Source organism: Miscanthus floridulus, unplaced genomic scaffold (genome assembly GCF_019320115.1).
Source record: "Miscanthus floridulus cultivar M001 unplaced genomic scaffold, ASM1932011v1 fs_404_1_2, whole genome shotgun sequence".
NCBI lineage: Eukaryota > Viridiplantae > Streptophyta > Magnoliopsida > Poales > Poaceae > Miscanthus > Miscanthus floridulus.
In genome coordinates, this window is record NW_027096706.1 from 1 (window position 1) to 60,000 (window position 60,000).

General features: G+C 41.6%; 2 protein-coding genes, 1 long non-coding RNA gene and 1 pseudogene across 4 annotated transcripts; 2 read left to right on the top strand and 2 right to left on the bottom strand.

Annotated features, from left to right (window-relative positions):
- Positions 1 to 5,702: 5,702 nt before the first annotated feature.
- Positions 5,703 to 13,918, top strand: LOC136531649 (protein WVD2-like 2; annotated as a pseudogene).
- A 9,761-nt stretch (positions 13,919 to 23,679) lies between these two features.
- On the bottom strand, positions 23,680 to 24,550 carry LOC136531648 (uncharacterized). 2 transcript variants are annotated; one of them, XR_010778085.1, is made up of 3 exons: positions 24,528 to 24,550; positions 24,222 to 24,313; positions 23,680 to 24,141 (listed from the first exon to the last, which is right to left on the bottom strand). It is a non-coding gene; the product is annotated as an uncharacterized lncRNA (long non-coding RNA). The 2 variants fall into 2 exon arrangements; XR_010778084.1 differs by having other exon boundaries at positions 24,222 to 24,353; positions 24,528 to 24,548.
- A 45-nt stretch (positions 24,551 to 24,595) lies between these two features.
- LOC136531647 (pentatricopeptide repeat-containing protein At3g26782, mitochondrial-like) lies at positions 24,596 to 28,679 on the bottom strand. The gene is given in 4 exon segments (XM_066524291.1): positions 24,596 to 24,803; positions 25,172 to 26,748; positions 27,675 to 28,328; positions 28,330 to 28,679. Coding segments are annotated over 3 exon segments (2,007 nt in total). The 5' UTR covers positions 28,639 to 28,679; the 3' UTR covers positions 24,596 to 24,803; positions 25,172 to 25,704.
- A 25,375-nt stretch (positions 28,680 to 54,054) lies between these two features.
- On the top strand, positions 54,055 to 59,806 carry LOC136531646 (aspartokinase 2, chloroplastic-like). The gene is made up of 13 exons (XM_066524290.1): positions 54,055 to 54,526; positions 54,653 to 54,735; positions 54,833 to 54,873; positions 55,339 to 55,493; positions 55,799 to 55,948; positions 56,068 to 56,163; positions 57,109 to 57,225; positions 57,387 to 57,506; positions 57,591 to 57,683; positions 57,760 to 57,882; positions 58,754 to 58,870; positions 59,057 to 59,119; positions 59,211 to 59,806. Exons 1-13 carry the CDS (start codon positions 54,146 to 54,148, stop codon positions 59,370 to 59,372), a joined length of 1,701 nt encoding a protein of 566 aa, XP_066380387.1. The 5' UTR covers positions 54,055 to 54,145; the 3' UTR covers positions 59,373 to 59,806.
- The last annotated feature ends 194 nt before the right edge of the window (positions 59,807 to 60,000 follow it).

Sequence of the window (60,000 nt, forward strand, 5' to 3'; positions counted from 1 at the left end):
TCTTCAACATACAGATCTACGCATACTGTAAATGCGGAAGGTTAGATGAGGCATTGCTTACTTTTAACAAAATACGGCAGCAAGGATTGATGCCAAACATAGTCAGCTATGGTACGATAATAGATGGGCTTTGCCAGATAGGCCGGCTGGATGATGCAATGTCCCATTTCTGTCAGATGGTTGATGATGGATTGTCTCCCAATATCATAATATTTAGTACTCTAATTCATGGTTTTTCTATGTATGGCAAATGGGAGAAGGCAGAGGAACTATTTTATGAGATGATGGATAGACGCATTCGTCTCACTGTCGTTGTCTTCACTGCAATGATAGACAAGCTATTCAAAGAAGGAAAGGTTACGGAGGCCCAAAAACTCTTTGATTTGATGCTAAGTGCTGGTGTAAAACCTAATGTGGTTTCCTACAATACAATGATTCATGGATATTTCTTGGCCGGTAAACTGGATGAAGTGCTGAAGCTCCTTGATGATATGCTCTTGATTGGCTTGAAAACCCGATGCTGTTTATCCTTAGTACTTTACTTGATGGCATGCTCTCTATTGGCTTGAAACCAAATGTTGCCACCTGTAAGACTTTGATTGATAGCTACTGTGAAGACGGTAGGATAGAGGATGTATTAACTCTGTTCAGAGAAATGTTGAGCAAGGCAGCTAAGACTGACACTGTCACGGAAAAGATAATTTCGTGAGTGTTATTTCAGATTGGAAGGACTGCCATTAAGATGGAACTCAACTGAAGATGACCAAAAGAGGAAGACAGATTCTTAATCTTAACTAGGACGCATCATGTTGTGCTAATTTTACATGAAGATGATTTGGATGTGCAGCCTGGAGAAGTTACAATATGGTTTCTTATCTACCCAGTAGTATGTATCAAGTTACAATATGGTTTCTTATCTACCCAGTAGTATGTATCTGGTAGGTCTTTTTGTCTTTGTAAATTTTAGTGTTTGGTTGTTGCAAGCTTGATCTTTTGTGAAGTATATGTATGAGGGGATTCATTGCAATAAGGGTCATCATCTGTATCCTTAGCCTTTATTTTTTTATAACAGCAGCCTTGATTTGTTTGCTGAAGAAACTGTTTTTCGTCTTTCTATTCTTGAGGAGTTGAAGACCTGTTCCTTAGTCTTATGACAAAGTCAGCTGATTTTAAAACATGTGTATACCAAGTGTACGCCTCTTGTCACTGTTTCAATGTGGTATTTTCGCTCAAAGCTTTAGAAGTTGTTACACCAGCAGGAGTCAGTTCATACATTTGAGATAGCATGTCTACAAGATGTTTACAGCACAAGTTATTAATTCAATACCAAAGTGATCTTCCTGAGGTTCCAAAAGCTAGTTAAAGGTTTAAAGCAAGCCAATGAAAGCATACTAACTGCTACAACATGATGACATAACTCTGATGAGCAAAGTTGCGTGTGCAAATTTGAAGGAAAAACATCCTTCTGCTATTGAATTGCCCCATTGTTTAGTTTGTAATAGCTCTCAGGCTAATACCGGTTGCAACTATGGCATGAACCTGAGGTATGAGCAGCTTGAATTGGAAGGGAAGTTATTGGAGATATGAAATTTTTTGTTCCATTTTCGAGTTATTCATAAGAAACTTGCATTGTGAATTATATGTAATGAGTAGCAGGCTTTGTTAAACCACTGTAGACACTGACGCCTGTGTACTGCTTTTGTTTAGCTGAAATTGTTATCATTGTCAAGTGAGAGGCATGTGCTCCTAATTTGAGTACCATTTTCAGGAGGTGACTTGGATTTGCTTTTGAAAGTATTCAGCCTTCTCAGACAATGGGGAGAATCAAGGGTATGTTTTCCTGCTGGAAAGTGTCGAAAACATCAGGTAGGCTGTCTCATTCCTTACAGCAACTGATGAGCTAGTATTCTGTTTTATTAGAGCTGTACTTCCCTTACAACCCTTGCAAAAGTAGCAGATAAAATCCCCCTTTTTAATAATATAGGAATTTGTTCAGTTATTTATTCTACTTTTTTTTCTTGAAAACGCAGGAGAGCTACGCTTCATTATATTAAGAAGAGAAAAGGGCAAGAGCCCAAACAACCCCACAAACACCACACACACCACACACACGCACTCACGCCCAACAGATAGAAATGTGTTCGTTCTACTCTGGTTTGGTCACTTTCTTTTTTATGGAGTTTTGCCTGCATGCGTATGCCATTTCTATGTACCTCCTCATTTCATTTTGCAAATTGTCACACCCAATTTTAAGGATAAAATTGAATGCACTAAACTCATGTGTACCCAGGGATCAGTCACACACACAAGTTGACAAATTATAAGAAGTATCATCACAGTGTATCTTACATCACAATTAATAACACCACATAGTCTTACACCACACAGCAGAAAATAAAATGGTAACTCTCTCGTGGAACTCCATCACAGGGAAGGTCAACTGGTTGACCACAAGCCTAATAATCCTTAGGAAACCCGTTGTCATCTGTTACTCATCCGGGATTTTTATCCAAATATAGAAAGTAAACAAGCGTAAGTATTTCCCGTACTTAACAAAATAACATGGGGTTATGTAGCTCAAAAAGGATGACACTGGTTTATTGCAGTTAGCATTTTTAGTAAGTCAAGATTTTATTATCAAGTTATGCTTAAGCTCCCATTTAATCCCACATAAGCAGATATCAGAATCATTTGCATCATATTATCATCGTATACCATCATAAATGAACCACAATGAGTAACCAATTATTCTGTGAGTTTTTCGGACCGCTCGTGACCGTGAGCACGGCTGTTATAACAGTTTGTAACCCTCTGCAGAGGTGGTGCACATTTACCGCGAGTCGTGATTCCCATATGCCCGGGTTAATTACTCCCATGTCACTGCCAAGGTGAGCGGGCAGGGTACACTATGAAGCCATTTCATAGGTTTCTCTAACAGGTTAGGGCCGCTAGGTTTCCTCGGCAGGCAGATGTAGGAACCCCCTTTCCTATGGCACATATCCATCGTGACTATACACATAGGAACAGAGGCAGCCCTATACCCAACGTGGCAAGCCTCTTTTGCGCCATAAAGGTAACCTCTAACAAGCTAGAAAATGTCCTATTATTGAGCTAAAGTCAGAGCCATATGACTCTCACGGTTGCACTGTCAGTCTCAGCTTTGCCGACAGATAAGTCCTTATGAAGGGCCGAGAGCAACATGATCGAAAGTCATTTGCTCCTTCGCCCTATGGATCAGTTGTTATAAAATATGTTTTACCTTTAGTCCCATAGAACCATTAACCATTGTATAGACCATGTTTAGTTAGAGCACTAGCAATCTACCCATATGTAATTAACCCAAAGGAGTCAAGGGAACATGTCATCAAATAACTAAGATGTCCTTAAGGTTATCAAATTTAGACACATGCACATGAGTGAATGATTAAAGTGAATAGGACATCAAGGTAGGCCCATGCTATACTTACCTTGGTTAGCAAACTCCTGCTGGTCGTCGAAGAACTCTTGGTCTCTAACGTTCTCCTCACCGTCTGAACACGACCAACACGGCAACATACAACATTTCAGGAACATTCATGCAAAGCAAACAATCCTACAGTTAGAACAATACACCAACAGTATAGAAAACAAGATAAAATGTTTATAAAAAGAATCTACGTCTCGCTACGATCACGTCAACGCGAAGTTCACGAAAATCGGAGCTAAAACGCGAAAGTTATGAATTAAACGAGGTTTCCTATAGCACTTTATTTAATTAAACCTAACCATGAAATTTAAAAGTTGCAAACTTGATTAACAGTGGTACTAACACGTAGATTATGAAATTACGAAGCTAACGCAATTTGAACGGGTCAATTCGGAGCTAAAACGAAGTTTTTATGAGCAAAACAAATCTAGTGGCATTTCTGTAAATACTGAAAACGTATTTTGAACTAAAAACAGTATACTTTAACGTCTTCAAATCAAGAAAGCGTACTCTGGAAACGTGCTTTGGACTGCGGGTAGGACTTAGAAAAACTCAGGGTCTCTTAAGCAAAACTGCCAGGGCGAAAGGGTATCGGCCATTGGTGGCTGTTGGATCAAGAACGGACGGCGCGGATTAGAGAGGGGAAGAGAGAGAAAGGGAGGCCGGCGGGGAACAGTGCAGCCGTGGTGGCTTAGCCATGGCTGACGGCGAGGTGGTCACCGGCACGCGCGAACTCGGCCCACGGGCCACGGTTCGAAGAACCGAGGGCACCGAGAGAAAGAGGGGGAGCAGGAGAACTCAGCCAGGCCGACACGGCGGCCGGAGGACGCGGCCGAGGCGGCGGTCGCCATGAAACGGGCACTAGAAGCCATGAAACAAGAAATAAACTGCACGGGGAGAGAGAGGGGAGAACAGCGAAGCTCACAGCGGGGAAAAACGGGGTCGACGGTGGCTCGGAGACGGCGGACCACGCGGAGGCGGACGGCGGATCCCGGCGCGCGCTGCGGCGGTTGTTTGTGGCTTCCTCGGCGCCTGGCGAACACGAAGAAGAGAGCAGGGAGGCAGCAGGGGTGCGCGCGGGGGGTTGGCACCTTTAAATGAGGCCGGGGAGCGGGGCGACGCGCCCACGACGCCAGGAGCGGGCGGCGGTTGCGGCTTGGACTGGCGCGGCGGTTGCGGGAGGAGGGAGACGGCGCTGACGCGCGGGCCCAGTTCGTCAGCGGCTGCGGAGAGGGAAGGGCGCGGCGGCAGTTGCTGGCGATGCTGGGGCTGCGGCTGAGGAAGCAGCTCGGCTCGGCTGGGGCCGGCCCAAGAAGGGAAGAGGGGGAGGGCGAGCGGGGCCGCGGGAATGAAAAAGGCCAATTGGGCCGGAAGTGAGGAAGGGATGGAGAGAAAGGAAGAAATCATTTTTCTTTTTATTTTTAGAGTTTTTCAAAAGTATTTTTCGAATGGATTTGAATTCTTGTTTTCAAATTTGGTCAAACCAATCATCCCAAAAATGAATATGCAGCAGCATGTATGCATCAAGAGGTTACTAACCTTATAATTGATTTTAATTCCATAAAAACTATTATTTTCCTAGGTTCAATGCTCACAAAAATTGCTTAAATAAATCAATTTGGCTATTTTAGAAAATGAAAATTTTCAGGGTGTAACACAAATGATCTACACTGACTTGTTGCCTATGTTTCTAAGATGCTAACTAAGGCATCATTTGTGTATTTGACTCTAACATTGCGATTCTGTCTCCTAAAAAGATTTCTCCTCAAACATTACGAGTCTAAACTTACCTGGAAATTGGACAGTTTAGTGGGTCATACACTAATGCGACAAGGTTCATTCAATGTTGAGCAGTTTCTTAGCCTGTTAACAGTTTGTTTTGGTCTCTCCATTTTTGGATGATTTTCTTTATTTTTTAGTGGCTCAAAGCTTGCTCTTTAGAGCTGAAATTTCTGATTTGGAAAAGGCAGCTTGCTTCTCTGGAGTGGAAGCACAAGCTGCCACCATTACCCAGGGAAAAAAGTCCTGCTCATGTGCTAATACAAGAGTTAATTAGTTGTTCTTTTCTTGGTGACCCTAGAAACAATTGATGGGAGCGCCATGTTATTGTCCTTTTTGACTCTATTATTGTTCTATTATTCTTTATGATTTGATATGTAAGGCTCTTCAAGGCTCCATCTGATTCTGCAGTACACAAATATTTATATATGTTTTTTTTATAAAAAAATGCAGTGCAATGGGGAAAGAAGTTGTTGATATGTTTACTGAAGAATCAGATTGTGTAGTTATATGTCCACCTAACGAAATGCTGATCATGAGGAAGTTGTGAGTGGCAGCCATGATGAAGATTCTTCAGAGGAAGGCACGAGAACCCTTATGCTATGAACTCACATATGGACAGCAACGGCCAGGAAGATGTGTCTGTAAACCCAGACCTGCTCAAGCTGATTCATGAGCAGGAGTCTTCTGTCAGCAATTCACCAGCAAAGCCTGCAGTAGCTAGACAGCAAGGTGTATGTCTAACACAAGGGTCTAGCCATACTGTCCCTGAACCATGCACTGTTGCACCTGAAAGAAGAACATCTGGAGCAGGAAGTTGTGTTCCAATTCCTCATCCCACCAGCAGCGGTGAAAAACATTTGGATAAAAGTAGCTCCTGACCAAGAAGCATGACAAAGAAGGTTTGGTAGTCATCTGTACCCTCCTTTGAACTGTACCCTATGGGCTTCATCTACTTCTCTTTGTTTCTCAGACAGTCTTCTATTTGCCTTATGCTTCCAAATTAACTTTTGAACATGAAAGTAGGCAACTTTAGTGACAAACTTTGTACTGTTTGTGGATTTGCAGAGTCCATCAGTCACACCCAGGAAGCCTCTCCAATCTGACAATACTTCTCACAGTCAAGATGAGGACTCATATTCTGTCACTTCTTCGTATCCTTTTTTCTTTTCGAATATGGATCACGTTGAATTCTCCTGTGGATCTTATTGTTCTGTCTGTTTAGTGTCTCTTTTTTCTTTAATATTTTTATGCATATGAACTTTGGACGAACGTTTTTCTATGCCTTTATAACTGATTGTTAGTAAAAAAGATTGCTTCATTTGTATTCCCCAATTCCTGAGCTGTGTATAGAACTGTAACTTCAGAAGAGCTGGAAAAACAAAGACAACTGTTGCTGTTGCACCTACATTCGTCTGTGCTAATCGTGCTGAGAAGACAGGAGAGGTACATCTAATTTTGTGGTGCAATATCATGATTGCCGTTTGGCTTTAAAGAGTCAGTTGAGTAATCAAAACTTTGTTGATTCTTCAGTTTTACATAAAATTAGAAGAAAAGCACAAGGCTTTGGAAGAGGAGAAACTCCAAGCAGAGGCTAGAAAGAGGGTAAGTCTGCTACTGTTTATTTTATGGTATTGCCTGAATATTGGTGTCTGTTTTGTTTTGTGGCGTCGTGAAGAGCACCCATTTTTGCAAAATTATTATTCCTAATACATTGGAAACTATATGCATTCTTATAAGCACTGGAATTAGAATTTTGGAGTAACTTTGTTTAACCTACCCTTTTTCCTCCACATTTTGTGGTATAAATATTTTGAACTTCATTGAGCTTAGTTTTTTATATGAGTTGTGTCTTGTCTCTGACTTTACTGAAATACTATCTGTTCGAGGTTTTGAAAACGACCAGTACAGCAATTTTTATTATTTCCATCTTGCTTGGTTAGTGCGGTAAAATGCAAGAAACAAGACAAGTTAGGATATGCTTGAAGCCTAGAAATGAACTTTTCTGAAGGTTTATCCATCTTCTTGTCCATTTGCATTCTTGTGTGCTATAATAGCAACTATACGAGGTTTTGCACGTTGCTTCTTTGTCCAATCAATATAGTTAAATTGGTTAAGCCTTTTCTTGTATAAACACATGTACTAAACTTTAAGCTTGTGAAATTGTAGTTGTTTCTTGTGTACATGAATTGATTTTTCTTTATAATGAATATTTTGTCCCATAAAATCTGATATTTTTATTGGGAAAAGCTATATGCCTGATAACTTTAGGTACTGGCATTAGAAATGTTGAGGATGCTTGTATCTGAAGCCTGCTTACTCTTAGTATATTGTTACTGCACATAGACCTCACTTGATTGCGCTAATTATGCTTCTGCCATGTCATTTGTACGTGCATATTTGATGCCTCTTGTAAACATCATTACACTTTCACGTTTTTATCAATAGTCTAACTTATGAAAATGCTTTGTTATCTGCCCACCAAGACGACGAAACTCCTCCTTACCAAGCCGGCTTTATGATCCTCTTTTTTATTAATCTTTTTGGGTTAACTAAAATTGCCGTTATTTCTCTTTCTTGTCCTTTTCTTTTTTTTTTCTAGGAAGAGGAAGAAGAAGCTCTAAGACAACTGAGGAAGAACATGGTCGTCCGAGCAAAACCCATGCCAAGCTTCTACCAAGAGGGACCCCCACCAAAGGTTGAACTTAAGAAGGTAATGTATTTCGTGTTGTCTGCTATGTTATTTTAATCAATTCACTTTTTTCATTGTTCAATTGGTCTTAAATTAGATTCATAAGTTATTCTGCTGCATCAATTCCTTAGATTTTCTTCATAATTTCATATTCATTTCTCTGGTGCTGCATTAATAGCTCCAGTTTTGTGTTTTTACTTTGTATATGTTGCTTTTCTTTGGGTGCCATGACACTAAAGTCAAGGTTAGGGGGATCCTTATCCAATTTTGTTCCTTTGTGTTCCTGATTCTTTTATATACCTCACATTAACATATAGTATCTTGATATTTTGTGCAAGGAAAATATGCTTGAAACAACATGATTCCTGGGTTTCCAAATGCATATGACATTATTGTCCTTGTGTCTGGCCATAATTGAAAATTTCAATTTTCTGGACACATAATTGTCTCTTTGCATTTGATTCTTGCAAAACAAATGATTGCCGTTTTCATCATCGACATGGTTAGAAGAAAAGTAAAAAATTTCTCACTGAACAAACTTGTAATGTTCCTACTCCAATAATGACATAAATCACCAAAAGTGATGAGGACATCACTACTTCGTCGCATACAAGCCAAGTGGAGGAGGAGGTCTAGCATGGGCGTCCAATTCATCTTTTTCAAGGTGGAAGCCCAGTCCAACTTAAGTTAGAGTCCGGCTCGGGTTCTAGGACCAGTCTGACTTAAACTGGCCACCCAGGACGCATCCGGACTCTATTTTCGATGATCCACATATGGTTGGAAAGCTAATTTGATAAGGAAGCTAATCCAATTGGTTTCACGTCAAAAGATCTTCGGAATCAACAGAAATTATCGAAACAAGTCAGCGTCCAAAATCTGCCAGGGTGCTGCGACACCGTCTTTTGGTCCGTTGGACCGTGTATCGTGTTTGGGCCCATTAGGGGGCGCGTCTAAGGGGGGTGACGTTCAAGACTCTATAAATAGCAGTCGTCGCTCTCCGTAGGGTTTAGGTTTTGTTTAGTTCTTGATTTCCTCGTGAAACAGACGTCGTTTTGCTGCAACTGTCGCCGCCAAGGCCGCTTGCTGTGAATCAGGGCCCCAGTTCTTGATCTTGTTTGCTTGTGGTGATTAGTCCTTTCGAATAAAGACTTGAACTCATTCTCGTTATTATAAGCCTCATATTTATTTGCAATTTCAGATTGCGTTCATCCCGTTCTTGCTTGTGTCCTCGATTCGCTTGCAGGAAAGTCTTCTCGGCGAGGTCAATTGTGTTCGCGTGGTTGATAACCAACGGAGCAGTGGTGTAATGGTTGCGGGGCTCCGAATCAGTCTTGTTCGAAGCCTAGATTGTGAATGTCGAGTCTCCACCAATCGATGCTATCATACCTTTCGAAAGATCGGGCCTAGTCTACATCAAGTGATATCAGAGACCTTGTTGCCTGTTAGGTATAACTTGGTTTTCCTCTCTAGATTGTTACTGTTTTTGCATTACCTATAATCCACAAGAAGCAAAAAAAAAATACACCGCCACATATTTCCTGTCCTATAGCCTCATTGTGCCGTGCAATTTCATCTCTGTTTCGCGTTGTTGGGTTTGTGCCCTAGGTCAAGTTCTGGTTGCTGATTTTAGATCGTTTTTTAGTCCAATTTATATTTTTTCCCTTTGTTTTTCATCATAATCCGTGAACACCTTCAAGTCTTGCTATGATTCCTTTGTACTCATCAAACCCTAGTCCACGCCATCTTATTTGTTACACTTGTCTTCACTGTTTCCATCAAATCCTTGCTGTCGTGACTAATTTTGGGCGCATTGTTCCTGTTTTGTCCTCTAATTCGGAGTGCGTTCGTAAAACTGGTCTAGTTTTCGCATACGAACTCGGATTTTGACGTTCCATATATCAAAATCGATCAGAAAAAAAATTCGGATCAATCCATCTGCGGCTTTGCCGGGGTCGGAGATTTTTATTTTGGTCAAAAAGTAGTCACAAGATCCTCTTTTCGTGGTCACAAGGTTTTTGTCGATTTCGAGCACGTCTTCTGGAAATTCCACAGGCCACGTCTTTCACTTGTTTAAGCTCATATTTTCTGTGGTAACTTCTTTTGTGCTCCTAAGTGAAGAAAAAATATCAAAAAAAAGAAAAAGAAAAAGTTGAAATTTCTCAAAAAAACAACGACAGCCCAAAAATAGAAAAAAGAGAGGGGCAAAAGTGGAACAATATCTAGAGGAGCACATAGAGAGCGTCATTTGAGCTGTGTTTGCGTGTGCTGATTTCTGCCTTGTTCCTAATCATATTCTTGCTGTTCACATCACTTGATACATCTGGTACTTGGAACGTGAGTAGGCCAACAACTAAGACAAGTACTTGGGATACTTATTCAGCTTTGCTATTTAGTTGTGAATTTTGCTATTCTTTGCTACTATATTGTGCCTGTCTAAGCTCCATTTTCTTCTAACCAAGTACAGGTTCGCCTTGCAACTATTACACTCAAGCTACAACGGTATCACAGTCACCGATCGATTGCACCGCCTGTTTCTTTGGTAAGAACACTTATAAGACCATGGTAAGACGTTTCAGAGTTGAGTGCCTTATTTTTTCTTGTCCACAACCTAAGTAGTTGGTAGGGATAATACTATTTGTGTTGTCTTTTCCTTTCTACTAACCATGTCAGGAAAAGCCGGAGGCAGCGGCCAAGGAAACGAGGACGCACCTACAGATTTTAATGACTGTGTTTCTAAGAATGAGCTTTGTGTCGTTCTTGATGATAAGTTCAATGAGATCCTTCAACAAATCACCAATTTGGCCAAGAGGATTGAAGATGTTGAACAACGACATCCTGAACCACGTCCTAAAGATGATGATGATGATCTCTCTGAGGAGGACGATGGCGACGCAGAGGCTGAAGCCGAAGCTCAACGACGTGCTGAGGATGCACGTAACCGTAATCGGTTGAACTTTAACCGATGCGGTATGGGAGGTAACAACCAAGGTAATAATGATCCTTTCTCTAAAACCAAGTTTAAGATACCTCCTTTTTCTGGTTCTGCTGATCCTGAAGCATATTTAGATTGGGAGATGGCTGTATATTAAAAATTTAGCTCTCATCAAGTACCTGAAGAATATAGAGTTAGACTTGTTACTAGTGAGTTTACTAGTTTTGTTCTTTTCTGATGGAATGATATTTACAGTAATGATAATGCTAATGCTCAAATACCTCAAACCTAGACTGTACTTAAACAACGAATGAAATCGAGATTTGTTCCTCCATACTATCAGCGTGATCTGCGATTAAAACTGCAACGTTTAAATCAAGGTAGTAAAACTGTTGAGGAATAATATCAGGAGCTTTTAATTGGTCTAGCACGTAGTAACATACAAGAGGATGATATGGATAAGTGTTCTAGATTTTTTGGAGGTTTGCGTCATGAAATACAGGATGTTCTTGACTATAAAGAATGGACTAAATTTTCCCAATTATACCATTATACTATTAAAGCTGAAAGGGAAGTATAGGGACGACAACCTAGGCGATCCACGACTCCATCCGCGACTCCAACCATTCCTTCACGTCCAACTGAGGTGAGTAAATTTTCTAATGTGCAGACACCACCAGCGTTTGTAAAGAAGAGTTCTCCTATCACACCTTCCAGTGGATCTGCTACACATTCCTCTAGCAGCTCTTATAAAGTTGTGTGCCACCGCTGCAAGGGCATGGGACATATTGCTAAAGAATGCCCTAGCAAACGCTCATATATTGCTACTGATGATGGTGGGTATGCTAGTGCTAGTGATGAAGAGAATGAATTTGCACTTGCAACTGATCTTTATGCAGATAAATTTGCGGATAGTGCTGAAGATCCTAATAAGGTAATTGATAGTGTGGCATGCACTGCAGACTACAAATCAATCCTTGTTCAGCGTGTTTTGAGTACACAAGTTGAGCCAGTAGACAAGCTACAACGCCATAATTTGTTTCAAATGTTCCTCATTGTTAATAATTTCCGTGTTCATGCTATAATTGATGGAGGAAGCAGCAATAACTTGGTAAGTTCTGAGCTTGTCAAGACTCTTGATTTATCTACACATGATCTTCCACATTCATACCATGTTCAGTGGTTCAATAATAGTGGTAAGGCAAAAGTAACACAATTTGCTCGTGTGTATTTTTCTATCAGGTCATACCATGATTATGCTGATTTTGATGTCGTGCCTATGCAAGCTTGTTCATTTTTGTTAGGCCGTCTTTGGTAATATGATAATAATATTATACATCATGGTAGGCAAAATAGATATACGTTTATGTTTAAAGGAAAGACCATTGCCTTACTTCCTTTAACACCTGCTGAAATTGTGTAATATGAAAAGAAACTTGCTGAAAAGAAAAAGAAAGGCCTTGATAACGACTCTATCAAACCATTAAATGAACCTTCAAGTAACATGAAAGAAGTTTTATTTGCTCTAAAATATGTTCTTGTTGTTTATGATGAACCATGTTATGCTCTAACTTATACATCGCCTATATGTTCACTTGGTCCTACTCCTAGTGCTATGCCTCTTGTTGGTACTAACCTTTTGCAGGAGAAGGATGATGAATTCCCAACAAGGAAGCCACCATGGCAGCCGCCTTTGCGATGGATGGGGCGCCAAGATGAACGTCTTCTTCCGGAACCATCGTTGCTGTCATCCAATGGAGGAGACGATCTACTTCAGTCGAGGACGACTTCAATTCAAGAAAGGGAGAATGATGAGGACATCACTACTTCGTCGCATACAAGCCAAGTAGAGGAGGAGGTCCAGCATGGGCGTCCAATTTATCTTTTTCATGGTACAAGCTCAGTCCAACTCAAGTTCGAGCCCGGCTCGGGCTCCAGGATCAGTCTGCCTTAAACTGGTCACCCAGGATGCATCCGGACTCCGTTTTCGACGATCCATATATGGTTGGAAAGCTAATTTGATAAGGAAGCCAATACAAGTGGTTTCATGTCAAAATACATTCGGAATCAACGGGAATCGTCGAAACAAGTCAGCATCCAGAATCTGTCAGGGTGCTGCGACACCGTCTTTTGGTCCGTTGGACCGTGTATCCTGTTTGGGCTCATTAGGGGGCACGTCCAGGGGGGTGACACCCAAGACTCTATAAATAGTAGTTGTCGCTCTCCTTATGGTTTGGGTTTTGTTTAGTTCTTAATTTCCTCGTGAAACAGACGTCGTTTTGCTGCAACTGTCGCCGCCAAGGCCGCTTGCTGTGAACCAGGGCCCCAGTTCTTAATCTTGTTCGCCTGTAGCGATTAGTCCTTTCGAATAAAGACTTGAACTCTTTCTCGTTATCATAAGCCTCATATTTATTTGTAATTTCAGATTGCGTTCATCCCGTTCTTGCTTGTGTCCTCGATTCGCTTGCAGGAAAGCCTTCTCGACGAGGTCAATCGCGTTCGCGTGGTTAATAACCAACGGAGCAGTGGTGTAACGGTTGCGGGGGTCCGAATCAGTCTTGGTTCGAAGCCTAGATTGTGAACGTCGAGTCTCCACCAATCGATGCTATCATATCTTTCGGAAGATCGGACCTAGTCTATATCAAAAAGGGGCATAAATTGTATATACAATCAGTTTAAAAATAGGTTTCTTACATTAATTTATACTTGTAACCTGTTGATTAAATTAATGGAAAGCTGTATAAGCCTGCCTGCTTTTAGCATGTACTAGTGCGAGCCTTCATTTTATTTTTTATTTATTTTTTGCCTTTTCTTTTGCAGGTGCCTCCAACTCATGCCAAGTCACCAAAGTTGACATGGAGAAAGAGCTGCAGTGACACCCCTCACACACCAGAGGGAGGAAATGGCAGTGCAGTATGCTGCCGGTTGTATTGTCACAGCATTGGGAACTCCAAAGATGTTAGCAGCAAGGCACAATGTTCTCCAAAGAGCGCTTCAAAGACTGGATCAGCTACTAAATCCAGGGTCACCAAATCCAGGGAAGACCTGAAGGCTTCCATGAAGAAAGTGGGACAGCCAAGCGCCGCGAACTTGGCCTTAAAACCTAACTCATGAGGCTTTCACTCACATGCCATTTTTCATTTTAGTTTATACCTTACATCACCAAAAAGATGGCCTCATGCCCTGACAACAGTGTGTTTGTTGCTGGATTATTTTTGCATTGTCCTTGTAAGAACCTGGCTACCAGAGACCATGCGCTGTTCCGTCTTGTAAATGTGTTAGAATGTTTTGTATGGGGTAACCGGGTCAGTCCTGTGAGAACCAAGCGGGCAGCTAGATGAGCTGTTTGAGTGACATATTTTCATTGTGTGGCGGCATTCGCAGATCCTATGTATTGTATCTGAGCTGTAACTTACTGTGGCATTGGCAAAGCGATTCTGATTGTTGTCACAAAATTTGGTCAGGTCATGTTTCAATCAAGTATCCTTATGAATTAGAAACTGGGCTTTGTTTTATTTTTCTGTCCGAAACTTGAAACAGGAGTATGATAACTTTCCGAAAAGTACACAGGGGCGTCACCAGTTCTGCAAACATGACTAATTTGTTGAAGTAGCGATACTTTCTAGCAACATTATTCAGTTCCATGACTACCAGTAAATCCATCAGAAATCCACCACCATGATATCTACAGGCGTCAAAGGCAGCTGCAGTTCACTCGAACCGGTGTAAGCTGTAGAAGAACAACGATGAGTTAGGTGTGGTGCACACTTGTTGAAACTAGCACTAGGTAGCTCCTACGAATGCCTAAGATCCTATAGAGCAAACTTCATTTACATATGTTCGAAAGTTGAAAGTGAATGGAGGGTTAAATGCTAACCGGACGCTGGCTCCGGTGCGACCGGACGCTGGCCGCAGGGTCTGGTCAGTTCATTTGATCAAGGAGACAGCGTTCGGTGCGACCGGACGCTGGAACGGTCAAGTGACCGGACGCTGAGAGGCAGCGTCCGGTCGACTCCAGTAAGGTTCCAGAGAAGGAAATCTGCGACCGGACGTGTCCGGTCAGTACTGACCGGACCCTGAGGGTTCAGCGTCCGGTCGAGTACAGTAAGCATCCAGTGAGGGTTTAATGCGACCGGACACGTCCGGTCAGTGAGGATCGGACGCTGCCAGCGTCCGGTCAACACATTATCACTGGTTTGCGGGTTGAACTGACCGGAGCGTCCGGTCACCCCGCAGAGGCACATAACGATTCGTTTTTCAAGCTGCCTTATAAATAGAAGCTCCACTCGTGTGTGGAGTTACTTTTGCTCATTCCAACAGCTGAGAAACACGTTTATGAGTGCCAAGAAGAGCAAGGTCCTAGTGAGGTGTTTGAGATTTGAGAATCCAAGAGAGTAGCCTCACTAGTGAATCAAGAGTAGCAAAGCGTGCATCCATCTTCTCATTAGGCTTCACGTGGTCAAGTGAGAGTTCGTGCTTGTTACTCTTGGTGATCACCATCACCTAGACAGCTTGGTAGTGATTGGGAGTTTGGTGATCACCCGGCAGAGCTTGTGGGTGACCCAACTCAAGTTGTGAGCGGCTTTGGGTGATTCGTCGCGACGAAGTGTCGAAGAATCAACCCGTAGAGAGCACTTGATCCTTGCGTGGATCAAGGGGGAGCTACACCCTTGCGCGGGTGCTCCAACTAGGACTAGTGGAGAGTGGCGACTCTCCGATACCTCGGCAAAACATCGCCGTGTTCCTCTCTCTTTATTTACTTTGAGCAATTCAATACTTGTTTTTACATTCATAGAATTGCCATGCTAGAGTAAGTTTGGAACATAGGTTGCAAGTCCGTTGTGCGTTAGATCAATAGAAACACTTTTCTAGGCACAAGGGGTTAATTGGGCTAACCATAGGATTTGGTTATTGCAAGAAAATTTAGAATTAGCCCAATTCACCCCCCCCCCCCCTCTTGGGCATCTTGATCCTTTCAATTGGTATCAGAGCCTCGTGCTCACATTTTTAAGCTTAATCGCTTAGAGCAAGATGTCTCACGGGGATGGACCTCCTCCTATCTTTGAGGGAGATGACTTTCCTTATTGAAAATCTGAATGGAGGCGTACTTAGAAGCTCTAGATGTTGGTATACTTAGAGCCGCCTCACAAGGCTTCCCAAAACCTCGGGATGCTACTAACCTACAAGGCGATGAGGTTAATTATGAAAAATGGAATGCAAAGGCTCGAAACACCGTCTTTAGAGGCCTTTGCAAAGATGTGTTCAACCGTGTAAGGAACCACAAAGACGCCCATGCTCTATGATCGGACGTTTGTGCGCTCCATGAGGGAACTAAGAGTGAGTGTGAGGAACGCTATCATCTTGTAATTAAAAAGTTAAATTCTTTTGAGATGCTTCCCAAAGAATGTGCTAATGAAATATATTCACGTTTAATGTTCTTGTAGAGGAAGTCAATGGGTTTGGACTTACTCAAATGTCACCATCCGATGTTGTGAGAAAGATCTTGAGTGTCCTCCCCATTGAAAAATATGGGCATATTGTGACCGTGCTACATCAAGGTGATCTTTCTGCCGCTACACCGACACAAATCTTGGAAAAGATCAATGCTCATAAGATGTACATGCACATCACGCCACAAGATGGCTCATCCTCTACCAAGAAGAAAGAGAAGGACATAGCATTCAAAGCTAGCCAAGATAAGGGCAAAGCAAGACTTGAGTATGAGAGCTCAAGTGATGAAGAAGGTGAAGATGAAAATCTTGCTCTCATGGTGAGGAAAGCCACCAAGATGCTAAAGAAGCTTAACAAGAGTGGCATCAAGTTTGACGGCAAGAAGAAGAAGTTCTTCACTAGCTCAAGAAGAAAGCCAATCTCCGAGATGGATTGCTACAATTGTGGCGAGCTTGGCTATCTAGCTCATCAATGCACAAAGCCCAAGAAAGACAAGTTCAAGAACAAGAACAAGGGCAAGAAAGATGACTCAAGCAATGAAGATGAAGATGAGAAGAAAAAGAACAAGCCATACAAGAAAAGAGATGGCAAAAAGAGGGACTTCTACAAGAAGAAGAAGAGTGGCAAGGCCTACATCGTCGGTGATTGGCTCACGGACATTGATTCATCTAGTGGATCATCCGATGATGATAGTGATAATGAGAAGGTGGCCGCCATTGCTATTGATCTTCCATCTTCACCGCCACCATCGCCATCATCCTCTACACACCTATGCCTTATGGCCAAGGGTGAACGCAAGGTATCAAATGATGATGATAGTAGTGATGATGAACATGCTAGTGATGATGATAGTGATAGCGATAGCGATGATGATGATTCACCTTCATATGATGATCTTGTCAAAATACTAAGACAATACACTAAGATCATTAGAAAGAGTAGAGCTAAAAATGAAAAGCTTGACGCTAAAAATGGTTCACTCTTAGCAAAATGCGATACATTGGAAAAGACTAATGATGAGCTTAAATAAACAAATGATGCTATATCATCCAAACTCAAGGAGCTAAAATCTTCTAAGAAAGCTTAAAGATAAACATGATAAACTTGAGTGGGTGCACAATGAGCTCGTCACTAGCCACAACATGCTAAAAGATGAATACACTACTCTTAAGATCAATTATGATACTCTTGTTATTGCTCAAGAATTTTTACCAAATGAGCCACATGATGCCACTAACCATGTTGTTAAGATTGATATAGCTACATCATGTGATGATTTAATTGATGAGAGCATTGAGCAAGGATCTAGTGGCAAAGGCAAGCAAGTGGGTTGAGTGCAATGACTATGATGAGTATGTCAAGCTCAAGAGTTGAAAGGATCTAGGATGTCGCCTAGAGGGGGGTGAATAGGCGTTTTTTGAAAAATCAACACCTTTAAAAGAAGAAAGCAGAAACGATTAGTATAGGAGTTTCGCAAAATGGGAAACTCCAAATCAGAGTAATATAACCCCTCACAAGTTAGCCACAAAGTGTATAAAAGATACTAGATAAATTTAGGGAGCCAAACGCGGCAACCAAAGAGTTGAATCAAAAATGCACTAGTCAGTTAATGTCGGAAAGTCCCGACAGTTTGGGTCAGAACTTCCAACACAAACTATCAGCACTTCCGACCCCTTCGGGAAATGAACTACAAGTGCTAAAATGAACTTTGTGATGCCGATGACCTTACAAACCCACTTCCTAGTGGTAAGTAAGGTGTTGGGTCCACTCTCTTTGACGTTGATAAGCCACCACTCCGTAGGATCGAGTCCCAAACCCTAAGAAATAGCTAGAGAGAGGGAGACAACCAAATACAAGTAATTTCGAGCAAATCACAACAACAACAAGCACGCGGGAGACAGAATTTATCCCGAGGTTCGGCAAGCCCCACAAAGGAGCTCCTTGCCTCGTTGTTTGAGGTGACCACTTTGGTCGGAGTCTCTTCCACCTCCTTGCCTCACTCAAGGATACCACAAAGGTCACTTGAGTTTCTTCACTAGAAATCAAGGGTAATACAAACTTCCCAAGGCTCTTCCACAAGATGGAAGCTCTTGGCGACGCCTCGCCGGCTAGGGGAACATCCCCAGAGTAACAAATGCAAATCAAACCGGCTTGACGAAGAAATCAAGTCTCAAGCTTGCCTCAAAGTGTTTTTCTCACTCAATTCCACTCTCCAATCACTCAAACCCTTTAGGACTATGAAAGTTGGAGGCAAAGGAGAGAAGAGTGGCGAGCCTAGAATGCTTGGGAGCTGTTTTGGCCGAGTGTTTGTTGCAATAAAATGAGTGGGCAACGGTTAGAAAGGAGAAGGGGGTATATATACTCCAAGGCAAAATCTAACCATTCAGATCTACGTCGGGAGTTCCGACGCAGATCTCGGGACTTCCGACGTATGAAGAAAACACTGTTCATGCGAGGTCAAAGTCCACCCGAGACAGCCAACGTCGGAACTTTCGACGAACATCGGGACTTCCGACGGTCGGAACTTCCGACGAACATCGGGACTTCCGACGTGCACAGTCAACAGGTCAGAAGAATCATCGATGCCGGGACTCCCAGCTTGGGTTGGGACTTCCGACTGTCGGGAGTTCCGACTCACGTCAGGACTTCCGACATCCACAGTCACTGCGCAGGCTATGACTGGGAGTCAGCACTTCCGGCAAGAGTCATGACTTCCGACTATCGGGAGTTTCGGCTTACGTCGGGACTTCCGACACCGACAGTCACAGAAAATTATTCTATGTGCTCGTGAAGTGCTAGAGTGTCTCTCTTTTGATTTTATTATTATGCTTGAGCACTCTATCTTCCTCAGACCACCTAAACTTGCATCCCTCTTAATAGTACGGCATACCTATTAACTCAAGATCAAAAGAAAACGAAATTAAACCTTTTGAGATGATCTTCTTTAAATTGATGCCGTGTCTTTCAATCTTCATCAAGTGAGGGTGCCAACATGTCAATATTGATCTTGTCACTTGAGCATAGCCATCTTGAGCACGTGACTTGATTCCATTCATCAAATATGAATAACTCCAAATACATCAAGTCACTTTAATCAACTTGTCCAATATAGATTTGATCCTTCATATCAATATGACCATCTTAGCTTGATTAGTACCTCAACTAAATGCAAGTACTTTCTTCTTCACCCTAGCTAGGTTCTTCGGCCACCAAGCCGTCGCTTGCCCTTCACCCTTGCTTAGTACCTCGAAGCCTTTCCTTGCTATCTTCACCATCTCAAGCCATTAAGTCACATCTTGTGTTGAATCATCCATTCATATGTATTGTTACCTTTTTTATTTCAATTTAGCAAGCTTCAAATATGAGACTATTCCATATGCAATCCCTCATGTCTCATTAACTAATACTCACGAGCTTGCTTTTCACATAGTACATGGAAATCCCACCATAAACAAGCATTTGCATGAATTCCATTTGCATTTGTCTTGTGCTTGAACTAGATTGTTTATACAACAACACATCATGTTGGCTTTCATTAAGTACCTGTGAGATAACCTATTACCTGTCCACACTTACCAAATGGGTTAGTTCTTTAATCACGTTGTCATTCAATCATCCAAAACCCACTAAAGGGCTAGATGCACTTTCAATCTCCCCCTTTTTGGTGATTGATGACAATTTGATTAAAGCTTACAAAATGATATAAACAATTAAACTTTTGGGTTCAATGATTTATGAGAGGCTCCCCCTTAATATGTGCTTATGATTAGAATTCACAAAATGACCTCAAATGTCAATTGCACATACTAAAACATATAGGAGACTCCCCCTAAATTATTGCATCCGTGGGGTGCATGTGTGTGTGACAAAGTGAAACCGTGATACATATGACAAGATATATCACACAAGAATAAATATAAAGGCATCACATCAAATATTTTCATTCTAGCATGCATAGTCCTTATGAAAATAAATATAACACATGTAATTCACACATAGCACTCATTACGCATTTTCTCAAGTCCACAAGCCACTAAAATATAAATAAAGATCATGTCTCAAGAGATACATAGATAAAGCATAAGTAAGTCTCATCTCTCACATGATACAATCTATCTCAAATCCAAGATACATCAATGAAGCTCAAAAACAAGAAACGACAGCCTGCAGTACATATCTTCAGGTACAAAGAAAAGCGAAAAACTATCCTGAAGCTTAATTCACACATAGCACTCATTACACATTTTCTCAAGTCCACAAGCCACTAAATATAAATAAAGATCATGTCTCAAGAGATACATAGATAAAGCATAAGTGAGTCTCATCTCTCACATGATACAATCTATCTCAAATCCAAGATACATCAATGAAGCTCAAAAACAAGAAACGACAGCCTGCAGTACATATCTTCAGGTACAAAGATAAGCAAATGAACTATCCTGAAGCTTTAATCAGTCTCTCTCCCCCTTTGTCATCTATCACCACAAAGGTCCAACAATGACATACTAAGGACAAAGGGGCTACAAGCTGTCACACAAAGCACAAAGGGTGCTTAAGGTTCAAACTTTGTACTAATCTCTCCCTTTGTATTAAACTCTCCCCCTTTGTCATCTTAAAGAGGTTGTACTTGTCACTTGTTTGCAATTCAAAATAGATCAAGTACATGGGTTTACTAGCTCATGAACAAACTCATACACTAACCACTAGATTATATAATCATTCAAGCAATAGTGGTAGTCTATGAATCTAAAAATTTTCATTTGTAATGCATGATCCTATAAGCATGTACTATATGCACTAACCGCATACTAGTAAGGGATGAAAAATGATCATGCACAATACAATGATACCTTTGCTATATTGGAGAGGAAGATAGTCATATAGATTTCAATTCATTTCTCCAATAGCACCATGAAGTCCAATTATAAGCTTGGTGAAGACCAATAGATACCAATTCTTTGAATTCCTATTCTTCACCCATATGAATTGAGAATCACTAATGATCAAGTGCACTCTTCTTGTTGTGGTTGGCTTGCTTCTTCTTTGATCATTGCTTGCTTGAGAGAACTAAAAGATGCACCACTTGTAATACCACTTGAAATTTCAATACCACTTAAATTTCATGACTTGTTCTCTTTTGGGTGTTGCTTGCTTTCTAGACCAATCTCTTGATTTTCTTCAACCAAGTACCTCAAATGTCCCTTTAGATTACCACTTGATTTTAGCCATCCAAGCCTAGGCGAAGTGACCTCTCTCCAAAGAACCATCCTTGATACTCACTTGAAATAACTTGAAAGAAATCACTTGATCCACTTGAAAGATTTTGTTTGATTGATCCATATTGTTGGACTTAATTTGATGAATAACTTTGAATCCTTCTTTAAGTCCTTTTCTTTCTACTTGTTTAAGTCCTTTTGTTTCTATCAAAAGATCTCCAATTATCACTAGAACTTAAACTTCATCTTCATCTTGATCTTGGTCTTGATCTCTAGCTTGAGTACCAAATGTGTACCAGATACACTCTTCAAACAAATTGTCTTGTACTCATCATTTGTCATGCTTCTATCTCAAACCAAAACCAAAACATAGGTACCTCAATCACTTATAGATATGATTCTAATTTGAGGACCTTTGAATCTAAGTGACTTTTGATCAATCCAATAATTGTCACTTTCCTGGCAGATTCTGTACTCTTCAAAGAATAAATCATATCTCCCAAAGTACATATCCAAAAACCAAAATTTGGTGAAGATGTGACACACTAAGTCTTCTAGTAGCTGTAAAAATTTTAGCTTCTTTTGACTTCTATATTGCTACCAGATTTCATATCTTTCCACACTGCTACATGCTGAAAACTGCTGCACTATAGCTGACAAGATCTACTCCAAATCCGAAGTATCACTTATCCAAATCTCATGAAATTTGCACAGCAACTAATACCATAAGGGGTGTTTGGTTGCTCCTCCTAAACTTTAGTTGCCATCGGATGTTTGGACACATGCATTGAGTATTAAATATAGACTAATTACGAAACTAATTACATAGTTTGCGACTAATTTGCGAGACGAATCTTTTAAGCCTAATTAGTCTATGATTTGACAAGGGGTGCTACAGTAACCATATGCTAATGACGGATTAATTAGGCTTAATAAATTTGTCTCGTGGAGTAGTGACGGATTCTGTAATTTGGTTTTTTATTAGTATCCGAACACCCCATACGACACCGTCACGTGACACCTCCTAAATTTTAGTCACCGGATCCAAACACCCCCTTAGTCTTGCCTCTGTTTGCATGGTTTTGGCATTACACATGTTGATGAGAGAGTTTAATTGATGCTACTTTTGCTGTGTAGGCTCCCACGTGGTTTGTGCTCAAGATTACGTTTTTGCTCCTGGCCTTGTGTTTTACGGCGATGCTTGCGCTAGCATTTTCGTCGAAAAACTTTGTAATTGTTGTGCATGTTCTTCTGCTTGTAACTATTGGAACCGTGCTATTTGTGCTGCTTAATAGGTCAGTCTATCTACCCGTTTATATCCTCCCTGTGAACACCTTTACTCTTGATCTTTCAAAAAAACACCTTTACTCTTGTTTGGTGGATGATTAATTGAAGTGCCATTTCTGTATTGTAGGTTTCTGGCTGAAGTTGGGCTCGTGCCTGTTGAACAACAGATGAAGGAGATGGTCATCCACAAAACAGAAGCCACAGATAAAGACAAAAGAAACTAATCAGTGACTGGCTTTTATGATATGGAAGACAGTTTAACACCTTACATCATTCGACAGAGTGACATTATCTCTGATGATAGAATGTGCATTCACTACAGACACATGAAGTTCAGACAGTACAATTTTGCACAGATGATCATACACCTTTGGACATACTTGCAAATGGAAACCCTGGTCCAAATCTGAAGTGAAAAGGATGTAGCAGCAGAGCACATCAAGCCTGCTTTCCCTCTTCCTTGAGTCTGCTCTTCTTTTTCTTGATGTAGCAGAAGCATGAGCAGCAGGGGAACTGAAACAAGAACTTCATTGCCAGACTAATCACCAATACTTTATTTGACTAAGTGTGCCCAAGGGATTTGCATGTAATGCGACCCTTAAATATACTACATGGATAACTCCTCACACAAAAAAAAAGTTGTCTAAATACATGTTTCTCTCATAGTTTAAACTTTTTCTCTCTCTTATATATTTGTATTGTCAGATGTTGCTTTGTTTGCATGGTTGGACTCGTACGCATAAATAGCAGCTGATATTCAGAGAAACATATGCATATATGCACACATTAGAACCATGTAAAACTGTACAGCGTTTCAGGCTTGACCACTGCCAACACAAAAAGTTAAAGGCGCCGCATTGCCGTTAATAGTGGCTAAGCACATCGCAGGTGTAGATACAAAATAAACATATCCCAAGCTCAGATATGCTGTCAAAAACGTACACCTCCATCGTTACAGAGTTCAGAGTGTCCTGGAGTGGTCCAACAGGTACTCAGCGCTTGCCAGCAGCAACAGATACTCAGAGAAGCACCAGCAACCTCACAGGCGCCATACGAGTATACCACAACCATCCTCCAGTTCTGCTGCAGAAAACCGTCCTTTCTAGACATGCTTAAAGTATTCTTTTTCTCTGCTGCATCCCATTTCCTCTTTTCACCGTGGAGCGTGGAGCTTCTTTGCACTTGGCGTAACCCAATCCTTCTCCAACTCAGCACTCTTCCTCGAACATTCATAGGCATCCTTCACCTTCATACATGCAAGCTACTTTACCAACCGAGCTCTGCGCTGAAACATTGGACAGATGCACCAGTTTCACTCCTAGAATGAGCAAAATAATGTATAAGCATACACACAACCAATGCACAGCAAGACTCAGCCATTCACTTACACAAATATACCTCATGCGCGGGCCAAAGAATCATCCTCCTGCCAGTGTAGAACCAAAGGAAACCACCATTCCCTTTGTCACCAGAAGCTTGAATGCATTGGTCTTCAGAGCAAAGCAAACCCTAATTAATTACCACATACACCTACCAATTCAACAGATATAGGAAACTCAGTACAAACTTCTAACAATTCAACTTGGAGCCTTGCAACTGAAAAAATTAAAACCCTACAACACAAAATCAAACCCTTCTCCCCTCCCTATTTTTCCAACCAAAATCACCAAGACAAACACTTGAACACAAGCATGTACTACTGACCTGTGGCTGGTTCTCACTCTTGCCTCTCTCCGTTTGTGCTATACCAGTGACTTGTGCTATACCCCTTGTCTTCTTTGCTGGATTACTTCTGTCAGATAATTTGAGAAGGGGAGGAACAATGGTGTTGACAGCTGATTTGGTAAATGGGAGAAACCACGTCGAATTCATGCCCTTCATGTGCGCCATACAGCAGATCTGTTCACCTCGTGTGCACATCCCTGTCGCCTCCAGGCATGCCATGTTTGACAGGGCATGGGCTAAGCAATGGGATTGTGGCTTCAGAAAAAAAAGCTAGGGATAGCACATACAGTTATGTAAGACCATCGAAGACAGCTTTGTTTCTTTGTCAAATTGCACACAATGTGATTAGCTATATTCTACTGTCCTTATTGTGACAACTATGCAATCCACTTTAAAAGGATGTATAAGCACTCACTTTCCACAAAACCACTATCCAGTTAGTTGATAGCTTGGATAGCGCATACTACTTTTATAAAATAATTAGTAATAAAGAACCTCATCTCTAAAGCCTGAACTCAGTTTGAAATGGTTTTCAGGGTGAAATGGTATTTTAAGTCCTTACTCCACAGTATCACATTTTGTTTACTAATTGCTGTACATTTAAATGAGAATAACATACAAACCTTCTATAATGTTATGGAACAGAGTTGATATTAAGAAATGAATCATGTCTCAATTTCCTCTCTGAGGCACATTTCTGGGATTGACAAATTCATGCTTCTGAAGTGTCCAGCAGTGTTTCTCATCACATGTAAATATTAAAAAACTAATCCTGGCAGAATTCATGTACTCCAAAATGACTTTGTGCTCCTGGCCTTCACAAATGGTCAAGGCTGAGCCATTATGTTACAAGCCCTTCATATCATGACGAAAATCCATGTCTTGCGCATGAAAGTGCAAGTGTATTATGCAGGACTATTGAAAGCCCCAATGTCCTTCATCTTCACCACAGATAAGTTAATTAACTGTGTCAGCCAGCTATGCAGTTCAGACCATTTTATCATAATCAGGATGAAAAGTTATAAATTATATCACTGATGTATTGGCCTCTGTGTCCTGGACAGATGCACTGAGAGTATCATAAACAGTTATCTTAATATGTGTTATTCTGATGCCTACCAATATGGCATCACAAACTAAGCTTCTTTGCATAATGTCACCAATAATCCCCACATGAGCATAACCCATCCTTGAAATGATGAAAGCGCTTTATGTCTCTAACAATAATCTCTCGTCCAGTAAGCTTTGTAATAATCTTTATTGCTGCATGGCAATCAGTGCAGACCCGGAGATTCTTTATGACATGGATTACTGACCCTTGTACAGAGTTCATCAGGGCAAACGCAACAGCAAGCTTTTCACTATGGATACGCAACATGGATTCTCTCTCTTCTACATCCAAATCATGAAGAGCAGAACCTGTGTTTGGTACATAGCCTGCTTCTTGAATTCTCTCAAGCAGTTTCTCCAAATAAGCATAGATTTCCTTGTACTGTGGATGACTCTTGTCCCCAACATAAAACAAATGGGTTTTACCTTTCAACTCAACCGAGCTATACCCTGGAGGCTTTTCTATTCCTCTGGTTTTAACCAGAACTCTCATTCTTTCCACATCTTTCCACCTTCCAGCTTCTGCATATATATTTGACAAGAGAACATAATACCCAGAGTTAGTTGCATCCAACTCAAACAATCTTTCTGCAGAAATTTTCGCCAACTCAACGTTTTTGTAGATTCGGCATGCACTAAGAAGAGCTCCCCACAAAGCAGCATCAGGTTTGGCTTTCATTTCTTTAATAAGGTCATAAGCTTCATCAAGACAACCAGCACGGCCAAGAAGATCCACCATGCATCCATAGAGCTCAACACCAGGTTCAATTCCGAACTCAGTTTTCATGGTGTTGTACCAATAACGGCCCTCATTCAAAAGACCAGCATGACTGCAAGCAGCTAAAACTGAGATAAAGGTTATGTAGTTTGGCTTTAGCCCTGACTTCCTCATGTCAGTGAAAACATGAAGGGCTTCTTGGCCATATCCATGCATGCCATAGCCAGCAATCATGGCAGTCCATGAAAGGATATTCTTTCCCTTAATTTTTTGAAAGGCTTTCCACGCCATTTCAACTTTTCCACACTTGCTGTACATATCAACTACAGAAGTCCCAACATAGACATCGTCCTCCAATCCCATTCTTACCACCTTTAAAATATATAATAAGAGGAAAATTTAATCACATCAAAATTAAATAGAAAGAATGGCATAGCACCATCATATAATTTGAGAACATGGCAACTGTGAGACAGATGAACAATTGATTTGATGTATCTCATCCAATGCTGCCAAAGGGAAGTTGCTTAAGCTTAGTAATGAACTAATGTAGATGACCTAGCATTTCGATTCTTATCTTGATCAATGTATAATGAATCAATGATAATGTAGATCACTAGATCCATAAAGATAAATAAATGATACCTACTGACCAGACAACTCACACAGAATTCTCAAATGCGATTTTGATCCACATAAAATCTATCGAAGTACAAATGCTCACTGGCAAGTATGGCAGTTATGTCATAATCATAACTCAAAATTTTGCTTGTGGACAAATCTGGCATATACCACACTACCACAGATCTCCAAAAGCAAAGCAACAGATGAGAAAAAGGTTACTATATACTATAGTCCTCGAAAAGAAAAAGGTGATCGTGATGCTTCTATGTTCACAGCATATTTTTTCTTCAAAGCATGCAGGTCCATTTGTTTGGCCAAACTTAACACCTAAGCACAGAAATACCTTTATGCTAAAACATTATTCCATCATCATTAACAGTGACTAGTAACAACTTTATAAGGTTTTTCTCACTAGGATGATGCATGCAGGTACTTTTGGTGCTATAATGCCATCTCACATGGTTCATGAGGTGATGGCACTCCTGCAGGAATGAGCTTAGCATAGAGGCCCTCAACAACAAATGTAAGACTATTCTAACAGTTATAGATGGCTCCCTTTGTTCAGCAAAATCACGTAGACTGATCTTCAAATATTGGCATGGTGAATTTGGTCCCAAGAAACATGCAACTGGCCAAGGAACTTTGTAATAAAAGGTTATGAGGAAGCAACTCACCTGATTATGGATGCGCTTTCCAGTCTGTATTGCCCCCGCATGCGCACAGGCCAGTAGCACAGCCGACAAGGTTACCGCATTGCATCTAACACCACCTCCCACAATCAGCATCTTCCTATACAACCCAAGCGCCTCTGCTGACAGTCCATTCTGGGCGTACAATGCAATCATTGTGTTCCAGGACACCACATCCCTCTCCATCATATCAAAGAGCTTCCTCGCCGCCCCCAGGTCATGACCACCGCCCTTTGCATAAGCGTCTAGCATCGTGTTTGCTAACCCTGTATGCCCATCCAAGCCAATCTTGGAGACAAGTGCATGAATACCACCAGTAATGCCACGGTCAGGGACACGGGCGGATGCAGAGAGCGCTACCAGTGCAGCCGCCTCGTCGACCACTCCCGCGGAATCAGAGGCGACCATGGAGCGGAAGATAGAGAGCGCAGTATATACGAGGTTGTTGCGCACGCAACCGGACGCCATGGCAGTGACAATGACGGGGTTGGGAGCGGGGATTTCGTCGAACGCCCTGCGGGCATCGAGGGGGCGGGAGCAATGGTGGTACATGTGGAGGAGGGCGGAGGCGGAGTAGGCGTCGGAGGGGAAGAGGCCCGCACGGAGTGCGAGGAGGTGGAGCTGGCGGCCGGCGGAGAGAGGAGGTGGCGGCGGCGGCGGCGCGGAGGGCCGGGGGCAGGGCCGGCCGGAGCGCAGCGGGGTTGGCTCGGAGGGCGGCAGCAAACGCGGCCAGCGCGGCGACGGGGTCGCCGGATGAGAGGAGGTCCGCGACGGCCGTGGACCATGACGAGGGGCGGGACGGGTCCACGGCGCGGAGGAAGAGCGCGCGGAGGGACGGCGTCGGGGCGTCTCGGTGGCGTTGGGGATCGGAGACGGTAGCGGTGGGATTACGCGCTGTGGCTGGAGGTGGTGGGTTTGTGTGTGGAGGCATGATGCTTGCTGCCGCCATTCGCTGCGCGGCCGGTGCCCTGCGGTGGCGCTTTCTCGGAGTCGGACGAAGGGGAGGGGAGGAGATTTTCAATTCTCCTAGTCGATTCCCAATAATTTGCTCTAGTGTTGGTTTTCAATACTTTTGACTCTTAATTAACTCTCTTTTTTATGGCTCAATACTTCAAATACAAATTGTAGTATATAGGTTCCATTTGTTTCGCTAAAAAGTTATGGCTAAAAGTACTATTCGTTGATTTGTTGTGAGAGAAAAATATTGTTCCTCGCTGAAACAGAACTGCTCATAAGATAAGCGAACAGAGCCATATATCTGAATTTGCCCATAAACTCACATCACACACACTCACATATACTGTACATAGAACTACTGCACATATATCTAAAGACACGCAAGGCCCCCAAAAGATACTTAAAATCATCACACTCCAACCATTATGGTTTGTGAAACATCCAAACTTAAGGCTACAAAGAGAATAAGGAAAAACTCGGGTGTAAAACCTGTGCCGAGCAGGGCTCGAACCCAGGGCATGGGTGCTCCACTAAGGGGGTGTTTGGTTCTTTAGTCGCTCCTAAAATTCATGTCACATTGAATTTTTAGATACTAATAAGAAGCATTAAATATAGATTAATTATAAAACCAATTACATAGATGGAGACTAATTTTCGAGACGAATTTTTAAGCCTAATTAATCCATCATTAGTACATGTTTACTGTAGCACCACGTTGTCAAATCATGGACTAATTAGGCTTAAAAGATTTGTCTCGCAAATTAGTCGCAAGTTGTACAATTAGTTTCGTAATTAGTCTATATTTAATACTCCATATATGTGTCCAAACATTCGATGTGACATGAATTTTAGGAGTTCCTGCAGGAACCAAACAGGGCCTAAGCAAGCCTCACCACTGAGCCATCAGCTCATTCGCGACTCGTGACCTTTTTTTTAGAACTTTTACCGTGAACAATTCCAAGAGACTCTCTATATCCTTCCTAATTGTTAGGAATAGAGATTTTGGTAAAAAAATACCCTCCAACAATTTCTTTAGTTGATATCTAAATATGTCATCATTTATTCTGGATTTCTTATTAGCCAAAGATAGACAACGAGGTTGACTCTCTAGAGTGCGCATAAGATATAGAAAAATTATTGAAAAATATAAAGATATAGAAAATAATTTTTATTCAAATGGCTCTTCAAATAATGGTTTAGAGAATGGGTTTTAAAAAGACTCTAGAAGATGCCCTTATAGGCTCTGTTTAGATGACTTAGGGTTACTTACTAGTTACACTAAAAAATAACTAAAATTGGCTAGTTAGTTGACTAACAACTAGTCGAATCCTTGACTAAAAAGTTAACATACTTACTAGCCCTCTTTTTAGATACATGAACGTTAATTACAACTAAATTTTTAGTTATCTACTAGTAATTAGCTCTGGTATCTAAATAGACCCTTAATCACATAACCAACTATGAACTATGCATTGAGCTTGAAAGGGTTTTTGATGAGTAGGATGTGAACTTTTATGGTTTTGATCCTATAGGTAACTATTCTTTTTTGTTTAAACATAAACAAATTAACTTAAGACAACTCTTTATAGGAATTAATTTATTTAGAGATGAAGGTAGTATTTAACTGTGCAATGAGCTTGAATAGGATTTACGATATAAATAGGATTTACGATATAAATAGGATATGACGGTTTAGATGGCAGAATACGACATATTTTGCTAATAAAACCTTGCAAAGTTGTATTTACTCGTCAATCCTCGTTTAACAAACCTAAACATAATACACCCTACTACCTCATATAATTTATTACGAGGAGTGGATAAACCACTACATATATAAGTAGGCTTAGATGGAGATACCACTTTCTATAACATGTATATAGGTATTAAAAATATCAAATACTCCATATATTTTAAATTGTAAGTCTAGATACCTAGATTTTACTATGTATCTAGACATGATTTGTATCTAAGTGCCTAACAAAAGCTATGAATCTAGAAAAGTCAGAATACTTTACAATTTGGAATCGAGGGAGTATGAAATATGTATGATAGAGTTACATAGCTTATTATTGAATCCTAACATATGGAAAGAATAGGAGAGTTTGAAAGCTCTAGTTTGGTTTTAGTTAATTGATGAAACCATAAGTGCTAACCTAGTTTATCAAAGTGATTATGAGATAGGTAGCACTACTCCAAGTGATGAAGCAATGGCGAAGATCATGACGATGGTGATGGTATGGTGATGATCAAATGCTTTAACTTGGAAAAGAAGAAAGAGAAAAACAAAAGGCTCAAGGCAAAGGTATAAATAATAGGAGTCATTTTATTTCGGTGATCAAGACACTTAGCGAGTGTGATCACATTTAGGTTAGATAGATGTACTATTAAGAGGGGTGAAACTCGTATCGGAATGCGGTTATCAAAGTGCCACTAGATGCTCTAACTCATTGCATATGCACTTAGGATCTAGTGGAGTGCTAACACCCTTGAAAATGTTTGTGAAAATATGCTAACACATATGCACAAGATGATACACTTGGTGGTTGGCACATTTGAGCAAAGGTTAGAAACTTCATAGGTGGAGTGTCTGCCCATAGAGTGCGGACAGTCCAACGGTGCTACCGGCACCCTATACAGAAAAGACAGGGGTTCACAGAGTGACCAGACGCTGGTGGTGTAGTGACCGGACGCTGGATTCAGAGTTCGGTCAGTAACAACAGTAAGCACACGGTCTCGGTCTTGTGACCGGACGCTGACGTGTAAACTGACCGGACGCTCATGGTCTGAGTCCGGTCAGTGCTGACGTACGCTGACGTGAGGTGCACAGAGGAAACGTTGAGTGACTGAACGCCAGGTGTGTCCGGTCGCGAACGTTTGGAACCTTACTGGAAACGACCGGCTGCTGGGGTCCTGCGTCTGGTCATTTTCTAACTGACGCGTCCAGTCATCACTTGACCGTTGAGATCGGGCGATGGGCGTTTGAAGCTGATGACACGTGGCAAGCATCGGGTGACCAGACACTGGGGTCCTGCGTCCGGTCGATCTGACCGGAGCGTCCAGTCACCCCGTGTTGTGCCCAGTGAAGGGGTACAACAGCTCTATTTTATGGGAGCTTCTATTTAAGTCCCATGGTTGGCTCAAGCTCTCTCTCTTGGCCATTTGCATTGACATAGCAACCTAGTGAGCTTAGCCAAAGCCCTACTACTCATCTCCATCATTGATTCATCCTCTTTGTGAGATTGGGTGAGAATCCAAGTGCATTGCTTGAGTGATTGCATTTAGTGGCACTTGGTATTCGTGTTTCGCTGTGGGATTCACTTGTTACTCTTGGTGGTTGCCGCCACCTAGACGGCTTGGAGCAGCGAGGATCATTGAGCGGAGGTTGGTGATTGTCTCCGGCTCTGATCGTGGTGATTGTGAGGGGTCTTGTGCCTTCCCCGGTGGAGAGCCAAAAGGTAACTCTAGTGGATTGCTCATGTCATTGAGTTACCTCACTTGTGGGTAGGTTCTTGCGGTGTCCAATTGTATAGACGAGGTTCGTGCAACACCTCTTAGCCACCAAACCACCAAGTGTTGGTCGACACAACGGGGACTAGCGTGCCAGCAAGCACGTGAACCTCGGGAGAAAAATTGGTTGTCTCTTACCCTTTGGTATTCTCCCGATGATTGATTTAGTATTCATCTTGTGATTGGTTCACTCCTCTACACGACAGTATAATCACCCTACTCACTCATTTATATTCTTGCAAACTAGTTGTGGCAAGCTCTTTAGTGTAATTAGAATTGAGAGCTTGCTTTGTTATTTTAAGTTCATCTTATGGAGCTCTTTAGAGTAGCAAGATTAAGAGCTCTTAGTGAGTAGTAACATAGCAAGTTGTGTGCATAGTAATCATTGCAACTAGAATTATTGGATAGGTGGCTTGCAACCCTTGTAGAGCTAGAGCAAGTTTGCATTTCGCTATTTGTCATACTAATCAAATTGCTCTAGGTGATTTATAGATTTTTAAATAGGCTATTCACCCCCCTCTAACCATATTAGGACCTTTCAAGTGGTATTGGAGCCTTGGTCACTGTTTGATTGAAGGCTTAACAACCTCGGTGTCAAATTATGGCTCAAGTTGTGTTCAACCATATGGGGGGCAAACCACCGTTCTTTGATGGCACATGCTATGATTATTGGAAGAGAAAGATGAGAATGTATCTTGGTTCAATCAATGATCAAGTATGGGAGGTGACCGAGAATGACTATGCTATCATTGATCCCGATGACCCCACCAACCAAGACAAGACTAACAAGCAATGCAATACAATGGCTCTCAACACCATTGTCGATGTTTTACCACCGATAGCCTACCACGAGGGTACCTAGGACAGTTGTTCGGGCTTCGGCGAATAGCGGAATTCGGCGGTTACACAAAGAGACTCATGATTTATACTAGTTCAGGCCCTTGACTTGGTCGAGTAATAACCTTACGTCTAGTTTTGGCGTTAGCCTGTTTGCGTTGTAATGCTTTGAGTATCGGGTATCCGTTCTCCTCTTACAATGGGTACCCTCACCAGCCCTTTATAGTCTAGGCGCTGAGAGGCGTTGTTTGTGTCCTATTCGGGTACAAGGTCAGAGTCCTAAGGTACGCTTCGAGCATCTTTCCTTGTATAGTTTGAGTTGGAGTTTTGGTTTTGCACGTTGCTTTGCTCCGCGTTCTTCTTGGTGATTGGGCTGTAGGCCTTGTTACCAAGGCCTACCTCCCTGCAGTATGGTCTATGGGGGGGCCGTAGGGTTCCCCATCGACAAGCCCCTGAGCATTTCATGATTGAGCTTCAAGGGCCGAGTTGTTGTAGTCTTGATCCGGGTCCTTTTTGAAGTGAAATCTTGAGATGGTCTTCTTTGATTCTTCTTTTGGCTGATGTGTACTTTTGCTTGATGTCCTCTGGGTTCTTTTTCCTTTGAGTGCAGCGAGTGCAATTTTGCAAAAATTGCACTCATTGAGTGTAGCCCCCGAGCCTCTTGTTTTTTGGTATAAAAAGCTAGAGGGTTAAAAAATTTGAAAATATGTTTTTCTATGGTAGGTACTTGCAGCCCCTGAGCCTTCTCCGAGTTCTTTTCTGTTGAAAAGAAGCCGGAAGAAGGGTCTTGATTTGTACTCCTTTGATCTTTGTCTTTTGCTAGTCACGGATGGGTCTTGTATAGTCATGAGTGAGCGTCTTCTTTTACTTTTTGTCAGGAATCTTGCTTTTGGGTACTATTTGCCTTTGTTGCTTTGCTCTTTTGTTCTTTTCCTCTTTTTTTCTTGTGATCTTTAGCCTTGTTTACCTCTGGTTTGCTATAAATACCTTCTTTGTTGGTTGTGGTTCTTCCTCGAGTAGGAAATTTCTTCTTCAATTCTTTCTTCATTCGTAGATATGCTGGTGTGTGAGGTTGAGCAGCCCTGGGGCTTATGCTTGCTTGGTAATGAACATGCTGCTCTATCTGTTCTTCTACGTCGGAGCTGCCGCTGCTGCCGCCACTGGGTTCCTTGTTGCAATATTTAAGAATCTTGTCTCTATCTTATGTCTGAGTTTATCCAGTCCTGTTTGGCCGTCTGTAACCTTTGTATTTGTCTTCAATCAATGAGATTTATAATTTTTCTTCGTCCGAGTTCCTTTTCAACTGTAATCCTTTGACACTATAATTTTGTATGTGATCCTTCACATGTCTCCGAGTTGTTTGTTCGGCTACTTATTGCTGCTGTCATTCTAGTTGTTGGAGAATTCAATGTGTCTTCACGGGTTGTATTGCTACTATGGAATATTCTCTTGGATATGCTTTATCTTGTACTATGGCTGTTCTGGGTATGTACTGTTCCTTCGTGATGGTCTAGTCACATCTGATTTTTTACTGAAGTCCTGGCTCTGCAGTGGTTCACATGGTTGTCCTTTTGGAGTTCTTTTTTCTTCCATGAGTCTGGCATATGTGCATCTGAGTTGTGCTATAAATATGGCCTGTTGCTGATACCCTGTTGTGCAGTTTCTTCCAAAGTAGTCGATTGTACCGCTCTTGGGGTAGACGATCGAGTTGTTGGAGTGTTTGTGCCCCTCATTGGGCAACGTAGTCGATCGTGCCGCTCTTGGGGTAGGCGACTAAGTTGTTGGAGTGCTTGTGTCCCTTTCTGGGTGAAGTAGTTGATCGTACCACTCTTGGGGTAGGCGACCGAGCTGTTGGAGTGCTTGTGCCGCTTCTTGGGTGAAGTAGTCAATTGTACCGCTCTTGGGGTAGATGATCGAGTTGTTGGAGTGTTTGTGCCCCTCCTTGGGTAACGTAGTCGATCGTGCCGCTCTTAGGGTAGGCGACCAAGTTGTTGGAGTGCTTGTGTCCCTTTCTGGGCGAAGTAGTTAATCGTACCACTCTTGGGGTAGGCGACCGAGCTATTGGAGTGCTTGTGCCGCTTCTTGGGCGAAGTAGTTGATCGTACCACTCTTGGGGTAGGCGACCGAGTTATTGGAGTGCTTGTGCCGCTTCTTGGGCAAAGTAGTCGATCGTACCACTCTTGAGGTAGGCGATCGAGTTGTTGGAGTGTTTGTGCCCCTCCTTGGGCAACGTAGTCGATCATACTACTCTTGGGGTAGGCGACCGAGTTGTTAGAGTGCTTGTGCCACTTCTTGGCAAAGTAGTCGATCATACCACTCTTGGGGTAGGCGACCGAGTTGTTGAGTGCTTGTGCCACTTCTTGGGCGAAGTAGTCGATCGTACCACTCTTGGGGTAGGCGACCGAGCTGTTGGAGTGCTTGTGCCGCTTCTAGGGTGAAGTAGTCGATCGTACCACTCTTAGGGTAGGCGACCAAGTTGTCAGAGTGTTTGTGTCGCTTCTTGGGCGAAGTAGTCGATCGTACCACTCTTGGGGTAGGTGACCGAGTTGTTGGAGTGCTTGTGCCGCTTCTTGGGTGAAGTATTCGATCGTACCACTATTGGGGTAGGTGACCGGACCCGTATAGCACAACCATTTCTGGGTTGGCTGTTTGTAGGGTAAGTAAGCAATCGTACCAGCTCTTGGGGTAAGCGATTGCGCCCATATAGCAACAACCATTTCTGGGTTGAGCTGTTTGCAAGGCTGCCCCTTTTTCCCCAACCTGATTACGGGTTGGTTCTGTCCGTTGGACAGGGCTGTCAGTCGTACCATCTCTTTATGGTAGAGTGACAAATGCTAGCTTGGGTCTCCTTACCCAAGAAGCTATTTGGCCGTTGGCCGTCAGTCAGACCATCTCCATATGGTTGAGTGACAAGATTGCCCATGTAGCGCAACCGTTTCTGGGTTGGCTATTAATAGGGAAGCCCCTTTTTCCCCAACCTAATTATGGGTTGGTTCTATCCATTGGACATGGCTCATATTTGAAGCTGTTCTTCTTGAATAATCTCTGTTTTATTTCTCTTGAAACTTGAGTACAATCTGTTATACTTAATTGTAGAATCTTTTGAGCTGGCTAATATGCCAAGTGTTCTTTACAGGTATTTCATCTGGAGTCATCAACTCGTATGTGTTGGGTCCTGTTGCTGTCTTCACGATGAAGGGTCCTTCCCATGGACTGAGTAGTTTGTGTCGTCCATCTTTCTTCTGGATTAGTCGTAGTACTAAGTCCCCTGGCTTTAGTGATTGGGGTTGAGTACTTTTGTCATAATATCTTCGTAACCCTTGCTGATATCTTGCATTTTGTATGATTGCACTGTCTCTTATTTCTTCTATTGAATCAATTTCTAACCGCCTTGTTTCTTCTGCTTCGCTTTCTTCATATTGTTCTATTCTTGGAGATAGCCATATTAAGTCAGCTAGTAGTACTGCCTCTGATCCGTAGACCAGAAAGAACGGTGAGTATCTAGTTGCTCTGCTGATCTGGGTTCTTAGACCCCATACTACTTTTGATAATTCGTCGATTCATTTTCCACCATAATCTTTCAAATCTTCATATAATCTTGGTTTTAAACCTTGTAATATGAGTCCATTTGCTCTTTCAACTTGTCCATTGGCCTGTGGGTGTGCTACTGATGCAAAGTCGATTTCTATCCCACAATCTCTTGCCCAGTATTGGAATTCTCTTGCTGTAAATGGTGAACCAAGATCTGTGATTATTCTATTGGGCATGCCGAACCTATGCATGATGTCTTGTATGAATTCCACTGCCTTTTCTGCACTATATTTGACCAAAGGTTTGTATTCAATCCACTTTGTAAATTTATCGATTGCCACAAATATGTATTCGAAGCCTCCTTTTGCTTTTTTGAGTGGTCCGACTTGATCCAGCCCCCAGCATGAGAACAGCCAAGCCGGCGGTATGCATATTAAGTTGTGAGCCGGCACATGTGATTGCCTAGCAAACATTTGGCAATTCTTGCATGTTCTGACGAGCTCTTCTGCATCTTTGAGTGCTGTTGGCCAATAGAAACCGGTTCTGAATGCTTTGCCGACTAGTGTCCTAGAGGCTGCATGATTTCCACAACATCCTGAGTGGATTTCGTCCAAGATTTCCTTTCCTTTATTTGTCGAAACACATTTAAGTAGTACTCCTAATGATGCTGCTCTTTTGTATAGTTTATCCTCTACCAGAACGTAGTTTTTGCTTCTTCGTACAACCTGAGTTGCTTCTGCTTTGTCTTCGGGTAGTTTCTTCTCTTTGATAAAATCAATGTTTGTTTGTCTCCAATCACTTTGTATGACCATGATTTGTCTTGACTGGTCTGGTTCTTCTGCTTTATCTATTTCCATTGGATCTGTTGTCTCCTTCTCTTTTTCTGTGTTTCCGAGTTGTTTGATGGATGGGGCTGTGAGTTCTTCCACAAATATATCGGGTGGTACTTTTGCTCTATCTGATCCTAATTTGGCTAGCACATCTGCTGCAACGTTGGAATCTCTTAGTACATGATGGATTTCGAGTCCTTAGAAATTTTTCTCCAATTTTCTGACTTCTACACAGTACGCATCCATGTTATCTTTTATACAATCCCAATCCTTGTTGACTTGATTGATTACTACAGCTGAATCACCGTAGACAAGTAGTCTTTTGATCCCAAGCGAGCTTGCAACTCTTAGACCATATATTAATGCTTCATATTCTGCCTCATTGTTAGCTGCCTGCCAAAGTATTTGTAGCACATATTTTAACTGTCTCCCTTCTGGTGATATGAATAGTACTCCTGCTCCAGCTCCTCCTAACTTTAGGGAACCGTCAAAATGCATTTTCCAATGATCAAGTATTGGTTCGGGTTCTTTTTGACTGATTTCTGTCCATTCAGCAATAAAGTCAGATAATGCTTGAGATTTGATTGTTGTTCTTGGTTTGAAGTCTAGGTTGAGAGCACCGAGTTCTACTGCCCATTTTGATATCCGACCTGTTGCATCTTTGTTACGTAGAATATCTTGAAGTGGAAAATTGGTTACCACTGTAATCTTGTGTTCATGGAAATAATGTTTCAGCTTTCTTGATGATATCAACACTGCATAAAGTAGTTTTTGCACGTGTGGGTATCTCACTTTTGATTCTGTTAGTACTTTGCTTATGTAATAGACTAGTCTTTGCATTTTGTATGCGTGTCCAGGTTCTTCTCTCTCAACCACAATTGTTGTGCTGACAACGTTCTTGGTTGCTGTAATGTATAGCATTATGTCCTCTTTGTCTTTTGGTGGTGTCATTACTGGTGATGATGCCAAGTATTCTTTTAACTTTTGGAATGCTTCTTCTGCCTCTTCTGTCCATTCAAAATTTCCTGCCTTTTTCAATAATTTGAAGAAAGGTAGCCCTTTTTCTCCTAGTCGGGAGATGAATCTGTTGTGTGCTGCCATGCATCCTGTAAGATTCTGTATGTCTTTAACTTTCTTTGGAGGTTTCATATCCATGATGGCTTTAACCTGCTTTGTACTTGTTTCAATTCCTCGGTTACTGACTAGAAACCCGAGTAGTTGTCCTGATGGTACCCCAAAAACACACTTTGTGGGGTTTAGCTTCCACTACCATGCTTTTAGATTCTTGAAAGTCTCCTTGAGGTCTTCTATCAATGATCCGGGTTCTTTTGTCTTGATTACTACATCATCAATGTATGCTTCTACATTTCTTCTGACTTGACTCCCCAAGCAAGTTTGAATTGCTCTTTGATATGTTACCCCTGCATTTTTTAGCCCTAAAGGCATTGATTTATAGCAATATGCCCCAAAGGGTGTAATGAACGAAGTCTTGCTTTGGTCTTCTTCTCTTAAGGATATTTGATGATAGCCTGAATAGCAATCTAGAAAGGATAACAGAGCTGATCCTGCTATCGAGTCGATGATTTGATCAATCCTTGGTGGGGCATATGGATCTTTTGAGCAATGTTTGTTGAGGTCTGTGTAGTCGATGCACATGCGCCATTCTTTTGAATTCTTCTTCTCTACTAGGATCGGGTTGGCAAGCCAATCCGGATTGATTATTTCTCTGATGAACCCTGCTGCCATGAGCTTGGTGATCTCTTTTTTGATTGCTGCTTTTCTGTCTGGAGCAAATCTTTGTAACTTCTGCTTAACGGGTTTGGACCCTTTGTTCACATCAATCATGTGCTCAGCCAACTCCCTTGGGACCCCTGGTATGTCTGCTGGCTTCCAAGCAAAAATATCTTGGTTGTCCCGAAGAAAGTTGGTGAGCGCGAGTTCCTATTTGGGGTCAAGATTTGCACTGATGATTGTCGTCTTCTCCGGATCACCAGTCAGTAGATCAATAGTCTTGGTAGCGGCTTCTTTTGGTGGTGCGAAGTTGCTTGGCTTCTTAGCCGGTATCTTAATCTCATCTGGGTTCATTTCATTGGCCAGTATTGCAATCTCCTTTCCTTCCTTTATATCTTGTAATCTTTTGGATATTTGTACTGCTTGTATGTTGCAATCATGTGCTTTCTTTAGATCTCCTTTCAATGATAATACACCCTTTGTTGTTGGCATCTTGAGCAGTAGGTATGGATAATGTGGTACTGCCATGTATTTTGTTAAAGCTGGTCTCCCAAGTATTACGTGGTAGCATGATTCAAAGTCCGCAACTTCGAATTTTATGAATTCCGTCCGGTATTTGTCTGGTGTGCCAAAGGTGATGGGTAGGGTTATCTGTCCGAGGGGCATAGCTGCTCTACCGGGTACTATTCCATAGAATGGTGTGCTTGTGGGTGTCATTAGACCTTCACAATCTAGATTCATCCTTTTGAGAGTATCTACGAATATTATGTTAAGCCCAGCTCCTCCATCGATGAGTACTTTAGTTACTGCTACTCCTACGATAGTCGGACCCAGTACCAGCGGGTAGCATCCTGTGTTTGCTGCACTGGTCCATTGGTCTTCTCTTGTGAAGTGGATGGGGTACTCTGACCAATCTAGATATCTTGGGATGGCTGGTTCAGCTGCCATGATGGCTCTGTGAGCTAGTTACTCTTGTCTTTTGCTTTGTGTGTTAGGAACACCTGAAAATATCACCGCTAATTTGTGTTGGGGTTCTTGATAATCTCCTTCAGCTCTCTTTTCCTCCTTCTTGGATTCTTCTTGCTTTGGCTCCGAGTTGTTTTGATTCCTATTTTCTCTCTTCATGAATTGCCGCTGAAAAGGGCTGCATTCAACTAACTTGTGTCTGGCCCCTGGGTGTATGTGACACGGCATGTTTTCTATGTTTTCCGGTGCTCTTCCTCGATAGTTGTTACTCTGATAGTTGCTATTACTATTGTAACCGCTGTTGTTACGGTTGTTGCTATTGTTGTAGTTGCCATTGTGATTGTACCATTGCTATCATTGCTGTTGCCGTTGTATCTTCTTTTGTTGTCTGTGGTTGCCACCATATTATCCTGCCTTGGTCTTTTGTCTTGCTGTCTGTAATTGGGTCTTCTATTCTCTGGGTTGTCCCTAGCAAATCTGTGTCGAGTTCTTTCTTCTGACGAAATTAGCTTCTCAACAACCCTTTTGAAGTCTTCATTTGTTCTTGGGTTCTCATTGAAATAGTCCTTGTATTGCCAGTTTGCCCATATTCCTTCTGCAAAGGCCTCTATCACCTCCCTATCAGTAATGTCGTGGACTTGAGCCCTGAATTCTCTAAATCTTCTATAGTATTCCCTTAGACTTTCTCCTCTCCTTTGCTTTACTCCTTTTAATTCGGCTGTAGTCATTGGATGGGTAATAATGCCTGCGAAGTTGTTACAGAAAGCTTCTTGCAAGTCTTCCCAATACCTGATTGATCTTGGCCTCAATTTGTCAAACCATTGTAGCGGCATTGCTTCGAGGGCCATTGGGAAGAATAGAGCCTTGATGTCGTCGTCTCCTCCAGCTAATTCAATAGATTGGGAGTAAACCCTTAGCCATTGTCTTGGTTCAACTTTGCCATCATACTTGGAATGATTTGCTGGTTTAAACTTGTGCGGTAGCTTTGAAGTTTGTAGTCTTCCTGCGAAATAAGGGAATCTGTCATATGGTTCCGTTCTTCCGTAATCTGGCGATCTTGCCCTTCTGTAATAAGACATGTCTTCTTTTAACTCAGACTCTCCGTAGTCATCTTCTTTGTCAAATCTTCTTGATATTTCTTGGTAGCATTGGCTCAATTCTGGTTTGTCTCTTTCTTGTTGCTTTGAGTAGTGTTCCTTCCTTCCATTGATATCAGCACTTTCTACTGGTCCTATCCTTTGAAAATTCGATTTTTTGGGTGGCTACTCCCTTTGTGGCTCCTATGGAATTTCTTCGCCGAGTTGTTTTTCTGATCCCCCAACTTCTTTCTTCTGGTCTTTCTTTGCTTTCCCGTTATTCATGAGGGTGTACAACTCCTTTGTTAATTCTTCAATTCTTTCCCTTTTTGTATTTTTTGTGGCTTCTTTTTCCGCCTTCTTTCTGTTGTATTCCGTTAGCTCCGCTTTGTATTTATTCCAGACTTGCTTCCTTTGTTTAGCCCGGTTCCTCCTTCTAGCTTTCAATTTGTTCTTCTTTAGCCTTGCTAGTCTTTGCACATCATTTTCATTGCTGTCGCTTTTCTCATCTGGCGAGATGTTGCCTTCTAATTCGTCTGAAGATTTTATATCTGGTATCTATGGTGGTTCCAAAGGTTGTTCTAACTGCTCCACCATGTATACAGTATACCTCTTCCGAGCTCTTCTTGTATGGTATTCCATCCTTCATTTGGTTGAGCTGTCTATAGCTTCTGAACTGGATCCGAGTTCTTTTCCCTCTTGATAAGGTAGTTCTTCAACGCGCGTGCCAGTCTGAACTTTGCTTGAGGTGAAAGAACCTAGCCAATGCACCACACAATTTTGTGGGGTCACTGGCATGATCATCCCTTCTTGTGCTCCCTCCAGGAGTATTCTTCTTGCTGAGTTCATCTTGTTTTGGGTAAAGTGTTGATAGACTGATGCCACGCTGCATAGTCCGTAAGTTCCCAAGTTCTTCTTTGAGTTGTACGGGTCGTATCCCTTCGCGATCGTTGTTGTGTCTCCGAGTCCAATTAGGCATGGCTCTTGTGCCGTGAAGATTGTCTTGGAATCGGGCTGTATCTCTTTTTCAGAGTCGGTTTCATATCCGCTTTCTTCCTTATTCCGAGTTGTATCCAAAGTTGAGAGTTTCGTCATCTTCTTGGTGAGTTTGTATTAAACTTTGTCATCGAATTCTTTTTCTTCTCGGAGACAGGTATGAAGCTTGCTATCGCTGTCAGCCTTGCAGATCTAGGATCTGAAGACAAAGGTTGTTCCCGCCGAAAAGGTCATCTTGAGGTTGAGGTCCGCCGAACTCTTGAGAAAAAATTCATCGAAAGCCCCTACCTGGCCACCAGTTGTCGATGTTTTACCACCGATAGCCTGCCACGGGGGTACCCAGGACAGTTGTTTGGGCTTCGGCAAATAGCGGAATTCAGCGGTTACGCAAAGAGACTCATGATTTATACTGGTTCGGGCCCTCGACTTGGTCGAGTAATAACCTTACGTCCAGTTTTGGCGTTAGCCTATTTGCGTTGTAATGCTTTGAGTATCAGGTATCCGTTCTCCTCTTACAATGGGTATCCTCACCAACCCTTTATAGTCTAGGCGCTGAGAGGCGTTGTTTGTGTCCTATTCAGGTACAAGGTCAGAGTCCTAAGCTACGCTTTAGGCGCCTTTCCTTGTATAGTTTGAGTTGGAGTTTCAGTTTTGCACGTTGCTTTGCTTCGCATTCTTCTTGGTGATTAGGCTGTAGGCCTTGTTACCAAGGCCTACCTCCCTACAGTATGGTCTATGGGGGCCTGTAGGATTCCCCATCGACAACCATATACAATGTCATTGATTCCAAGGTGTTTGAGCAAATCAAGGATTGTGAAAGAGCAAATAAGGTGTGGAGGAGATTGGAGGAAACATATGAGGGCACATCGGTGGTGAAGAGTGTTAGGTTGTACATTCTCAAGGATAAGTTGACAAGCTTCAAGATGAAGGAAGATGAGAGCATTCCAGAAATATTCCATCGGTTGCAAGTGATTGTAAATGACTTGAAGGCCTTGGGAGAGAAGATCAAGGATGATGATGTCTCTCATCGGTTCTTGATATGCTTACCTCCAAGATTTGAGATGTTGAAATTACTTATCATAAGAGGAGGATTGAAGGAGATTACCCCTAACCAAGTACTAGGTGATGTCATGACCCAAGAGACATACCGTGTGAAAAGGGAGGGGGATGACAAGGATAACAAGAAGGAAGAAGAAGAAAAGAAGAAGAAGAGTATAGCATTCAAGGCTAGCTCATCATCATCTAAGAACAAGGGCAAGTCCAAGAAAGAATCAAGTGATGATGATGATCTTAGTAATATTGATGATGACGCTATGGCCCTCTTTGTACGTAAGATGGGAAAATTCATGAAGAAGAAGGGCTATGGTGCAAGAAAGAGAAGAGATCACACCAAAAGCAAAGAATATGTGAGAAGATGCTACAATTTCAAGAGTCCTGATCACGTTATAGCAAATTGTCCCTACAATAGTGACAATGATGAGGATGAGAAGAAGAAGGACAAGAATGATAAGAAAGAAAAGAAGGAGAAGAAGGAGAAGAGAATGACCTTCCAAAAGAAGAAGAAGGGTGGAGGCTATGTGGTCACTTGGGATAATGATGGCTCTTCGGATAGTGATGACTCTAGTGATGATGGCAAGAAATCTATCAAGAAAGCACTAGCATGCATCGCCATCAACAACAAGCCCTCCATCTTCGACACTCCTTTGACATGCCTCATGGCAAAACCTACCAAGGTAAAATATGATATGAGTGATGATGATGAATGTGAAAGTGATGCTTGTAGGAGTGATGATGATGAGGAGTACTCCAAGGAGGAGCTCATGGACATGTGTGAGCAAGTGCATACTTGCTTTAAGATAAAGAGAAAAGAGTGCAAGGAATTGAACAAGAAAGTCAAATTTCTTGAGCAATCCCTTAATGAGCTTAATGCCACTCATAAGAGGCTAATGGAAGCCCATGAGAAGCTTGGCAAAGCTCACTCTAAGCTTGAGAAAGCTCACTCCTCTCTCATCGAGCAAGTCAAAGAGGAAGCCAAGAAGGAGCAAGTGATTGTATCATGTGATGTGGGACTAACATGTGATCTTATTGATGAATCTTTTTATAAGCCCATTATAGTTGCTCCCACTAACACTTCTTGTAGCACTACTACTTCTACTTTACCTTTGAGTGATGGTCTCACTTGTGATGCCTCATTAATGGTGGAAAATGAGACCCTCAAGAAGGAGGTGAATGAGCTCACTGGTGCCTTAGACAATGCCTATGGCGGAGATGCCTGCTTGCTAAAGTGCTTGGGTAGCCAAAGGTTTTCTCTTAACAAAGAGGGATTAGGCTATACCCCCAAGAAAGGCAAGATGGCCTTTATCACTCCCAAAGTTAACTTTATGAAGGGCAATGGTCGGTTTTATAGTAGATGCAAGCAAGTTGGGCATGTAGAGCAATATTGCAAGATTAACAAGAACAAGCTACCTATTATATCATCAATTAAATTTGATTCTTGTTACATGCTTGTTAAGGGTGCTAATGGTGTGAAGGCTAAGTTTATTGATACACCAATTGTGGGCCCAAAGAAGAAGGCCATTTGGGTACCAAAGACCTTGGTAACTAACCTTCAAGGACCCAAGCAAGTTTGGGTACCTAAAAAGAATTGATCTTCTCTTGTAGGTCAATTATAAAGCCAGAAGAAGGCATTGGGTGCTTGATAGTGGGTGCACACAACACATGACCGGTGATCCAAGAATGTTCAATTCAATTAATGAAAACGAGAGCAATGTGATTGATAGTATCACATTTGGTGACAATGGCAAAGACAAGGTCAAAGGGCTTGGTAAGATTGCAATATCCAATGCCTTAAGCATTTCCAATGTGCTACTAGTAGAGAGCTTGAACTTCAACCTTTTATCGGTAGCTCAATTGTGTGATCTTGGTTTCAAGTGCATATTTGGTGTGGATGATGTAGAGATTATAAGTGTAGATGGCTCTAACTTGATATTCAAAGGATTTAGATATGAAAATCTATACTTGGTTGATTTCAATGCTAGAGAAGCTCAATTGACAACATGTTTGATCACTAAGTCTAGCATGGGTTGGTTATAGCATATAAGGCTTGGTCATGTTGGAATGAAACAATTGAATAAGTTGATTAAGCATGACTTAGTTAGAGGCTTGAAAGATGTCACATTTGAGAAGGATAAGCTATGTAGTGCATGTCAAGCCAGAAAACAAGTTGGTAACACACATCCTAAGAAGAGCATGATGAGCATATCTAAGGCATTTGAGTTGATGCACATGGACTTATTTGGACCAACCACATACACAAGCGTTGGTGGAAACAAATATGGATTTGTGATTGTGGATGATTTCACTAGATACACATGGGTATTCTTTCTTGTTGACAAGAGTGATGTGTTTGCAACATTCAAATCATTTGTCAAGGGCATTCACAATGAGGTTGAAACAACCATCAAGAAAGTTAGAAGTGACAATGGTAGTGAATTCAAGAACACTAGAATTGATGAGTTGTGTGATGAATTTGGAATTAGACATCAATTCTTGATGAAGTACACTCCTCAATCAAATGGCTTAGTTGAAAGGAAGAATAGAACTTTAATTGACATGGCAAGATCAATGTTGAGTGAGTACAATGTGAGTCATTCATTTTGGGCCAAAGCAATCAACATGGCTTGCTATTATAGCAACCGACTCTATTGTCACCCCATGATAGAGAAGACACCTTATGAGCTATTGAATGGAAGAAAGCCCAACATAGCATACTTTTGGGTTTTTGGTTGTAAATGCTACATATTGAAGAAAGGCACTAGATTGAGCAAATTTGAAAAGAAATGGGATGAAGGTTTCTTGCTTGGTTACTCCACTACTAGCAAGGCTTATAGAGTTTGGAATTTGGCTAGTGGTACTCTTGAGGAGGTTCATGATGTGGAGTTTGATGAAACAAATGGTTCCCAAGAGGAAGATGAGAATGGCCTAGAAAGGTGATTGATGTTGAAGATGACAAGAATCAAGTGCTCTCTAACTCAAATGTGCAAGCTAGCGGTTCTCATGATCAAGTTCAAGCAAGTACTAGTGATGACAAAGTGCAAGATCAACAACAAGTGGCTAGTTTATCATATCAACCAAGTGATCAATCAAATGCAATCAATCATGTGCAAATGCTTCAACCAACCAATGTTGCAAGAGATCATCCATTGGAGACTATAATTGGTGATATTTTAAGAGGTGTGCAAACTAGATCAAGATTGGCTTCATTTTATGAGCACTTCTCATTTGTGTCATTCATTGAACCTAAGAAGATAGATAAAGCTTTGAAGGATGTTGATTGGGTCAATGCTATGCATGAAGAGCTAAACAACTTCACAAGAAACTAAGTATGGGAGTTAGTTGAAAGGCCTAAGGATCATAATGTGATTGGAACCAAGTGGGTCTTTTGGAACAAGCAAGATCAAGATGGGATAATAATAAGGAACAAAGCAAGATTAGTGGCTCAAGGTTACACTCAAGTTGAAGGTCTTGACTTTGGAGAAACATATGCCCCGGTTGCAAGATTGGAAGCAATTAGGATCTTGTTAGCCTATTCTTGTTCCCACAACATCAAGTTGTACCAAACGGATGTGAAGAGTGCATTTCTCAATGGGTACATCAATGAGCTTGTGTATGTTGAGCAACCTCTTGGTTTTGAAGATGAAAAGAAACCCAACCATGTTTATAAGTTGAGAAAGGCTTTGTATGGATTGAAACAAGCACCAAGAGCATGGTATGAGAGATTGAGGGATTTCCTACTCTCTAAGGGATTCAAAATGGGAAAGATTGACACCACTCTCTTCACCAAGAAGCTTGGAAATGACTTGTTTGTAATACAAATCTATGTTGATGATATCATATTTGGGTCAACAAATCAAGATTTTTATCAGGAGTTTGGCAAGATGATGGCAAGTGAGTTTGAGATGTCCATGATTGGAGAGCTTAGTTACTTCCTTGGTCTTCAAATCAAGCAAATGAAGAATGGCACATTTATGAGTCAAGGCAAGTACATCAAGGACATGCTCAAGAAGTTTGGAATGGATGATGCTAAAGCTATTAGTACATCAATAGGAACAAGTGGAAGCTTGGATAGTGATGCTAGTGGCAACATGATGGATCAAAAGATATATCGGTCTATGATTGAAAGCCTACTCTATGTGACCGCATCAAGGCCGGATGTGATGTTTAGTGTATGTATGTGTGCTAGATTTCAAGCCTCACCAAGAGAAAGTCATTCGAAGGCAACAAAGAGAATATTGAGGTACTTGAAGCATACACAAAATATTGGATTGTGGTATCCCAAAGGAGCAAGATTTGAGTTGATTGGATATTCAGACTCCGATTATGTAGGATGTAAAGTTGAGAGAAAGAGCACATCGGGCACATGTCAACTATTGGGAAGATCACTTGTGTCTTGGTCATCAAAAAAGCAAAATAGTGTAGCACTTTCAACCGCCGAAGCGGAGTACATTTCGGCTGGTAGTTGTTGTGCTCAATTACTTTGGATAAAGGCTACTTTGAGTGATTTTGGAATCAAATTCAAGCAAGTGTCATTGCTATGTGACAATGAAAGTGCCTTAAAGCTCACCAACAGCCCGGTTCAACATTTAAGAACAAAACATATTGATGTCTGCCATCATTTCATAAGAGATCACCAACAAAAAGGGGACATTTGCATTGAGAGTGTGGGCACCAAAGATCAACTTGTCGATATCTTCACCAAGCCACTTGATGAAAAGAGGTTTTGCAAGCTAAGGAATGAATTGAACATACTTGACTTCTCCAATATGTGTTGATGCACCCCCCACTATATGACATGCCTCTCCTTCGAGCAAAGCAAGGTAAAGTTGATTGACATGTCATCCATCCATTGCTAAGGACTTGTTTAGTGCATCTAGTCATTCCTATCATGTCCTAGGCTCATTTATGAAAATCAAATGAATTTGATGCTTGTATGGTATCACTATTGCTTGTATGTTTGAAATGATCTAGTGGTAGCATATGACATGTTTGTGGGCTTGTAAACCTAGTGTTTGATCTAGAAAATAAGCTATAAGTGTTTAACTCAACATGGTACAAGATAACCCTTAATTAGAGGTGTGAAGAAGCTTGTCCTTGGATTAAATCGAGTTAAATATCTTTTGCAAGTAATTTAGATTGAACCAAATTAGAAAAATGATCCTCATTTCACATGGTTTCACCCCAACCTATCTATAATTTGAGCTCACCTTTTGTGCTAATTATTGACAAAGGGGGAGAGAAATTCACAAAGATAGTAGGAGCAAAGCAAACAAATGAAATGACAATTGTAAGGGGATCAATCAAGAATGCACACAAGTAGGGGGAGCAAGCTCATAAACTTGTATGTTGTATTTGAATGCGTATTTCATATATTTTCTTGCATGGCACAAGATTTAAATTTTAATATCCATGCTTGTGTGGTGTATGCTAGTTATATGCTTGAATGGTAAAATGAAAAACTAGCATGCACAGGCTAAAGTAACTAGACTTATGTTCATCATATGGAAACTAGACCCTTGCTTGTAATGTTGATCTCATGGGGTATTCTAGTTTTTGTGTATGTCTAGTTACTAATGGTGCTAAGGATGGTATATTGGTGCACTCCGATTGGTATCACGCTTCAAAGGTCCATCTCTTATACCTTAGCATCATTTGGTAGAAATTGTCTCCTATATTTCCTATCTAAGCATATGTGCAAGCTACAATCCAAACTCTTAGCACATATGTAGGGGGAGCAATTGCTACCATTTGGAGTTCATGAAACTTGTCCATATTCTTTTACACATGGTAAATATGGTTGGGCAAGCAACATGGATTCAATTAAATTTCAATTCATATCTTTGTGTAAGGGTTGTCATCAATTACCAAAAAGGGGGAGATTAAAAGCTCTAGTTTGGTTTTGGTTAATTGATGAAACCCTAAGTGCTAACCTAGTTTATCAAAGTGATTATGAGATAGGTAGCACTACTCCAAGTGATGAAGCAATGGCGAAGATCATGACGATGGTGATGGCATGGTGATGATCAAATGCTTGAACTTGGAAAAGAAGAAAGAGAAAAACAAAAGGCTCAAGGCAAAGGTATAAATAATAGGAGTCATTTTGTTTCGGTGATCAAGACACTTAGCGAGTGTGATCACATTTAGGTTAGATAGCCGTACTATTAAGAGGGGTGAAACTCGTATCAGAATGCAGTTATCAAAGTGCCACTAGATGCTCTAACTCATTGCATATGCATTTAGGATCTAGTGGAGTGCTAACACCCTTGAAAATGTTTGTAAAAATATGCTAACACATATGCACAAGGTGATACACTTGGTGGTTGGCACATTTGAGCAAGGGTTAGAAACTTCACCGGTGAGTGCGAACAGTCCGACGGTGCCACCGACACCCTATACAGAAAAGACAAGGGTTCATAGAGTGACCGGACGCTGATGGTGTAGTGACTGGACGCTGGGTTCAGAGTCCAGTCAGTGACAACAGTAAGCACACGGTCTCGGTCTCATGACCAGACGCTGGCATGTAAACTGACCGGACGCTCATGGTCTGAGTCCAGTCAGTGCTGACATACGCTGACGTGAGGTGCACAGAGGAAATGTTGAGTGATCGGACACCGGGTGTGTCCGGTCGAGCTTGACCGGACGGTCTGGTCGTGAAATTTTATGTTTGGAACCTTACTGGAAACAACCGAACGCTGGGGTCCTGCGTCCGGTCAGTTTCTAACTGACGCGTCCGGTCATCACTTGACCATTGAGATCGGGCGATCGGCGTTTGAAGCCGATGACACAAGGCAAACATCGGGCGACCAGACGCTGGGGTCCTACATCCGGTCGATCTGACCGGAGCGTCCAATCACCCCGTGTTGTGCCTAGTGAAGGGGTACAACGGCTCTATTTTGTGGGGGCTTCTATTTAAGTCCCATGGTCGGCTCAAGCTCTCTCTCTTGGCTATTTGCATTGACATAGCAACCTTGTGAGCTTAGCCAAAGCCCTCCCACTCATCTCCATCATTGATTCATCCTCTTTGTGAGATTGGGTGAGAATCCAAGTGCATTGCTTGAGTGATTGCATTTGGTGGCACTTGGTATTCATGTTTCGCTGCGGGATTCACTTGTTACTCTTGGTGGTTGCCGCCACCTAGATGGCTTGGAGTAGCGAGGATCGTTGAGCGGAGGTTGGTGATTATCTCCGGCTCCGATCGTGGTGATTGTGAGGGGTCTTGTGCCTTCCCCGGCGGAGAGCCAAAAGGTAACTCTAGTGGATTGCTCGTGTCATTGAGTTACCTCACTTGTGGGTAGGTTCTTGCAGTGTCCAATTGTGTGGACGAGGTTTGTACAACACCTCTTAGCCGCCGAACCACCAAGTGCTGGTCGACACAACGGGGACTAGCGTGCCGGCAAGCATATGAACCTCGAGAGAAAAATTGATTGTCTCTTGCCCTTTGGTATTCTCCTGGTGATTGATTTAGTATTCATCTTGTGATTGGTTCACTCCTCTTCACGATGGTATAATCACCCTACTCACTCATTTATATTCTTGCAAACTAGTTGTGGCAAGCTCTTTAGTGTAATTAGAATTGAGAGCTTGCTTTGTTATTTTAAGTTCATCTAGTGGAGCTCTTTAGAGTAGCAAGATTGAGAGCTCTTAGTGAATAGTAACATTGCAAGTTGTGTGCCTAGTAATCATTACAACTAGAATTATTGGATAGGTGGCTTGCAACCCTTGTAGAGCTAGAGCAAGTTTGCATTTCGCTATTTGTCATAATCAAATTGCTCTAGGTGATTTGTAGATTTTTAAATAGGCTATTCACCCCCTCTAGCCATATTAGGACCTTTCAGAGTTCCTCAAAGGAAGGTGTTTGTATGTTTCGGAACAAAAATATACACAAGGATTTTAAAGCTAGATGGTTATTAGAGGGAGGGAGATTGAGAGAAAATGTATTGATCCATCTCTGGAAAAAGAATACATATGGACTAGGTTTGACAATGTTTCTTTGGTCCACATACATAGATTACATAGTATTGGACTAATATCTAATAAAACAATGATAATTTTGTGTACGATAACCGACAAAAAACGAATCTAAAGGACTGAGTAGGTGACCAGAGAGGGGTGAATAGGAGCCAAATCAAAATTTCTTCCGAAATTGGCCACTATGCCAACACCACCAACAAAAAACGCTCAAAACTTCAAAACTCACGAACACGCATGAACCAACTGGTGGCAAGATGTGCTCAAGAGATACTAGAGAACACAGCGGAACTATCATGGAAGCAACCAGAGATCAAAACAGGCAAACTCGGAAACCAACTGCAAAACCAGCCTGAACCAGTTTTTTAGCTCACGAAGGAGAAAAAGTCAAAAACCAATCAAACGATTTCAAAATGACTTGAAATTTGGTGGAGCTTAAAACATCAAGGAGAAGATCTCCAAAAAAATCAGCTCAACTAGAACAACTTAAAAAACAGGCCTAAGCATGTTTACGCAGATTTTAGTAGAATTCTCTTCAAGAAAAAATCGAAATAAATTTAAACGAATTCCAAAAATTCTAAAAATTGAAAATTGGCACACATCTTGACTAACTCATTTTGAAACTATCCCCAAAAGATCAACTCAAAAAGATAAGAACCAAATGGGTTAACCAAAGCATTGGAAAAGGTGCCACGATGATGGGCATGTTTACAACGAGACTTTCTGTATTGATGATATCGGGTATATTCCGGACTCTGGAATTCTTGAGATCAGAAAACAAAGTGAGAATTCTTTTGATCAGTCTAGTTACATTCTGGATGTGTCTCTTATTGTGGCCATCATTCATATGTGTTATAAAGGGTTTGAAAAAGACCAGTAGAGAATGTGAGTCAAAAGTTAAAAGAGCTACTGTAAATTCTGTTGGATAGTCGGCAGCAGATAGGGTAAACTGTTTGATTCTTTGATGATCCATTACCACAAGCTTCGTCATGATGATCACGAGGATCTAGATAGTGCTCGTTCTTTATTGTTCTTCTAGTTCCATGCCTTATTGGCCCTGTTCGCTTGTCTTATAATCCGTACTTTTCGGCTTATCTTTTTAGCCGGAACACTGTTTTTCTCTAACAACAAATTAGCCGGAACAGTGTTTCAGCTTGTTTTTTCAACGAAGCGAATGGGGCCATTATCGTTGGGTGCACAAACTGACTTCTATAGAAATAATTAGGCATCAACGGTTTGATCAACGGTTTGATCCAAATAAAGTTTATGCTGATTTTTTTTTGGAAGATTGGATTTCTCGAGATGTTGCATTAAACATGTTCAGAGCTCATCAGTAAGGTATTCTTGACATATTTAGTGCTATTATTTAGATGTACAACTGAGCTTAGATTTATGAGATCCAACAAAACACCAAAGAGAGGGGCTAGGGGAGAGAGAACCAAATCACAAAGTAAGAACTCAGACTTTATGAGGTCAACTTGTTTTATTGCTTCACAAGAATTGGTTCTTACAGGATCTAGTCTTACTCTACCAAAGGAACACATCTCATCTGTGGATCTCAACACACAGTGAAACTAGCTCTGGCTATAACTGAGAGAAACAATCTGAAGACAGGGAAACTAACACACTAGAAGAGATAGATGGCTTGGGCAACCTCCCCTCTTATTTATAGAGCCATATTACACATTCTAAGCCGGTCCTTAGATATTTCCTTGAACCACTTAACCCCATAGGCATATTGGTCCAAGTTGAGACCGTGCATCCGACACCCATGAGTCATTCACGAGAATGCTTTGCCTCGACACAACCTTCTCGATGACGCCACGTGCCGCACCAAACTCCATTCCGGGTTTTCTAAGCCCAAACCTGGCAAAACCATCCACGAGTGGTTTTAAGCCCTAGACAGCTAAACCCAACTGGAGAAGCATATCTGCTATGCCTCCTCCACGATCTTGACGTGTGTCACCGTCCGTCCTCGACCATCCAATCACTAAGTCCTCGCGCCCCTCGCTTGACTTGGTCAACACAGTCTAGGCCATCTTCTCATGTACACTTGCTCGTCGATGTTGCCAAGTGTTAGCGGTCCATGATCCACTGACACCTCGATCTCTTGGTAAGCCTCCTGTCTGTCCTTCACCGCTCCTGGTTCATTGGCACAAACTCGTTTAACCTTCTCCATTGTCGTCGCCTGTCTCAATGCTCAACACCTAGACCCATCACAAACTAAGAGACACGTTCCACAACACCATACTCATGCTATGATTAGTCTCAACACTAAACCAAAGCTTGTCATTAGTATTCAACAACCGAGCATAACTTCAGTAGTTAGCGTCGAAAAAAAAAACTGCAGTAGTTAGCGGAAGTGGTTATATTGCCTGAAAACGAGTTTCCCCCCTTTGACTGCAGTTTCCCTCTTTTGTTAATAAGTCTAGGTTTCGTTCAAGAAAGTTGCATGCATTGACATGCACGTCCTTTTTTTTTTCTTGATGAAAGGTTTACAAAATAGGATCTATGAGGAACGGAGGATCAAAAACAGAGAAATCGATGAAGATAGAGTAAATGAAAAAAAAATGTGAGTGTAAAACAAAGTATTAGAAAAATAAAGGAAAGCAAGATGACGTGGCATCTGACACATAGGAGTCATATATATATATATATATATATATATATATATATATATATATATATATATATATATATATATATATATATATATATAAAACATAGAGCAGCCAAAACTTCAGCGTAGATGTCTTTTTATTCCTGACTTTTTGTGGAGGAATGGACGTACCTTCATCATACCAAACGATTCTACAGCATCTCGTTCCATAGAAATGTCAATCGTCTGGTCCAAACATGGACATATATTGATGAATTGATCTGGCCCGTCCGAAGGAACCGCTTCGCACTACTCTCCGCCGTCCGTTCTTCTCGCCCCGCCCCCGGCCGGCGCCTCCACCTCCTCCCGCTCCACGCCTCCCACCCTCGCGGCACCAGCATGGCGGCGCCGGCTCTCCGTACCACCGCGCGGCTGGGACTTGCCCTTGAGGGTCCCACCGCCGCGAGACGGCGCGGGGTCTTGGCGCCTGTTGCGGTCCCGGCCGCGCCGTGCCTGAGGAAGGCGGTGGTCCGGTGCCAGCGAGCCGTCGGCGCCGCCATTGTCGAGAAGAAGGATGCCTCGGTGGTGGAGGCTGCGCAGGAGAGAATCGGCGACGGGGGCGCGGCGCCGGAGCTCACTGTCGTGATGAAGTTCGGCGGGTCGTCGGTGGCCTCGGCCGAGCGGATGCGGGAGGTGGCAGACCTCATCCTCAGCTTCCCCGAGGAGCGCCCGGTCGTCGTGCTCTCGGCGATGGGGAAGACCACCAACAAACTGCTCATGGTATTCTACTGCACCACTAGTGCCTAGCTTCATTACCCTCGGTATGCGAGGTGTTTTAGTGTTATGAGGAATCATACACCATTATGAGTTAGGATTGAAAAAGTGGTTTTCAAATTTTGGTTGCAGGCTGGGGAAAAAGCAGTGCGCTGCGGCGCGACCAACGTCTTGGAGCTTGACGAGCTCTCCTTTGTAAAGGAATTGCATCTTGGGTATGGTTCTGTGTGAATTGCAGTGCTTTACTTACATCGAGTGGATTGGTTGGGAATGCTTTTGCCTGATTTCTTTCTACCATTTTGCCTTGTCTAGGACGCTTGATCAGCTTGGGCTAGATAGGTCAATTGTTTATGGTAAGATGTTGCCCATTTTACCAAATGCTTCTCCTAGTCTTCTTTGACTCTTTGTGTTTCAAGTCTTCAGGGTTACAAAACATGCTAAATTAACTTGTAGTGTGGTGTGGTCATGTTCACCCACATCAAATTTCTCTCAGGAAATGTCTCCATATAGGGTATGGAGGTGGAGATTGGTGCATCATATATGGTTTAATTGCTATATTGATCCACTTCAAATGATGTAACCTTCGATTCGCTGTATTAAAGCGAATATTGATCCACTTCACGTAGATGAACTGACAATTGAGTTTTCAAGCTTATGCGTATGTTTTAAGCTTTCTGTCTCATGCTTTCTCAGAAGTCAGAACCGAACTTTTATAATCTGCTACATGAATATTGCACTATCCAGCCTTTGTCTTGTGGTGCTGTCAATATTTCTTGATTCTGAATAAATGATACCACTTCCAATTTGAAATCTTGTAGGTTTGTTGGATGAACTTGAACAACTTCTTAAGGGAATTGCTATGATGAAAGAGCTGACTCTTAGGACACGAGATTATCTAGTTTCATTTGGTGAATGCATGTCTACAAGAATATTTGCTGCACTTTTAAACAAAATCGGGGTAAAAGCTCGGCAGGTACATTCTTGAATTGATTGCATTTTGGATGGTCTTTCTCGTGTTTCAAATATGTCCATGTTACTTATCTTAATGCCATGCAGTCTAGTAGGAAATTCATTAATGCATTGCATGTAGTACAAACTGTAGTTCCAAATTCTTGGCAAGTCAGTCTATTTCTTGTATTCTTATACATATACTGCTAATAAGTGTTTTGTGATCCTATTTTTTTCTAGTAGATTTTTGTCTATGTACAGGAATTCTTCATGTAAAGCATCAACCAAGTAGATATCTAGTCAAAGTTTCTGATTCTTGCTTCATTGCAGTATGATGCATTTGATCTTGGCTTTATAACTACTGACGATTTCACAAATGCGGATATTCTGGAAGCAACTTATCCTGCTGTTGCAAAGAGGCTACATGGGGACTGGATTAAGGATCCTGCTATTCCTATAGTCACAGGCTTTCTTGGAAAGGTTCTATATTTCACATTTCATTTCTGGGGTATCAATGCTCCATTTGTCCATAAGTTCTTTTTTCCCTTTGAAAGAGTTTGTTCTTGTAATGTTCACACTTCATGCACTTAAAATTGCAGGGATGGAGATCTGGTGCAATAACCACCTTGGGCAGGGGTGGTAGCGACTTGACAGCTACAACCATTGGCAAAGCCTTGGGATTAAGAGAAATCCAGGTTTGTAATTTGTTTTCCCTAGGCTGTCTTCCTCCTTGGACCAATTACTGTTTGGTTCAAGCCACAATAGGTGACCGGTTTAATTCATTGGTTAGTGCAGAGTTACTTTCCATAGGCCTAACGTTGACTGCGAGTGCATCACGCTTGATAGCTTCTTACCATTTTTAACATGAGATACTGTAACTAAGGATTTCCATTTTTTTTTGTATTTTTTTTTGTTAAAGTGGATCTCCGAGCATCTAAGCATTAAAATGAAGTCTTTAATTTAGGACAAGTTTTTAATTATACTTGAAAGGATGGAATATATCCAAAGACTTAGCCTTAGATAGGAGTGCTTGGAAAACAACTATTCACGTGCCTGAACCTTGATTGCTTCTGCTGGGTTTCAACTCTGCCTGAACCTTAATTTGGGACTTAAAGGCTTTGTTGTTGTTGTTGTTGTTGGATAACCTCATGAACTTCTTTTCATCTCAACTTTTCCTCGTAGCCTCATCTCTGATACATGGATTTGTACTCATTAAATGATTATTTGAAAAGTTTAGGATGAAAGCTATGTTTATGTTTGACCTGGTAAATGTAAAACGTTGTTCATAGAAGAACATTTTAGGAGAATATGGTAGGCGAGAACCCTAATGTGAAAACAGAATTTTGCCCTCTAAAACTTAATTTATAAAAACAACAGAGAGAGTAAAACTTGGCCTGCCAGGGGTATGCCCCCAGGGTTTAGCTATTAAGGTAGAAGACCTCAACCATGCAAGCCGAGAAAACCCCCAAACTCCGACTTTGCTGGCAAGGGGATTTTTTTTAACCAGCCTAAATTCGCTCCCACAAGCACTTGCAAGCTCTAGGCTACAGGCTCTTTCGCACAACAGAGAGAGTGCATCGTTGCTAATTTATTTTTGTTCCTGTGTAGTTGACTTATAACATTGATCTTGTTTCTAGTAGGTTTGGAAAGATGTTGATGGTGTTTTAACATGTGACCCAAATATCCATCCTAAGGCAAAACCTGTGCCATACTTGACATTTGATGAGGCAGCCGAACTTGCCTATTTTGGAGCGCAGGTATGTGTTGTTATCCATTAAGGAAAACATTGACAAACGAAATACTTCGATGGATCTCGGCTATACATTGTGGCCTTGTTTTTTAGCTTAGCATTTTACTGAGCCAATGGTTTTATATGATATTTATTTATTGATTGGTTTCCATCAATTATTACTTTTAGGTTTTGCATCCACAATCAATGCGACCAGCTAGAGAAGGTGATGTACCTGTTAGGGTTAAGAACTCTTATAACCGTCGAGCCCCTGGTACTCTTATCACTAAAGAAAGAGATATGAGTAAGGTTTGTTACTTGGCTAAACTCTAATCTTAGACTTGTCAACTTGTTTTTGCTCTCTAATCCCAATATTGACACGTTTTATTCTAGACTGTTTTGACTAGCATTGTTTTGAAATCAAATATTACAATGCTTGATATAGTGAGCACACGCATGCTTGGCCAGTACGGTTTTCTAGCTAAGGTACAACTATTCAGAGGCTACTTTCCTTGAGTTACTATTCATTTCAATCTTTGGTTGTAACTTTATCAATTTTCAGGTTTTTTCGATATTTGAAGACTTGGGCATCTCTGTTGATTGTGTGGCTACCAGTGAAGTCAGCATATCTTTGACACTGGATCCATCGAAACTATGGAGTTGTGAATTGGTTCAGCACAAAAATGTTTGGGCCTCAATTTATTCACTGTTAATTTCTTTTTCTTGGCAATGACTCTATATTTCCTCAAGATTTGTTTTTGTCTTAATCCGCGTAAACTATATAAAGATAACACTTTGCTTCAAGTTTTCCTTGTCTTTTTTTTTTGGAAAAAATAAACTAACTGTATTATTTTCTCACCTGATGTTATGTGGGGTTGGACCTATAATGGCACCCTAGGATTCCCATCCCGCCATTGGTGCTGGTGCCTCGTAGGTATAGGTTTTTTTTTTTCTTGAACATACAGGAGAGCTGTATATCAATATACTAAAGAAGAGTTTGTCTAAGAAACTTTACACACACACACATTTGGTTACAGGATCACCCTTTAGATAACCAAACGACCTCGACTAACAGGACTTTGGTTAGCTTTGGTATTAGACTGTTATTTGGCTGGGTCATAATCTATATTCTTACAGGCTAGATTCATTTTATTAGGATCTCTATATAAAGAAATATTTGTCACTATATTAAAGAAAAAGACATTATATATCATTCTGCGCATTTCTCGATTCCTCTCTGCTCGGTGCCTTCCCAACACTTTTTTTTTACCATGTCTCATCCTTCCGTTGACCTCATTTACAACCTTAATACACCAATGCACACAACACAAGATAATCAGGATCTGGAATGAATCAACAAGTGTGAATGCTGCATATTTGCCTTTGTACTCAATTAGAGACATGTTGGTAGTTTTTTGTAAGAATTAAAGTCCTTTGTAACATGGATTTTTTTTTAATTTTTTAAATGACAATTGGCTGAGGCCAGAGTTGGTTCATTATAGCAGATGATGATGATGCATCTTGGCAAATCTAATTTTGACCTTTCTATATACTAGGAACTTGATGATGTCATTGAAGAGCTTGAGAAGATAGCAGTTGTTCATTTACTGCAGAATAGGTCAATAATATCTTTAATTGGAAATGTGCAGAGGTCGTCTTTGATTCTTGAAAAGGCAAGTGCATTTCACCTAAGCTTCATGATTGTTAACACTCTAGATTGCTTCAATCACAATCTTCAAAGTTGAGCTATGAACTTACAATTTGAGGAAGTGTGGACAGAAACATACTAGAGTAACTGGGGTGCTAGAAATGATCATGCAATATTATGTTTGCAATTGATATCCGCTGCTGCATGGCAGGCTTTCAATGTTCTACGAAGAAATGGTGTCAATGTCCAGATGATATCGCAAGGGGCGTCCAAGGTACTCCTTTTTTCTCATGTTTGATAGGGACACGGGGGCACCATACTTGCTCCAAGACTAATCTGATATCGGTTACACCATCCTTACACAGGTGAACATTTCCTTGGTGGTCCATGACAGTGAGGCAAAGCAGTGTGTTCAAGCCCTCCACTCTGCGTTCTTTGAGAATGGCTTCTTGTTGGAGGCTGACGAGTTGGAAGTTCTGTACGATGGCTTCACATCGCATCCCAATGGCACAATCCACAGCCCTTAGCTGAGAATTTGATATTCCTCTGTTTGGCTACCGTAGTGCCACTTGTGATCAAATCTTGATCATGGTCGGCGTCCAATGTTTTATGAGGCTACGAAGGATTCTGGTTTAGAGCAACTACTCATCAAAAGTCTAAGAATATGGATTATGACCAAGGTTACTGTACAATTGAAGTACTATCGCTAGAAACTTGTTTAGAGCTACTACTAGGAATTTGTTTAGATATTAATAATACTGTTTAGTTTGTTGTACAATTGATCGGAAGTATATAGTTATCCTGGTCAACCTATCAAGCCACGTAGGGATGCCTGCTTGATCGCTACTGATGTATTTTATATTTAATCTGAAATGCGTATGTAGCGTTTAGTTTGGAGTGGGATATGTCACTTTGTTTTTTTTTCAAGGAACCTGAAAATGTAGTGCTGCTGGCCTGCCGCAATTCCATTTCACGGCGACATTTTGTAGCTGTCGACCAATCATAATAAATATAATATCGAGATGGTTACAAAGAAGGCATATAAGCTCCCAGAATTTGGGGTGGAATTGGACATGTCTTTATATTTGTGTAAATTATTTCACTGGGTTCTGTGGCTATAAGGATGGCAACGGGGATGTACCCGTCGGGTATCGC

Excerpts from the sequence above, each read along its gene's own strand:
- LOC136531646 (XM_066524290.1), top strand. The coding sequence starts at position 54,146 with ATGGCGGCGCCGGCTCTCCGTACCACCGCGCGGCTGGGACTTGCCCTT. Across the intron at positions 58,871-59,056 it reads CGTCTTTGATTCTTGAAAAG|GCTTTCAATGTTCTACGAAG; the intron begins GCAAGTGCATTT and ends GCTGCATGGCAG. Across the intron at positions 59,120-59,210 it reads TATCGCAAGGGGCGTCCAAG|GTGAACATTTCCTTGGTGGT; the intron begins GTACTCCTTTTT and ends ATCCTTACACAG.